General features: G+C 49.1%; 8 protein-coding genes and 1 non-coding gene across 14 annotated transcripts in view; 5 read left to right on the top strand and 4 right to left on the bottom strand.

Moving 5' to 3' along the window:
• LOC1270767 (protein mini spindles) overlaps nt 1-7011 on the bottom strand; it is a 13173-nt gene extending 6162 nt beyond the window's left edge. For 3 of the 5 annotated variants that reach the window (XM_061654453.1, XM_061654457.1, XM_061654456.1), the window contains exons 1-3: nt 6424-7011; nt 3700-5017; nt 151-3626 (exon numbers count right to left, since the gene is read on the bottom strand). In XM_061654453.1, the coding sequence (XP_061510437.1) occupies nt 151-3626; nt 3700-4788 (4565 nt within the window). In that variant the 5' untranslated portion in view covers nt 4789-5017; nt 6424-7011. Of the gene's footprint in view, nt 1-150; nt 3627-3699; nt 5018-5827; nt 6274-6423 lie in introns of those variants that run through there. The other 2 variants (XM_061654454.1, XM_061654455.1) reach the window with 2 other exon arrangements.
• A 1904-nt stretch (nt 7012-8915) lies between these two features.
• Nucleotides 8916-13178, bottom strand: LOC1270768 (transketolase-like protein 2). The gene is made up of 4 exons (XM_309488.5): nt 12663-13178; nt 9924-11295; nt 9626-9852; nt 8916-9538 (listed from the first exon to the last, which is right to left on the bottom strand). Exons 1-4 carry the CDS (start codon nt 12767-12769, stop codon nt 9361-9363), a joined length of 1884 nt encoding a protein of 627 aa, XP_309488.4. The 5' UTR covers nt 12770-13178; the 3' UTR covers nt 8916-9360.
• A 767-nt stretch (nt 13179-13945) lies between these two features.
• LOC1270769 (syntaxin-18) lies at nt 13946-16276 on the top strand. The gene is made up of 3 exons (XM_309489.5): nt 13946-14926; nt 14989-15514; nt 15616-16276. The coding sequence occupies exons 1-2, from the start codon at nt 14099-14101 to the stop codon at nt 15175-15177; spliced, it is 1017 nt and encodes a 338-aa protein (XP_309489.5). The 5' UTR covers nt 13946-14098; the 3' UTR covers nt 15178-15514; nt 15616-16276.
• LOC1270770 (cytochrome c oxidase subunit 5A, mitochondrial) lies at nt 15618-16079 on the top strand. The gene has a single exon (XM_061656632.1). The coding sequence runs from the start codon at nt 15618-15620 to the stop codon at nt 16077-16079; it is 462 nt and encodes a 153-aa protein (XP_061512616.1).
• Nucleotides 16277-17068: 792 nt separating the features above from the next.
• LOC1270771 (kynurenine aminotransferase) lies at nt 17069-18925 on the bottom strand. The gene is made up of 3 exons (XM_309491.6): nt 18526-18925; nt 18053-18440; nt 17069-17984 (listed from the first exon to the last, which is right to left on the bottom strand). The coding sequence occupies exons 1-3, from the start codon at nt 18654-18656 to the stop codon at nt 17154-17156; spliced, it is 1350 nt and encodes a 449-aa protein (XP_309491.5). The 5' UTR covers nt 18657-18925; the 3' UTR covers nt 17069-17153.
• A 1195-nt stretch (nt 18926-20120) lies between these two features.
• LOC1270772 (uncharacterized protein CG16817) lies at nt 20121-22860 on the top strand. The gene is made up of 4 exons (XM_309492.5): nt 20121-20624; nt 21284-21367; nt 21585-21850; nt 21920-22860. The coding sequence occupies exons 1-4, from the start codon at nt 20596-20598 to the stop codon at nt 22051-22053; spliced, it is 513 nt and encodes a 170-aa protein (XP_309492.5). The 5' UTR covers nt 20121-20595; the 3' UTR covers nt 22054-22860.
• A 1069-nt stretch (nt 22861-23929) lies between these two features.
• Nucleotides 23930-28869, bottom strand: LOC1270773 (importin-9). The gene is made up of 7 exons (XM_061662727.1): nt 28596-28869; nt 28277-28530; nt 27763-28195; nt 26882-27689; nt 26645-26810; nt 24453-25614; nt 23930-24367 (listed from the first exon to the last, which is right to left on the bottom strand). The coding sequence occupies exons 1-7, from the start codon at nt 28717-28719 to the stop codon at nt 24162-24164; spliced, it is 3153 nt and encodes a 1050-aa protein (XP_061518711.1). The 5' UTR covers nt 28720-28869; the 3' UTR covers nt 23930-24161.
• A 1244-nt stretch (nt 28870-30113) lies between these two features.
• Nucleotides 30114-36844, top strand: LOC1270774 (RNA/RNP complex-1-interacting phosphatase). Of its 2 annotated transcripts, XM_309494.4 has the most exons (5): nt 30114-30211; nt 30317-30389; nt 35239-35432; nt 35573-35619; nt 35710-36844. In XM_309494.4, exons 1-5 carry the CDS (start codon nt 30120-30122, stop codon nt 36699-36701), a joined length of 1398 nt encoding a protein of 465 aa, XP_309494.4. In that variant the 5' UTR covers nt 30114-30119; the 3' UTR covers nt 36702-36844. The 2 variants fall into 2 exon arrangements, with proteins under 2 accessions (XP_309494.4, XP_061513403.1); XM_061657419.1 differs by having other exon boundaries at nt 35573-36844.
• A 2349-nt stretch (nt 36845-39193) lies between these two features.
• Trnad-guc (transfer RNA aspartic acid (anticodon GUC)) lies at nt 39194-39265 on the top strand. The gene has a single exon. It is a non-coding gene; the product is annotated as a tRNA-Asp (tRNA).
• The last annotated feature ends 29076 nt before the right edge of the window (nt 39266-68341 follow it).

Here is a 68341-nt window from a genome sequence, read left to right as displayed (position 1 = left end):
GTTTGTCCATCAAAAACCTTCCCTTCAGTCTTACCGACCACCAATTAAGGTTCATATTTAGATTCTTGCTCCTTTACAACAAAATGTCTCGCAAAAAAATAAAAACGCAATCGCCCAAAAGAATTCAAATAAGCTCAATAAAACACTCACTTCATCGGCACGACGACCGCATCCGCGAGCGGTGGCACCATCGTATCGTCGTCGTCCATCGCATCATCCGCTGCTCCATCGCCGGAGTGGGGTAGCTCCTGCACCGCCGACGGCACGATGCTTTCCTTCGCCACCAGCGTCGTTTCGTTGAGATTCGGCCCGCCCGCCGCCGTCGGCACGGGCAGCTTCTTCGCCGGCAGTACCGACGCCTTCTTCGAGCGCTTGATGCGCTCGTCCAGCATCGACAGGTCCTTGTCCGACAGCTGCCCGATCAGCTTGTAGATCTTCTCGCCCGCCAAAAAGTACGCCTGCACGACCGCATTCAGCGCCGCGTTGCGTACCGCATTGTCACGGTCGGAAATGTGGCGCGCGATCTCCTTCAGCGCAACCGGCTGCGACGGCTGGCAAACGGTCAGCCCGTACGTTTCAATCAGGTAGCCCAGCTCGTCCAAACACTCCGCCCGCTGGCGCGCGTTCTTGCTCTTGAGCGCATCCATGATGAAGACGAACACCTTCGCGAACGGGTAGAGCAGACAGATCTGGCGCAGCAGCGAGCGCACCCCGTTCCGCACGACGTCCTTCGGGTCGCCGATCTTGATCAGCAGGTGCGGCACGAACGAGCTGCCCTCGATGTCGGCCAGCATGTACTGCCGGTCGACCAGCCGCTGGAACACCTGGTTCAGGTACTCGAGGCCCTTGAGCAGCACCGACGGGTTGGTGTCGTAGAAGCGCAGCGACAGCCACTTCATCACGAGGTCCAGATTGCAGATCAGCGCCTCCTCGTTGGTGGCCAGATCCTCCATCAGCGCATCGATCACCTTGAGATGGTAGCGGAAGTCGTCGTGGAACATGTTCACCATCAGCGCCTTGTTCACGTTCGCCGTCTGCATTTGCTCCTTCAGCAGCTCGTAAAACTCTTCCCGCGGCGTGGTGAACGTCCACTTCAGCACCTTCAGCTTCTGCTCGTCCACCAGGCGCTGCTTCTTCAGCCCGTTCACCGCCAGCAGCGGGGCCAGCGAGTCGGCATCTTCCTCCTTTTTGCGGGAGGAGCTGCTTCCACCGCTACCACCAGCACTGCCCCCGCCGGCCCCACCACCGCCCCCACCCGACTTGTCCGATCCGGCCGATCCCGCACCTGCCCGACCCGCCGCCCCACCCGCTCCGGCTGACTTGGGCGCTTTCAGCTTCAGCTTGCTGCCGACGTTGCTCTCCTCCGGCGGGGGCGCCGCTTTCGGCGGTGGCAGCACCTTCACCGGCAGATTCGGTCGCGCCTTGTCGAGCGCCGCCTGGATGTCCTTCTTCGAGATCGGCTTCTGCTTGTCCAGCGCCTTCACCATCGCGTCGTACCCGAGGTGAATCATCACGCCCAGCACGGCCTCGTTCGCGTTCTTGCGCACGTCCGCACTGCGGTCGGTGATGTGCGTGTACAGGTGGGGCAGGATCGCCACCAGCTCGTCCTTCGGGATGCTCTTCGCCGGCAGGCCGGGCAGCTTCTCCGCCAGCCACCCGTACAGCTCGGTGCGCAGGGCCGGGCTGCCCGTTTTCAGCGCGTCCGCGATCATCTCGCCGTCGAAAAAGTCCTTATAGCCGGCCTGCTCGCCCCACGTGTTGATGCACGTGAGGCAGGCGGTACGGATGAACGCCTTTCCGTCGCCCAGCCCCTTCAGAAAGCCGGGGAAGAACGCCCGCACGTACTGCCGGCACGGTGGGCCCATCGCAATCGCCAGCTGCTGGCAGATTTCGACCGACGTTTGCGCAATCTTTGCATTGCTGTCGACCAGCCGCTGGGCGAGCACTTGCGGCAAATCCCCGAGTGTCGATTTGATCAGCTTCGCCTCGGCAATGATCGTTTGCAGCCGCACCAGCCCTTCGTTGCGCGTTTTCCAGTTCTTGTCCGACAGTTCCGCCAGCAGCGCTTCCGTGATTTGGCCCGAAATGTCGATGCGCGGCAGCAGATCGTTCACGTTCACCATCGGCGCCGGCTCATCGTCTGCGCCTCCCTCGCCACCCTCCTCGTCCTCGTCTTCGCCACCGCCGGCGGCTCCCGCCTTTGCGCCAGCGCCACGCACAGGTGCCGGCGGTTTCTGGCCCGCGCAACGCTCAAACTCTGCCATAATCTGCTGCTTCAGCGCCGGCTTCTCGCTGTCGAAGAACATCGTCAACGGTTGGCCCATGAACAGGTACATCGCACCGAGCAGCGCGATGCCGGCGGTGCGCACCGCCGCATTGCTGCTCTGCACCGCCTTGCGCGCGCTCTCCAGCAGCCCCTTCGCCTCGACCTGAAAGCCGAACTCGCGCAGTGCCGTCGCGACCCAGAGCAGCACCTCCTGCTGCACCTTCGGGGACTTTTGCTGCTCGAAGGCGAACTCCATCGCCCGCTGGACGGTGTAGTCGAGCCGGGCGCCGCCCTCCGCTATCGCCGTGAGCAGTGCCGCCGCACTCGACCCGTTCTTCGCGTCGCCCAGCTTCTCCGTCGCGTCCGTCAGCATGTAGTCGGCCGTGGTCGTCGTTATGCCGTACCGCTCGACGATCGTTCGGGCCGTATCGAGCCGGGCCTTCAGCACCTGGAAGTTGGTATCCTTCAGGCCCGGCTTTTTGGCCAGCGAGCGAAGCAACACCTGCGACAGGCCTGGCTTTGCCTCCAGCCCGGGAACGGCCGCCGCGAACGATTCCACCGCGCTCAGCCGCGTCTTCCAGTTGGCATCGCCGAGTCCGGCCAGTGCATCGGGCGGCAGCAGCTCACTCGCCCGCTCGTCAATCTCCTCCTGCGACAGGTCCTTTTCTGTGTTGGGCGGTGCCGCCGAAGCCTTTGCGCCACCACCACCGGCAGCCCCCCTGCCGCCACCAATCGAACCACCCGTAGCACTTTTCTTCAGTCCACCGCCCGAAACCACCTTCTTCACGACAGTGGCCGTTGCGGGGCGCTGCAGTGTGGCCGCTCCTCCACCACCACCGCTTGCCCCGACCTTCGTCTCCGAGGGTGCTTTTTTGATTACCGACACGGCTTTGGCCGGTGCCGTCGCAGGGCGTTCCTTGCGCGCCGCCGGTATCTTCACCGTAATGACCGCCCGCTCGCAGCACTCCTTGATCTTGGCCATCTTCAGCGCGTCCACCTCGGTCAGGTACGGGCCAATCGTTTTGTCGCCCACCAGCTTCATGGCGGTGCCGATCGCGTCGGCCGCCGCGTCTCGCACGCCCGGGTCGGGCTCGTTCAGCGTTTTCAGCAGCGCCGCAATGAGCGGTTTGAGGATCTTCTTCGTCAGCGCCGCCGGCAGCGTTTTGGTGAGCGAGCGGGCAAGGAAGGAGGCCGTTTCCATCTTGACGCTGGGGTTTTTGTTGCCGAGCGCCTCCAGCACATCCTCCAGGATCGCTTCCATCGTGGTGGAGGGATAGATCGCGTCGATCGCATCGCGCAGCGCAGTGACCACGTTCGTTTTCTTCTCCTTAAACTTTTCCAGTATCGCCGGAACGCAGGCCTGCATATAGAAATAAAGAAAAATAAGTATTTAACAGTGTTGCAATGTTTCTTTTCCGACCGCAATTACTTACCCCAGCGTACGTGTTGAACCGCTTGGCCAATCCTTTCGCCAGCATGGCCATACATTTGCCGCCCAGCGCCACCAGCACCACGTTCGTGTCCTTCGTGATCACCTTCTTGAGCGCCCGCACCACATCCCCATAGTCGCCGGGCTGTAGCTTCGGGTTCTGCAGCAGCGTTTCCAGCGCCTCGAGCGACTCCTTCCGCTCCTGCCACTTCTTCGCCTCCAGCTTGTCGTAAAAGTCCTTCGGCAGCTTCGACAGGATGTCGACCGGGTCGATCAGATCCATCGGATCGATCTCATCCCCCGCATCGCCCCCGTCCCCCCCGTCCCCATCGTCCTCGCCTTCCGCGCCCTCCGCCACGGAGGCGGCAATCTGTTGCTGCTTTTCCTGCTGCGAGCGCAGGTACCGCACCGGCGTCGCCTTTTCGCTGCCAATCTTCTCGAACTCCGCCTCCAGCTCGGCCAGCAGGACGGCCGGCAGGGACGCTATCTGCGACTTGAACGCCGCCCCAATCCACCGGTAAATCTCGACCGTGAGCGCCTTCGACTCGTCGCGCACCGTCTTGTCGCGGTCGCTCAGCAGCGCGGGCAGCCGCTTCACGATCGGCTTGATGTTGATCACCTTGTTGCCGAACTCGCGCAGCGCCAGCGTGATCGCGCTCACGCACGCCGCTACTATTTTGGGATTCTTCTGCTCCGTGCCCTTCAGCAGCTCCTCCAGCACCGTCTCCTGCCGCTCAATCTCCACGTACATCAGCGTGACCTGTACCGCCAGCTCCTTCGTCTTGGTTTTGGGCGCCCCGATACACTTCGCCACGATGCCGCCCATCACCTCGCCGACCGTTTTGCCCGCGTTGCCACTGTTCTCCACGAACACCAGGGCCGTCTCGAGGCCCTTCTCCTGCGCGACCGCATTGCTGTCGACGACGAACTTCTTGATCAGCCCGAGGTACTTATTCCACTCGGGCGACTTCTCGTCGTCGATCGTGCGGAACAGCTTCGCCGCCTCCTCGTACCCGTCGACGCGCGCCTTCCACAGCTTGTGCACGCACCGCTCGTCGATCGGCAGCTTCTTGTACTCCGTGTCCTCCTCCATATCGCTTGTAGCTGCGGCGGCAGGGAGGGGCTTGTGTTAATTTTTGTTTATTAAGTTCTCGTTTTTGTCACTCCACCACGCACACACACACACACACACACGAGCGATTTTTCCACGCTCGTTGCGTTTGATGAATTGTCACACGCCCTCCTCCCGGCCAGTCGCACACACACACACACGCACTATAAACCCAGATTTACACGTATAGGTGGTGCGGATGGTGGTGGGTCTGAAAATTGGAGGCAAAAAAAGAAAGAAAAACAACGGAAATGTATTAGGTTCCCGAATCATCATCATCATCGCCGTCCGTCGTCTCTCGTGGCAACGAAACAAGAAGCAATGAGTGCTTTGTTCGAACAAGCAGGGAAAACACACACACGCGCGGCGGGGCCTTTCTTTTTCTTTTGGGGTCGCCCAACACCCCAAGATAATTTTCCCACTAATGATTGATGCAGCACAGTGCGACCGTGGGGGGATGGGGGGCACAGCTGTAGGAAAAACGTGACACAAAAGCCACCACACCACAACAACACCAGCCTACGGAGCCCAAAATTGAAACGACGACCGCCGCTAAACTTTCTCTTCGATCTTTCGCGTGTTTTGTCGCACGGCGAGGCCCCCAGCATGAGATACGGACGGGGGGCTGCGGGTACGTGCGCCTCAAACACATCCGTAGGCAGAGTAGCAAGGTTCCGCGTGCGCGAGAGCGTGCCCGTCACCGGAAAAGACCATTTTTTATTCGTTTTTTTTCTGCCACGGACGGATCGAGAGTCGAAGGTGGGTTTTTTGATGGTCGCGCACCAAATCGAGCAACATTCTATAGTAGGCGCAAACGATGCGTCGTCAAGTTCATGCTGTTTATCGATTTTATACCATGTCCCTTCACACACACACACACAGCCACACACTCCACCCTTTGACCCTAGCAGCACCGTCAAACCACGACTTGTTTCACGTCACCGAAAGTGCGCGCTTGTTCCTGCGTGCGATTGGTGACAAACGGCCGCCGAATTCACGCACTTTCCCCGGCCCCGCTCACCTGGTGCGTACCCATCGGGCGAACGGAAACGGATTTTCGGCCTATTTTTGCTGCAATTTCCACAGACGGAGCAAGATCCAGAGCCCAAGCAAGGAAACACCACACCATTGCACTCTCGTGCGCTGCTGCTGCTGCTGCTGCTGCTCTCGTTCGCTCGCTCACGGAATGACAAAACATGTGTGAGCCGTTCGCGCTCTCGCTCTCGCTCTCTATCCTGCTCGCTCGCTCGCTCGCTCACTCTCTCTTACTTGGTGTACGGGTTTGTACGGAAAACGGAACGAAATCTTGGCATACGCCGCTCGCGGCGCATTTTCCTGCCTCATTCTACACCCTCTCTCCACTTCCTCGGAGGAAATGCACGAGGAGAGGCACAAATATTTCGTCACTCGGCGACTATTCTCATCGCTTCGTGTCTCTGTCAATCGTTCCCTGCCTTGGACGAAAACAGAGCGACACCTCTCCTCTCTCCACCGCATCTTGACGTTTCCGCTCTTCCCTTCTTCTTTTTTCTCTTCTTCTACCATACCGTCTGCGTCCTATATCTTTCCCGCTAGAAAAAAAACTGCATCATACCCTTCCCCGACACCCAAACTTACCCGAAATTAGCTTTCGTCCGGCCGTCAATGTATCAATCACTCGATAAGCTTTCCCCGTTCCGGGAAACAGACACACGCATTGGCGGTGGGCGAGATTTAAAGGCGCTGCTTTTAATCTCTCGGTAAATCTATCATCCGGCCGCCACCAGCCACCACTACAAATGGCCGTCCTCCTTTGCGTGGGGACGATCGCTCTTTGATCTGACTGTCTGCTGGTGCTACTGCTGCTGCTGCTGCCGATCGGCTCCGTGCACAACAGTATGGCGCACCTCTTTGGTCGGGCGATTGCAAAGGAACCGAAAGAAAAGCACGTCCTCGGGCAGCAGTGGCGGTGGTAACATCCGTGCGGTGCACTGTTTCTTGACGCCAAAGAGACACAATCACCACAAACAACAAACTAAAAACGAAACCACACACAAAAACCGACGGTAAAACAACGGAAACAGTTCAGTGCGAAAACCGTACACGCACTGCGCGATCTACACGGGTGCTTCTGCTGTTGCTGTGTGTGTGTGCGAGTGCTGTGGGCCGTTTTCTTCAAACGCAGCAGCCAGCAAGTGAAGCAAGCGGAGCGATGAAACGGTTTTGTGTACAGGAATGGCGACAGAGCGAGAGAGAAGGCGAGAGTGAGCGCGCAATCTTTCAAACCTGGCGCGTTGCGTTTAAGCCGTTGGGTTGAGCGCTGCAACGGCTGCGTCAAGTTTGCGAATTTGGTAAAAGTAAGGCTCAGCCCTCTACGTTACATGGGAGAAGCGTTACATCCCTTAAAATATTCCCAAGCAACATTTTTATTACAGTTTTGTCATCCAGGCGACCGACCAGTGTACATTATTTGAATAAAAAATATTTTAAATTGAGATGAAAAAAAAGTTAATTGGTGTAAGATGAACCGATTTCAAGAAGATGTAATTTTGAAATAACAATTAAATAACAGGTTTAATATTTTTCATTGTTGCATGATTTATGATTTTTTTTATGATTAATGAAAAAAAGTCTGAAAGAAGGAAGCTCATGAACACCCCAAAAGCTTTCAATTGGAGTAACATTTTCTATAATTAGAAAACATAAAATATTAAAATATTTTTAATTAAATTATATATATGAAATATAACTATTACCTTTTCAATCTATGTTTCTGGCCATTTTGAATAAAAATTACTTTAGATGCAAGGGCTCTATTTAAAATGAGGTTAATGAAGTTAATAAATACTTGTAAGTATTTCATTATACTACTTTATCAATAACTGGGTAAATAAATAAATGATCATTTTTTTATTATTTACATCTTTTATTTATAAGATTGTTAAAATTATAATTCTTGAAGTTGTGACAACTTTTCTAATTATCAACAAAGCTTTTCTAATTATCATATAAAAGTAAACAATAATAAGACATGATTATCTATTAATTTGCTCATCCACGGCGGTTAAAACAAACGTTCAAAAATGCTGCTTGGGTTTGTGATTAACAGGCGTTACGCGTAACGCTAGCGTAACGTAGAGGGCTGAGCCTTACTTTTACCAGAATACGAAGACTGAAAAATTATTTCAGGCAAAGTTTCGTTTTACAAAAGGTAAGTGGCAAACGGATTTATGCAATCAATTTAAAATTGTTTACGTGACAGAACTAGTGATGTGCTCTCTGGAGCGCATCCACGACTCCGATCCAACTCCGACTATTGTTAGTACGATTTCGACTCCAGAAAAATGGAACTAGTGGTATCCGCCCCGAGTCGGAGTCGTCCAGAGTCGTAGTTGTCTAGGTCGGAATCGTCCGACGTCCGACGGAGTCATCCGTACTCGTCCGGAGACGTCCGGAGTTGGCCGGAGTCGACAGGACTCGGAGTCGTCCAGAGTCGTAGTCGTTTAGGTCGGAATTGTTCGGAGTTATCAGGAATCATTCGGAGACGTCCGAAGTCGTCTGGAGTCATTCGGAGACGTCCGGAGTCGTCCGGAGTCGTCTGAAGTTGGCCGGAGTCTACCGGGGTCGACTGGAGTCGGAGTCGTCCAGAGTCGTAGTTGTCTAGGTCGAGGTTGTTTGGAGTCGTCCGGAATTGTCCGGAATTGTCCGACGTCGTTTGCAGTCGCTCGGATTCATCCGGAGTCGTTCGGAGTCGTCCGAAGTCGTCCGAAGTAGGCAGGAGTCTACCGGAGTCGGCAGGAGTCTACCGGAGTCGGCCGGAAACGGAGTAATTCGGAGTCGTCCAGAGTTTATCGGAGTCGGTCGAAGTCAACAGGAGCCATACGGTGCAATGTGCTTGTGATCAGGCATTTTATTTCGTTGTTTTTTGTCTTTCAACTTCGTCCGATTCTGGACGACTCCGTGCGACTCCGACACCGAAAGATACCTGGCAAGTCTGGCCGATCCGGGAAAATACTGGGAGGATTTTTGCCAATTTTATCCATGAATCAAATACGAACTGTCCCTGAAATAGAAACAAACGTGGTTTTTCTCAAATTTACACACCGCAAACGCATTTGTGTTAGAAATGATTAAGTTTGTCACAATTTTATTGTACGCGATATAGTTTGCGCAACTGCGCTCTCGAAGGACAACGACACAACGTTTATCCCTTCCCTCCTTCATTGTCTTTTTTGTTTATATCCCGGATATGATGATGATGGGGCCAGCACAATTTACAATGTATGACACTGGAAATGCATAGAGGAATAACAGCAGTAACCATGTTACTGAACATAAAGAAAAACACGTCCATTAATTCGTAATCCCGATACAAAAAAGCGCCCACAGTCCAGTAGTAGTAATAGTAGTAGAAGTGGCAAAAACATTATGAAGCGGATTAAGGTAAAAAACGGCAAACAAAAATCAAAAAATCAAAAATTAGAAAAGAAAATCACGATCAACATGATCGGGCAAAGATTCCAAACGCGCCACGTGTGCGCGAGCGCTCAACAAACACCCGCCCTGCCGGCCACTTTACATCTTAATGATCTCCTGCACGGCGGCCGCAACGGAACGTGCCGAAATGCCAAACATATCGACGAGCACGGTGGGCGGTCCGGAGCGGGGCAACTTGTCCACGCCGAGATGCTTCACGACAAAGTTGCGCTGTTCGGCCAGGGCAGACAGGACCGCCTCGCCAAGGCCACCTTGTCTGTGTGCAGACGGGAAGAGGAAAAAGAAAGGGATATTATTAGAAAACTGTAAACAAAATAGGTTCTTAAGATGGTCATGAACTTACTTGTAGTGATCCTCGACGACGACGACACGTCCACCGCACTGGGCACCATGCTTGATGATACCTTCCTGGTCGAGGGGTTTCACCGTGAACGGATCGATGACGCGACAGTGAATGCCGCTCTTCTCCAGCTCCTCGGCAGCCTTCAGCGCTTCGTACAGCGTGATACCGGCACCGATGAGCAGTACCGAATCGTTGGCGTTTTGCTTCACCACCTTACACTTTCCAATCTGTAGCGAAACCAGGATAACATTTTAAGTATATTTTATAGTGCCTCACACAACCCACACCCACACCGTACCTCGAATTTCTCGTTGTTCTCATAGATGACGGCAGTGTTCGGGCGCGACGTACGGATAAAGCACACGCCTGGCGTGTTGGCGGCCATCTCAACCGCACGCTCCGTGCTGACGGCATCCGCCGGATAGAACACGGTGCTGCCCGGGATCGCCCGGAACATCGCAATGTCCTCCAGGCCCATCTGGCTCGGGCCGTCCTCGCCGATGCTCACGCCACAGTGCGAGCCGACAAAGTTAACGTTCGTCTGCGAGATCGCACCCATGCGGATCTGGTCGAACGCACGCGTGAAGAACGTGGCAAAGGTGGACACGAACGCCACGGTCCGGTCACGGCACGCCGCCCCAATCGCCACCCCGACCAGATTCTGCTCCGCGATGAAGCACTCGATGAAGCGCTCCGGGAACGCTTTGCGCAGCTTGTCCGAGTAGGTCGAGTTCTTCGTGTCACCGTCCAGCGCAATGACGCGATCGTTGTTCATCGCGATCTTGGCCAGCGCGGTACCGTAGGCAAGTCGCGTTGCCACCTGCTCCCCCTTCTGGTACGCTGGCGGGGTGGCCAATTCCACCCCCTTGATGCTGACCTTCGGGGCGCTCTCCTTCTGCGGTGACGGTGGCGCCAGCGCGATCGGTCCCGGGTTGCGGATTTGCTTCTGCAGATGCGCCACCACGTCGGCGGCCGCATCGCCCAGCGGCTTGCCGTGCCAGTTCTCCAGATCCTCGATGTTCGGGAAGTGCTTGCCCTTGTACGTCTTGGCGATGATGGCCGTGGGCCGGTCGGTCGTGGACGCCGCCTCGAAGAACGCCTTGCACAGCTCCTCCACGTCGTGCCCGTCGACGACGATCGCGTTGAAGCCGAACGCGTCCAGCCGCTTGCGGTACACCTCCATCTGGTGCTGCAGCGAGGTCGCTTCCGACTGGCCGAGCCGGTTCACGTCGAAGATAACGCACAGGTTGTTCAGCTTGTAGTAGCCGGCAAAGTGCAGCGACTCCCAGATCGAACCTTCGGCCGACTCACCGTCCCCGACCAGCACGTACGTGCGGTAGTCCGCCTTGTCGAGGTTCTTGCCGACGTACGCCATGCCGCAGGCGACGGCCACCCCCTGCCCGAGCGAGCCCGTGCCCACATCGATAAAGTTGAGGCGCGGCGTCGGATGGCCCTCCAGATCCGAGTCGATCTTGCGCAGATTCATCAGATCCTCGACCGGGAACAGGCCAGCCTCGGCCCAGGCCGCGTACAGGATGGGGGCCGCGTGACCCTTCGACAGGATGAACCGGTCGGAGGAGGGATCGCGTGGAGCAGAGAGTTTGTACCGCATCGTGTTGAAGAACAGCACCGACATGATTTCCGCAATCGACGCACATGATGTCGGGTGGCTGTGAGGGGGGATGGGTGATGGGGTAAGAAAGAGACGCCATGAGGGTGTGTCATAAAAATAGCTAACCAAGCAGTGGAGATAAAATATCTATTCGCTTTACAAACATCAAATCAAACAACTGATCTCAAGAGTGTAGTCAACCGGGCGAGCCGCGTGCTCTCTATCGCCGCACGTAACGCTTGAAGGCGTTACAACAACGGAAAGCAAACCGAAAAGAAGCACCCATCAGCGTCTTATCCCAAGACCGGCGGACCGGCGGGATGTGGCGCGAGACGCGACGCAGGACAAGCGTTCGGTTATCAATTGTTTATACTTGACTCACTGAATTTATTTTGCTCTTTTTGCAACCGTTTATGACAACCTTGAGCAACGTAATCGAAGCATGCACGGAAGAGCAAAGACACACACAAACGACAGCGGGCACCTTGCGTCATTTACTGTGTACCCTGAGGTTTTTTTTCTTCTTCCTTCGCCGTTGTTTGCCACATACTCCGTGGCCACATGTGTGCGTGTGTGTGTACGGTACATTATTCCAGCCACCGACTTCAATGACTCGAAAACATGTCGAAAGGTGCCCAGCAGTGTGGCATACGTTTGACCTCTTTCTGACCTTCGAAAAAAAAATGATTTGAGCCCCGTCGGGCGCAGCACCACGTCAGAGGCGATCAGAGGGCTGCTTCGATCGAACGATCGGTGGAGCTTTCCGACTCGCACTGGAGTTTCGATTTCGGCGTTAGGTGTACGACATTCTAAAATAAAGCATGCCGCGCCAACGCGCACTCGCTGTCGCGCCTTTCACCACCACCATTTGGCTGCTGGTCGGAGAAGGCCGCATGGCGCACGAATAGGACCGCGCGCGGCGCTGCCTAGGCTTCGAGAGCAAATCCGTTCATCAATCGGCGACCCTGTAATGCCTGTAATGTCACGTGCGACAAGCGGGGAAAGGGGTAGAGATAGAGAGAGAGGAAGGGTATCGATTTGACCTGCACCATGGGGTGCGTGTTTCACTGAGATCGAGCCTCTCTCTCTCTCTGTGATCTCATTTTGTTTTCTTGTCCTCCGCCGTCGCACGTGGTACCCCTACAAACCATGGGCAAAAACATGTTCCCTTGCCCCGGTCCTCATGCGAAACCGGCATCCGCCAGCATCAGTAAAAACAGAGACCCTTCTTTCTCCCCCCGCCAGTCCGGTTGCGAAAGTTGCGCGAGAAAGCCGGCACACGGTGAAAGGGTTCATGTTTTCTTCCCCTTTTCTTTAGGTTCGCCCTCCTCTTCGTATGGCTACACGCATCAGCTCCACTTTGTCACCAGCATTTTGCAGCCATTTTATCTCCCCACCCAGCCGCCCGCTTCTTCCCTTACTTACCCAGACTTTGACGCTTGCGTTGCGTTGATCGAATCGATACGCAGCTTGTGAGCGATATCCTTCAGCTCCTGGATGGTTTTGGCTTCCGGCTTGTGATAGGTCGGCATGTTGGTGTCGGCTTTTCTGGTCACTGGGTAAGGGGCAAATGGCAATATCAAAGGAGTCCGCGAGCGCACTGTCGAGTTCGTTCTCACTTCGATGGAGTTTTAACCTCTACTAAACGACCCTTTCGCGTGCGGTGCCTATCTCGCCGTCGCTCCAGAGCTTGCTCCGTACAGTGAGCGACACGCGATGGAGCCCATCGATGGTCGAGGTTTTCACGCAACCGTTCTAGTTCATGCAATGTTTCGTGCACGAAAGGAATGGCTTTTCTTTAAATAATTCAAACACGAAGCAGATATGAATATTTACAGCCATTAAAGCCCTTTTGGAGCCTACTACCGCGGTGTCACATTCCGAGCGAGACGCACTGTACAGGTTCCAGCGCCACGGAACCAACACCACGCTGATTCCGTTCGCCCTCTCCGTACACACGATTTGCCGGTTTGGGCGTAATCACAACTACTAGCGCAATACGGCGACTGGTGATAAAAAAAGAATCCAAATTTACATTGCTCCGTCGCCACAGCCGGCAACTGAAGGGAGGAAGAGGCTATTTACGAAAGCGTGTTTTTGGAGTTTCGAGACGATATTCAACTTCTGCGGAATTGATGCGTTTTAGCGATAATTTTAGGATTTAAAGCCTTCCCAGGAACGTCGGCGTCCTATTTATAATCACTCACAGACGGTGCAGATTTTAATGGTAGGCATTAATTAGTAATGCTTTTAAATCGTGCAACAGCTGTTTTTAGCCCTTGGAAAAGGTCTGAACAATGCAATCATTTGTTTGAACAGGAATTTGATTTCTTCCCGCAATTTGGCCACGAAAATATGACTCTATTTTTGCACGGTATGGTATTTGATAAGGCGAAAACAGCGGAAAGTACAAAAAGGAAAATAAAAAGATGTTGTAAACGACGATTATCTCAATTTGTTGGCAAATCATGACTAAACTTATTGCTTCTAGGAAAATGCACGCAGAAAATTATTAATAATAAGAGATAATTGCTAATTTTGCTGTAAAATTAGCAAATACTGCAAATACTGTAAACAAATCATTGAAGCATTTTGTAACTAAATTTTATCCAAAATAACAAAACACAAATCCATCCTCAGATGCTCGTTCGCCACTGTGTTGCTCTATCCAACTTCAATCTCTGTAGAAGCGGCTCTAAACGCGCTCCACTTTCACACGGAGCCCGTGGCACACGTAAACAATCTCTCTCTCCCTCGTCATGACACGGATGTTTTGATTGCTGCACCATAGAGTGAAAAAACACGGCAGTAATTCCCCCGGGTGGCGGTGTCGTGCCTCGTCCCCATCCTCAACCACAACGATGGACATTACGTCCCTCTTCAAGGCATCCGTGAAAACGGTCCGGCTGAAGCTGCCCCCGCAGAGCGTCGCCCCGCTGGACAAGAACCGGATACTGCAGAAAAAGAAACCGACGCCGGAGGTATGGGGCAAGGCGAAAACGCTGAAGCAGCAGGTAACGCTGCTGCGGAACTTTCTGATCGAAAACCGGGCGGCCTACATGCAGCTGGCGGAGCATCTGAAGAATTCCGCCCCGCAGATGACGAACGAGGAGCGCGATCTGATCGACCGGGAGACGGAAAGTACGCTGGCGGACGCGGGTACGCTGATAGCGGGCCTGAGGCACGAGTGTGCCGAGCTGAAGGCGGACCGGCAGGTGAAGGAGTTCCTCGGCCTGGTGGTGGACAGCCTGTTCGAGTACGCGAACGGGATACGCAGGATTGCCCAGGAGCAGAAACAGTTCCGCCAGCGGCGCCAGATGGAAACGATGCACTACATTAAGCTGCAGCCGAAGATGAAAACCGACCCGTACACGAAACCGCTCGAGGCGGTACCGTCGGAAAGGGAGGCGGTGGCAACCGCGGCGGTGGTCACTCCGGCAAGGACCGGGGACAGCTTGGACAGTTCGCGCAGCGCCGATAAAACGATGACACAAACGGTGGAAGACATGCAGGACAGCAGCATGTACGAGGAGTACGAAAGCACCGACCTTAGCCCGGAGGACATACAGATGTTCGAGTCGGAAAACATCCAGCTGTACAACGAGCTGAAGGGGCTGTCGGAAGAGGTGGAGCAAATCCAGCGCAATGTGGCCGATATTACGCAGCTGCAGGATATCTTCACCGAGAAGGTAAAGGAAGGGAGTGTTGTGAACTTCTTCCACATGGGCTTACCCGTTTGTTTTATTCGTAGATAACGCTGCAAAACACGGACATCGATCGGATCGCGACGAACGTAATAGGCACGACGGAAAACATGAACGACGCGAACGAACAGATCAAGCAGGCGATCCAGCGCAACGCGGGGCTACGGGTGTGGGTACTTTTCTTTTTTATTGTGATGTCCTTTACGTTACTGTTTTTGGATTGGTATAATGATTAAAAAAGGGGGAAAAGACGTAAAAGTAAATTATTTAAGGCAATAAATGCGGTTAAAGCGATTAGATTAGCAATTCAAAATAGGGGAAAAATCGTTTCATTTCCCAACGAGCCATCAGCTGTTGCACCAAGGTTTAGACAGCGAAAAGGCCTTTTCGGGCGATGTTTCAATCTGCGCAAGCCTTTTCTCCTCTCTGCTTGACAACCGTGTCAGGGTGGCTGTCAAAAGTTGCTCGGTCGCAAAAGAAAAAGGGTGCAAAATTTGCCTTGCTTTCGATTACTTAACACTCACACTATCGGGTGCAAGTTTTTCCTCCGTCGTTCCGGTGATTAAATATCGAGTGAGTGCATTTTGTTTGTCGATTCCGTGGTTCACCTCGTTTCCCTGCAGCACAATTGATTGATTTCGTTTTTCCTCCCCCTTCCACGTACCCGCTCCCAGAGATGCTCCGTTTTGCGGCTGGCCGTGTGCTGGGCGGACTTCGCAGCGCCGCTGGGCTGAAGAGCAGCCAACCGATGGTGGGTGCGATGGTGGTGCGCCACTCGCACAGCAACGAGACGGACGAGGAGTTCGACAAACGCTACGAGGCGTACTTCAGCCGGCCGGAGATCGATGGCTGGGAAGCCCGCAAGGCGATGAACGATCTGCTCGGCATGGATCTGGTGCCGGAGCCGAAAATCATCGTGTCCGCGCTGAAGGCTTGCCGCCGCCTGAACGACTACGCGCTGGCCGTCCGCTTCCTGGAGGGCGTGAAGGACAAGTGCGGTGACAAGACGAACGAAATCTACCCGTATCTGCTGCAGGAAATTCGCCCGACGCTGACCGAGCTCGGCATCGACACGCCGGAAGAGCTGGGCTACGATCAGCCCGAACTGGCACTGAAATCGGTGTACGATATGCACTAAAAGCGGAATGCCCCGGTCGTCGTCGTCGATGTGTGAGATGAGGAGCGGCGTGTGTGTGTGCGGTACGTGTGCGGTAGCCTCTGACGCCCCCAAAACCCCCAACCCCTTGGCGGGGGACCGGAAGGGGCTTAGTCGTGGTCGTTTTGTCAATAATAAATAAATACACAGAGCCCAGCTGTTACATAATTGGACAACAATTCGGTCTGTGGTTTATTGCTACTAATTATCGGTTCCGATTACATGACTATTCTGGGAGTCACGAACCACAATAGGGGTTCTCCCGGATGCAAGGTCACTGACTAGTCCTGGAGCTAGTATTCCCAGTTTTGAAACGGATATCAAAATACATCTCAGTTCAGGATATGATAAGGAACCGAGATTCGACCCAAGAATTGTTACTCTAAATACTGAAGTCCTGGAACAGATCCTGGATTTATCTCAGACCTAGAACTGGTAAAGGTCGATATTCCAGGCTCAAGAACAAACTCAGAAGGTATCTTTGGATGATTAAGCTCATCCTGATACTAAATCCCTGTTTTAGTACTGATTTCAAGCATGTATCGTCCCTGGATTTGCTCCTGAACTTAAACTATTGGAGCGGATCCTGCATTAAGTGCATAACCAGACTCAGACACAAATCCCGAACGTTTCCAATAATTGAGCACTTCCGAAACCTATATTCCTGTCGTGAGACTTATCCCAAACCTGAACTAGATTGGTCCTGGAATTGATTCATTCTCTTACCCGGTGCAAGAACTAACACCGGGTCTATCTGATAATTGAACTTGATCGGAACATGTCCCTGTCCGAAGACCCAATATTGGATTAGATCCTTATCCTAACCCGGTCCAGGGACGGAATTTGAACCTATCGCTGTCCTAGAACAGTAGCTGATAGGATATCCACAGCAAGCAAAAAAGTGAAAGAAATTCTGGAAGAAATCCCATCGACTTCAGAGATAAATTTCATAAATTTAGAAGAAGAAACTGTTCAATTAGTAACCAAAAATGGCAATGTATTTTTTGCTGGCTCTATTTCCAATCATCACGTGCAGCTATCATTGCCCTCACGTGTCTAGTTGGACTTGGTCCTGTTCTTCCACTCGCTCAGAATGTTCGCCGCACGCTCGAGCGTATCGTCCCGCTTGAAGAAGCAATAGCGCACATAGTCCTCCCCGAGCGGTTTGTGCTCGTCGTTGTAAAATGCGGACGGCGGAATGCCCTGCAAACCGACCGTCTTGGTCATCCACTTGGTGAAGCGATAGTCCCGCTGCGCATCCGTCTCCTGTGACAGGTCCATCTTATCGGCAAGCTTCGACCAGTCCGCCACCATGAAGTAGCCACCCTGCGGAATGGTCGGATGCATACCGATGTCCTCCAAAAATCGGGCCATATAGTCGCGCTTCGCAATCAGCTCGGTCGAGATGCTGTTAAAGTAGCACTCCGGGCTGGACAGTTGGTTCAGCTCCTTCTCGAACCCGACCGCGATCGCTTCCTGGATCGGGGTGGCACACGTGTACACACAGTTCTGGTGTACCATCTGCAGGTTGCGCATCAGACTGGCCGGCCCGTAAGCCCATCCGATCTTCCAACCCGTCAGCGAGAACGTTTTGCCAGCCGAACCGATCGTGATCGTGCGCTCCCACATGTCGGGCAGGGTGCAGATGCGCACGTGCTGGTACGGCGCGTACACCATGTGCTCGTACACCTCGTCCGAGACGCACAGGACGTTCCACTGCTTGCACAGGTCCGCTATCATCTGCAGCTCCTGCCGGCTCATGACCTTCCCCAGTGGATTGTGGGGCGTATTGACGATGATCATTTTCGTCTTCTCGTTAAACAACTTCGCGAGCTCTAGCGGGTCCAGCTTCCAGTCCTCGGACGATATCGTACGCCCGGTGACAGTCTACAGAGAAGGAGGAATTGTTAATTAAAACAACAAAACAGGAATATAAATCTTGAGATGTAAATTACCGGAACGAGCGGGATGAATCTAGCCACACCTCCGGCCGCTTTCACCATCGGCTCGTAGCAGTCAAAGAACGGTTCGATGATAATGACCTCGTCGCCTTGATCGACGTGACCTTGAATCGTGGCATACAGCGCTTCGTACGCCCCAACCGTCACCAGCACTTCGTTCAGCGGGTCGATGGTGCGGCCCACCAGCCCCGAGTACATCCGGCTCAGTGCTTGCACGAGCCGCGGATGGCCAAACCCGCGCGTGTACTGGTTGGCCAGCGGGTCCGGACTGTTGGCGGCCGAGGCCAGCGCATCCAGCGCATACTTCGGTGCATGGTAGTCCGGGAAACCTTGCCCCAGGTTCAGCGGTTTGTATTGCAGCGCCAACTGGATGTACTCAACCCTGTGGAAGAGGAAAGCAAAACGAATTTCACCACAAGCTGCCCCACAACCTGTTGAGTACGGACACTGTTCCCCCCCATTCTTACCACACACTCTTGGTCGCGCCCTGGTAGCGCGCTGGAAGGTCAAACTTATTTGTTGACATCGTTCTGGCCGGCAGTGCGCGAATGTACTGACGAGCAAAGTGCCCCAGGAACGCAGCCCGTTGACAGAGCATTAGACAAAGTGTGTTTATATGGCGAATCTCTCAGCAAAGGGGGAGGGAATGGAAGAATGTGATTACAGAAAAACACAAAAAAGAAAAACCTGAAAAACCACTCGAACCGCCACACAACCAAACGTCCGAGCGCCTGGCATTAGACGGGCGCGCAACTATCTTCGCTATTATCAACGTCGTCATCGCGATGCGGTAGACCACTTGCGGTTTTTTTTTTGTTCGTCTTCCTTCTTTGCCTTGCCCGTGTGCGTGCTGTGCGTGGCGGCTTATCTTTGCGTTGAAATGCGAGAACACGAGTTGAAATCTGTTTAAACAAAGTCAAGAGCGTATGGAGATTTTTTTCAGCGCACAATGAACTCTCTTTACCAGTTGTAACAAAATTAAAACGGCAACGTGATCGATTTCGAGATACAGGAGATCCAAGAACTGAAACCGAATAAATTTCGGGAGCCAGGAACTGTTGTGGTTTATTTGGAACTGGTTCCGAATTCATATCGGATCAGGAACATAAGTTCCGAATCTATATCGGTCCTGTAACGGATTTTAAACCTACACAATTTCTGGTACAGATCCTGAACTTTTCTCGAAGCTGGTGTAGATCGGGAATCTTGAACAGTTCCCCAACTCAAACTGGTCCCGGAAGTGTTCCCAAACCTCTCCAGGAATTTGATACTTTTCCCCAAATCATATCAGTTCTGCAACACGTTCCCAATCCTATGCCAGTACAGGAGCAGATCCTGAACCTGCTCTGATTCTGTTTCACTACTGGAACTGGAATCGGAAACAGCCCAAAAATTCATGTTAGTTAAGGAACTGGCTTCAAACGTACTCGGCTTAAATGTAAAATCTGGAACTGTACCAAAAATTATATCGGTCCTGGAACTGCTCTTGGAGCAAAGAAAGCACCTGTTCCGGTCTTTGAACTGATCCGGAATCATACTGAATCTGAATTGATTCCGAATCTATACTGGAACATGAAAAGGTGTCCGAACACTGTATCTGTTGAAGTTTCAACTGTTCCGAAACCTGGAACAATTTCTGAACCTGATCCGGCCATGAAACTGATTCTGATTTTTTTTTATTCAGGAGAAACGGTCCAAAAAGGCCGTATTGGTTCTGATTTATTTTTATAATTCCTGGCAGAAATTCAAGAAAAATAACTGAAATTAATTGTTTAAGTAACTTATTAGAGAAAATTGATTGCTTTTTAGACGAATTATGAGCCATTTGTATTGCATAAAAATCACGCAAATGTGCACAACAGTCCGAATTATCAGGAAACCCGCAGCTATTGTTCTTTCCTTCCATGTGCACAGCATCAAGCATGTGCTTTTGTTTCCATTCAATTCCCGGAATTTTGTTCCACTTCTCCAACCGTCCATGAGCGTTTTTTTTTCTTCGCCATGCTACACGTCCCAACAGACGCTAAGTACAGAACTCACCCACCATAAACACCAATCGATCGCAACGGGATTCAGCACTTCCATCACGTATGCCTTTGCAAAGTTGTTTTCCTGCACAGCGGCAAGCTTACGCTTGGAGCGAAAGCTACGAGCAGGCATCGAAAATTCACGAACAATCCGGCAGGGGTCAAAAATGCACGTGCTCGGAGTTGAGTTTGAGTGATTGATTCCCCACCTCTGCACAAGCGCGCACACACGCACATGAACATACACATTCTGTCAGCGGTGAAGCGGCGAAGAGCAGAAAACTTGACGGTCTTTTCGGCGATAAAAACGTTCTAGCGCAAGGTTTCGAGCTCCTCCCCCCCTGTGCGTGTGTGTTGGAGCGGAAGTCCTGGTTTTTGCAGTCGCTTGCATCGTGTTTTTCTCTACCCGTTGCCTCCCCGTGACGGACGAAGTGCAAACAGCCGTAGCTAGCGGTGTGCTCGTGTGTTTCGCTTGGCGTGCAAAATCTAACCTATTCGACGGAAGTTTTTATGACAAAGGATATGACTTCGGAAGCAGCGTAAGTAGGGTTGGATTTTTTGTGTGTGGCGGAGCTGCCTCCATCTACTCTTCACCCTCTCCACAGAGGTGCGGCTAAAATACGCTCCTCGTAACGCGATATAAAACAACGAGGTTGCGCCCATCATTGCTAGGATGTGTCCCCTCCTTCCCCTGTGTATGTACGTGTGTGTGTGTTTGTGCGTGCATGTGTTTTCTCGTTGCCAGTCATTCTTCTCCACGCAAATTCTCATTAAACCCAGCGCTCCCCCTCCCCTCGCACCCCTTGTCCGTTTCTTGTTTGACCCGGCGTCCATTTTTATCGATTTCCCCCGTGTCGCGTGTGTACGCCTCTTGACGGTGCCGTGGCTATGGCGCAAAGCGCACGGCAGACGAGAATGGCAAAAGGGCGGCAAAGGTTGTGTGGCGCGCGACGTAAAGGTTGTAACCTGCGGACGGGTTGCGTCGGCCGCTTGTCGCCGGGTGTGAAAAAGAATGAAACAAACACGGACACACATTACCACACACACGCAGACACGGAGTGAAAGAGGTCATACTTTTCCGCTGGTCGCGGCGAGACATAAAGAATCGTTTTTTTTCTTCCCAAATTTCTAATTGAGGCTTTTTTTTGCATTTTCTTTTCCGGCTCGCGTTGCATTCCATTTTCTACCCGGCCCACAGTGTACCACCGCCGGCCGTCTGGGCCCAACGAAGCGATGTCATCTTCCTCACCCTCAACGTAGAATGCAGCGACCCGGTGTACAAGTAAGTGGTGTAGCTATAGTAACAGCAACGGCGGTTTACGAGCAGAGCCGGCCGCCGTACAAAAATAGTGTAGTGCGCGGTGTGTGTGTGCCACTCGCTCGGTCCCGTATCACGGCAACGATCGCATTGACGACTACCATCGTGTGTGCGTGTTTGTGGTCTTTTTTCATGTTTTATTTCTTTTCATGTTTTCCTCTCTGTTTCACACCTCCACCAGATTCACCGAAGACTCGATGAGCTTCACCGGCGTGGGCAAACCGGAGGGCAAAAAGTACGAGCTGAACGTGGAGTTTTTCAGTAAAATCAACCCGGACAAGGTGGCGTCGAAAAACATCAAGCGCTGCATCGAGTTCGTCATTGCCAAGGCGGAGCCGCAGGAAACCTACTGGCCCCGGCTGCTGAAGGACAAGACCAAGCCCCACTGGCTGAAGGTGGACTTTAACCGATGGGAGGACGAGGGCTCCAACGACGAGGAAGGTGGTGGTAAGTAGTGTGGACCTTTGGAGGCATGGAGACAAACGGTTTACGCCCCTCTTATTTTCCTATTTCCAGCCGACCAGATGGACCTTATGCAGATGCTAAACGCTTCCCAGAACAGTAACAAACTTTCCTTCGACGATCTAAGCGACGAACCGGAAGGCGAAGACTCGGACGACGAGAGCATTCCCGGGCTGACGGATTCTTAAGCCGCTGGTAGTGGTGGTGGTGGAGGTGATGGTGGTGTTGGTGTGTGTGTCCAAAGGTGCGCGCGGTCGGTCATCTCACTTCCGCCGTGTTAGCTGCTGCTGCCGGTGCGCTGCCGCCCCCTATCCCCCCTCCCCGTGTTTTCCGCGTTATGTCAAATAGTATGTACCGCGAAAGTTGTAGCATTTTAAGCCATCTGTTTAAAATTAGCCATTTCCTGCTCCTTCCTTCCCGTTTTTTTCCCCTCTCCCACTCCGGTTCTCTAGCTGTGTTGACTCTCTAGGGGGTTTCCCGGAGTCGGTGTGGGGGAAAAAAGGGGTGTTGGGGGGAGTTTGGAGAGGGATAGCCGGCACTCCCGACAGCAGAAGGCGCACTCAATACAAACACAGGACACACACTAACACACTCTCACATACACAGTTCATAGCAAGGGTTAGAGGTTAAACAACAAAGGATCAAAACAGCCGATGGATGGCGCACTCTCTCGTTCGTCACTCCACCTGGTGGTAGAATGAGGGAAAATGGCGGAAAAATCAGCAGCAGAAAGGTAGAAGAAACAACACCATCACCCACACACAACATCCCCCCGCTCGCTCCTAAGTGGTTTCCTTCGCCGCGGTGTAGCGAACGAACGAAGGAAAAATAATGGGAGAACGAAAATGGAGTGGAGAGTGTTCCAGACACAATAATACACTATAGAAATTAATCCTTAAATAACCGAGCGGACAAAACTCAAGTATGCAGATAACAAACAAACAAAACAAAAAATACAACCAAATGGAGTTTTGGGACGAGAAAGATAAAAACAACACGCAATAATCGTGGCGCATTTTTTTTGTGGTCGGGTTTGAGGGAGACATGTGCGGGCGGCCGGGCGACAGTGGTTTCCGAAATTCAAATGTTCTCCCTTTGTTTCCTTTATTTCCGCTTTATCAGTCAGCAAGCAGTAACAATACACACCGTGGTTGGTAGTATGTAGTAGGCAACGCGAGTAAAAGCATTTTGTTTGGTTTATCTCCATAGATTTAAAAATCAGTCATTCGACACGCACAAACACACACACACCTACGATCCGGGTGTGATTTAGTGTTGGGTAGAAGCTGATTCAGATTCATGCATCCGAATAAATTTTTGAAATGATTCAATGATTCTTAATTTCGACTCAAAGACTCATGAATTACGAAAGATTCTAGGATCTCCAAAGATTCATGAATCTCGAAAGATTCACGAGTAACCTACGTGATCATGTCAGCCTATACAGGCTTTCGGGACTTCTTGGCAAGTACCACACAGCCGCATAGTTTGTTTTGCTACGGGGAGACGGTCCATGCGAGGCTTGAACCCACGACATCGCCCGGATCGACGGAATTGCTCAAATTCAATATTTTGATAGATTCATGAATCCTTGGAGATATATGGAATTTCTGAATATTTGAATTTATAGGGTTTCTCGCGATTTATTGGTTGGTTCCCACAATTTGTTTGATGTGTTCCCACGATTTTTTGGCGTTTCCCAGAATTTTTTTTTGTTCAATTGTATTGATATCTAATTGGACGATACCAATAAATAATGGGAACAGACCAAAAATCTATGGGACACGATGAATAAATCGTGAGATGAGTCCAACAAATTATGGGAACCGATCAATAAATCGTGGGAAATCCTGTATAAATCCTTTAGATTCATGAATTCTTGGATATCTTTCATGAAGCCTTGGAGATCTTTCATGAATTCTTTGAGATCTTTCATAAATCCTTGGAGATCTATCATGAATCCTGAATCTTTTATGTATCGATTCGAGATTCGAATTACTCATCACTGAAGATTCATATGAATGATTCTCAACGAAAGATTCATGAAACCCAACACTAGTGTGATTGCTACGCGCATATGTAATGTATATTTTCGAAAATAGAATCACAACATAGAATTCAAAAACTGCGTTTCTGCGTTTATAATATATCTGCCGTGGTGAGAGTTGCTTCTAGAGTTCAAAACAAAAGCGCCTTATTAGATAGTAATGAAATGAATGATGTACGTGTGTGTTGTGTAGATTTGGATGTAACTGGAGGAAGAGGAGGCGTTTGACGCCACACACCGGTACCATCGTTACATCGAAGGGATGTTGAACGTTTGCAGGATGTTCTTCTCCGTCTCGTCGATCTTCTCCAGGAAGGCGCGGAAGTTCTCGTGCTGGCTGAAGCTCTCGATGAACTTGGTCAGATACTCCATCGTGTCGCACTGGAAGATGGGGTCGTTCATCAGCTCCGCCATCAGCTGCCGGTCGTCTTCGTCCTCTTCCTCGTCCTCGTCGCCTGTGAAGAAAGCAAACGGTTTGGGTTGTCTCGGTATATCATTCAAGTCTCGGTTATTTTTTTTTAGTTTGCCCAGGCATCTTACCGTCATCCATGTGGGTCAGCAGCGTCAGGAACGACATCTTGCCACCGTCGCCACTGACCTCGTCCGCCGCTTCCTCGTCGCTCGAGCTGTTCGCTTCGTCCCCGCTGTCGGTGTTTTTGTTGAGCGCGTCCTTCGCCTCCCGCAGGCTGGCCAGCTCGTGCAGCAGCAGCTTGAAAATCTTCACCAGCACCGGCGTATCGACCCACACCATCGGTGTTTTGGCGCTGGCCGACCGTGTGCGCCGTCCGGTGTTGCCCGCAGCGCCGGACGGTGTTGTGGCCGGCACCTGCTCCTTTATCATGACCGTGTTCAACCGATCGTCTTTGGTGGTGACACCGTGCTCGAACAGCTTGCACAGGGCCAGCGTCGTCACCTTACGCTCGTACTGCCCGTAGAACAGATGCTGCCGGCTGAGCCAGTTCGCCAGCACGAAGCTCATGGCCGTTTCACCGGTCGGCCCTGGGACCGTGCTAAGGAAGTTCATGACCGCATCGAGCTGCAACAGTATCAGGTGGGCAAAGATGGTGACCAAGCTCATGATCACGTTCAGGCTCTTCACCAGCTGCATCTTGCTGAGCACCGCTTTGAGCAGCAGATCGACCGAATCGCCCAGCAAGTTGCCCACCTTCGTAATGATCGTAATGACCAGCCGGCCAATGAACGAGGCGGTCGATTCCGTGTTCATCGGGTTCAGCAGCATCGTCGTGACCTGCAGCACATAGTTCAGCCCTTCCCCATTTTTGTAGCGACAGATTTGTTCGGGCGCGATGGCCAAAAACGAACGCAAACACTCACCGCCCGCCTGCATCACCGAATGGTCCTCGGTGCGCAGGATGCAGTGGACGGCCGATGGGAAGGCGCTCTCAATCATTGCATCGCTCAATGGCGCCTGCGAGTACTTGACGAGCGTCTGCAGCACGTCCAGCGCAATGTCGGGCGCGAGCGTCTGCTGATCGCCACCCTGATCGTGGTTCAGGATGCTTACGAGCGTCGGGATGATGCGATCCTGCAGCGGCAGCAGGCAGAACGGATTTTGCGACAGTATCTTCAGCACATCCTGCACCATCTCGACCAGAAACCGGTCGTCGTGGAACTTCTGGAAGACGGTCATCGTAACGGTGATTACCTTCGGGCACAGCGTGGCCGTTACGTTCACATCGAACTGTAAAGGATGTGGGGGAAGAAAAATTATTGTTATCGATGACATTTCTCGAAATCGGACCTACTCGATTCCGATTCCGTGCTCGGATTCAAGTCCGGAACTGATTCCGATGCTGGAATCTATTCCCATTCCGGAGCCGATTTTGAAGTAGACTCCGGAGCCGATTCTGGAGTCGACTCCGAATTCAGAATCGATTCCGGAATCAGAATCGGTTCCGGCATCAGAATCGGCTCCGGAATCGGAATCGACTTGGGAATCGCAATATGCTCCGGAAAAGGAATCAGAATTGATTCAAGATTTGAAATTAGGTCCGGAATGAGAATCAGTTCTTGAATTGAAATAAAATGCTACAGAAGCGATTTTGAAGTTGATTCCGAATTGGGAATCGATCCCGGAATCAGAATCGGCTTCGGAAACGGAATCGACCTGGGAATCACAATTTGCTCCGGAAACGGAATCAACAATTGGAATTGGCTCCGGAATGAGAATCAGTTTTTGAATTTAAATAAGAAGTTCCAGAAGCGAAATCAATTCGGAAATCTCCATGAGAATGGATCGTTAACAAGTAAATTTAGATTTTTTACGGCTATCAATACTTAACATCATTAGACATTAATGTCTACTCTTTTGGAGATGCCGAAACTGATTCCGATTGCGAAGCCGATTAAGATTCCAGCACCGATCCCGGAACCAATCCCGGAGCCGATTCCGGGACCAATTTAGGGACCAATTCTGACTCCGTATCCGATTCCGGAATTTAGAAATGCCGAAACTGACCAATTCCGGAGCCGATTCCAAAATCGATTCCGGAAGCTAATTCTAGATCTACTATCCGGAATCGATTCCATAAAACATCGGAGCTTCTTTTTCTATTTGGCGTAACGTCCTACGCGGACATGCTGGCCTGTATAGGCTTTCGAGGCTTAAGACTTAAAACATCGGAGCTAGCCGGAATCGATTCCGACGAAAGCATCATTTCTCCCATCACTAGACATTTCCAACTGTAAAGCAGTACGTCATCGTTACTAACCGAAATTATTGCACTAAGAGCTTCCAGAAACAGACCGAGCACGGTGTTTTGTGACTGCTCGAACAGTCCTACCAGCCCGTCGAAAAAGTTTTCCAGCTTGGACATGATCAGGACGTGGCGTTCATCCTTGTTGTCCTTCAGGTTGCTACAAAAGCCATAAATTGCTCTACAAAAAAAGGAAAATGGTTGCGATTGTTATTAAAATTTTCCAAACCCCGTTCCCGTTTTCCATCTTACCGTGCCGCCATAATTCTCAGCACGATCGGCTTATCCATCGACAGGCTGTCCACCGTTACGTTCACGATCTGCTCCATGAACGGCTGGCGCAGGATGTCACACTCGCAGAACCGGCTCAGCAGCCACAGGCAGCGGCCGAGCAGGTACGGCGACGCCTGGCTCTCCATCAGCATCTTGATCAGCGCCAAATACTGTCCCATATCGAAGCTGGCCGGACTTTCCACGATCATATCCTTAAACGAGCCGACCGCCAGCATCGACGACTCGTGGATCTTCCACCAGTGCGGATTGCCCGCGTTTCGGTCCACCTCCGCCACGGCACTGTGCTTGCCGAGCGCCTCCGTGAAGCAGGGCAGCAGCTGCTGCTCATACTCGCGCCCCACAATCAGCAGCACATCGTGCGCCGTCACCCGTATCGTAAACTCCACGCCCTGTTCGTCCTCATCGTCGACAAACTTTTCCGGATCTTCCAGCCACTGTTGGGCCTGCTCCTCCGTAATTTGCATGTACAGCACGGTAATGTAGACGAGATCGGTCAGCACGTTCACGATCGCCGCCTTGTACTTCTTCATCTCGATGATCGTGTGCACAAACTCGAATATTTGCAATATCATCTGCGTGAAATCTTCCACCCCATCGTCATCGCCGTCCTGGTCGGTGCCGTTAAACGGGGCGGCTTCGCTTTCGTTCACCACGACTTTCACGTAAAAGTCGGCCAGCTGCGTCAGCAGCTGCCAGATCGTGGGCAGGATCGTTCCGACGTACGGTTGCACGAACTTTGACATGTCCGATATCATGTACTTGAGGACTGAAATGCGGTAAAAAGCGGAAACGGATACGTTAAAAAACGGTTGCACGGGTCGACTAGTGCCTCTACGTACTTTTAATGATTTGCGTTTTCAGCTGAAAGCTACTGTGCGGACCGTTCGGTGCGGTTAGGCCCTCGATCAGCCGTTGCATAAAGTTCGGCAGCACCGGATTGAGGATGGCCGACTTTTCCTGGCGCGTCTCAATGTTCGTGTTGATGCTGCGCAGCAGCGAGTACAGTATCTCCACCGCGTACTTGCGCGCCGTCACGCTGTACTGGTTGGCGGCGGTAAAGATTCGGTACACCTCGGAAAGGATAAGCGGCGCCACCTCGCCCACCTGCCGGTCCAGCTCGAGCGTAAACTCGACCAGCACCTTCATCGCGCCGTCGACCGAGTTTTCCGTGCCGCTGAGACACTTGACGATCACGTCGAACAGTTCCTGCCAATCGCCCGGCCAATCGTACAGCGCAATGTTTGCTATGCAGTAGGCGACGACGGATCGAATCTAAAGGGGGAAAGGGAGGTGAAGTATAAGCATCGTCTTGTGAGCATTGCTTACTCTACGTCACAATCGGGAACAGCTTACCTTGCTGTTTTGATCGTACAGTCCTTCCGGCAGGATTTGTTTGATCCGGCGCTTCGCCTCATCGTTCACCAGCAGGGCAGGGGTGGCCCCGGCATCAATTGCCGGCAGGTCACCGGCACCACCTTCCTCCACCACATCGCCTCCATCCGCCCAGCAATCGTTCACGTACTGTTTCAGCATCACTGAGGCAAGCTGCCGTAAGCCGATGTGCAGCTGTTGATCGATCGTAAACTCGGCCAACAGGACGCCATACCCTGCGGGAAGAAATGAACGGACCGAGAGTGAAAGGGGAACTGGTGTAGATCGCACCAGTACGTACATTCGGTGAATTTGAGCTGTGCCAACCGGGCCTCGGCCGACTTCCGCTGGTCCGAGTCGGGATGCAGTATCTTCTGCAGCTCCTCAAACATCGCCTGCTTGACGGCGTCCGAGTTTTGGGCCATTGTTTTCTGGGGGAGGCACGGCACCGGTGTACAAGCGTGTGTTTACTTGCAAAACGCAGAGGAAAAAGAGAGAGCCTCGTGGAGTTTTTGCAATCAAAACAATATTTTCCCGGCTTTTCACGGCATGCTTCTGTCAACTGGCTGTCAGCTCCGGCCTGTCGGTTGGAAAACGTTTGCACCCAATGAACAAAATTACATTATATGACCAAGTTTACCATAACATGCACTTACTTACTTATCTGGCGCTACCACCGCTTTGCGGTCTTGGCTTGCCTTAGAAATGTCCGAAACTGCTCACGGTCTCGCACCTTCGTCTGTCAGTCCATTATCTCGGCCTTAATGGCGTACCCCAAGTGCCACAAATCCACTAAACGACCACTAAACGGCTTCTAAACGACTCAAGCACTCTACTTAAACGGAATATAGAAAGACTTCGTTTAGCAGACGGCAAACGACTCATGCATTCTAAAAACAGCGAAAAAACTGGTGGCGCTCTCTGTTGGTGGGATACCCCAACCAGTTGAGCTTCATCGCTTGGAGGAGAGCTTTCTCATTTCCTCTGTACTGTTGTATGGTTTCGCATTGAAGTTATGCATCGCTAGAAGTAGAACGGCGATGAAATTGTTTAAATACTAAACTCCAACGGAAACCACCAGCACTGAAGCAAGTGAGATTTGAGTAATGGTCGTTGGTGTTGAAACCCACGTATCTGACCACACGACCATTCATATAGATTTTTGCTCGGCAATTTATAAAAGGCTATTATATAGGTCATGATAAGATGAAATTTGTCAAAACACATTGCAAGAAAAGGACAGCAATATAATGATGAGTTGCAATACGCCATCTATTGAGCAAATCGATAAAGCTGTGGAGCTTTCATTTTTTTCTATGGATATTCAATTTTCCAGTCGTTTAAGCTTAATCTGTGGCGCTTGGGTAGACACGCCCGTCCCCCTGGCGCAGTCCTTTGATGGTAGCAAAAGGCCCTGAGAGTTTTCCTTCCACCTTCACCTGACAAGTGACGTTGGTGATAGTCATTCTAACTAGCCTTATCAGTTTGTCCGGAATTCCAAAAGAGCTCACAGCGTCGTACAGTTTTATCCTGGCTATGCTATCATATGCGGCATTGAAGTCAATGAAGAGATCAGAACATTCAAGTTCCAAGCATTTCCAAGGTGCTTCAAATACATGAGATGACGTGTAAACTCGGTCTATATAATTTCAACTGCATGTGGTTAGCATAATCAAATATTTCATCGTTTTTCAAAAGTCAAATTAGCTGACAGTCGCTTCAATACCACCGAAATCATAGCATACTCGAGTTTTGTCCATTGGGACGAACGCTTTTTGGGAATGATATATACACCTTGCTGATTTTTATAGCACATGAGCATGGCATGAAACTGTCAAATCGAACGCTGCTGGTGTTGTTTTCTGCACGTTGTTTACATCTAGCAAAGATGAGGGGGAAGTCTGGCGTACCCGATCGGTAATGTTTTTTGTTAATTTTGTGATATTTCTACCGCCAAATGCTTGCTTCTCTATTGGTAATTCGTTACTAATAACGCACTGTTTTGTTTGCTTTCGTTTGCAGGTGGTATAACTACAGCTGCCATGGCAAAGTGTTGATCGACCGGTTCATCGCACTGAAGGTGCCGCTCTCGCAGGTAAGTGCTGTATCCACAGTATTTAGTAATTAGTCCTGCCTGCTGAATGCGAATTGCAACTGCTTTCAAGCCATACAAATATATCCTGAAACCGTGCCGTGTAATGTACTTGTAAGCCTTTGGCAGATACATAGTTTTTGTGTGACACCGCAAAGCGACTTCCATATGTCAACAAACGAAGCGTCCCGAGAAGCAGGTAGAATAATAACACCTACGACGGTAAGAAAGGCACACGCCAAATCAAGCCAAATGCTGTTGCTCGTGCTTGCCCCAAAGAAGGAGGCCAGCTGTTTGCTGCCCGCACGAAGAAAGAAGTCAAAGAACGGGCACAACAATGCCGTTTTTCCATAGTGCACGCGCCACGCGATGATGCATCGACCGGCAGACTGATGCGATCGCGCAAGAGATAGTCGTTTCCGATTGCTGCGTGTGTGTGTGTGTGTGTTTGTGTGCCGGCGGCAGTAGTGGCGACAACGGGCCCTTTGCTCTACCTTTTCGCGTACCATCGAGCAGCATCCTTCTCGGGACAGGACGGACACCATCCCTCCCCAACCGGCATATGCATATGTGTTATGTGTGTATGTATGTGTGTGTGTGCTTATGTTGGATGTTCTTTAAATCTGTCCCATTTTGGGTTGATGGCTCTTCCATCGCGCGGCATGGACGTGCCGCCGCGGCCGCCGCCTGGTGTGCTTCTAAGTGGGGATTTATTTATGTGTCTACGGACCATGCGTGACACATCACGCATCTCTCCTCTACCACGCGGTCTAGAAAAGGTAATGTGGCAAACCGACCACGGCGACGGCGACGAACGAAAACCCATGTTGCACACGATTCCGCATGTGTTAATTCCGTTTGTGCCGGCGGGTGGTGATTCATCATTTCGCCCCGCATTGGCGGTCGTAAAGTTGGCTGCGCCCGTGTGTTGGATTGCCGAGCCGCGGGACACTGTTGCTGATGTTGGCTTGGGCCGCGCTGGCTTTTGCTGCCCGAGCCTTCTGTTTATGCTTGCGGCGAGACATTGTTGGGTGAATTAACGAGGGATCAAATTTTCGCCTCCCTTCTGGCGGGAAGTAAACAAACCTCTGTGGTCGGGATTAATTGCAGAGTTTGTGTGCTACTGTTTTGCCGGCTTTTTTTGTTTTTAGTGTGGCAACTATCTGAGCTGAGCGTTATGAAAGGCCGCTACTGCTCTATCGAAATGAATTTGTCGCTATTTGTAATATTTCAAATTTACCTTTTTTCAGACAAACTGCTGATGGGCTTTTGTGTCTTTGAAATGATCGCAAGCTGATCTTCAATATGATTTCGGAATATCTTAACCACTAGACAATATGGGAAACCAAGAGAACAATCATACGATCCATGATCGAACCTCAACCTTACAAGAGCCCAGTTTTGCCAGTGCGATTCTTGCTCAACTCACAATTTTCATTCAAACAACCGGATACTGCTGGTGTGGTGTTATTTTTTTTTTTAAACAAAAAATCCATCAATCAATCAAAAACCCTTTCGATTGCAATTCTACCCCCATCGTATTACCTCTAATTATAGTTTAATTTAAGAAGAAGCAAAAAAAAAAAAGGTAAACAACACCGCCTCCCGTGTCTTCCGTGCGGCAAGCGCAAGGGGAAACATTCAATAAGCCAAAACGAGCATGAGAAAAGATAACCTCCCCCCGTTTCGGTTGGAAATTGTAGTTATTTTCCGCGTGCAAATTGCACCTCGAACACTTTAACTCGTCGACCATGCCGGCTTGCCGGCGTGACGATGGGCACTTTCCACTGCAAGCCTTTCGCCTTTGCCTTTAAACAAACAGCAATTTCATCAACCACCTCCCGAACCCGGTCAGCTACCGTGTGTTTGTGTGTGTGTGTGTGTGTACGGTGTCCTCGAGTGATGTGTGCAAAAGGGCAAGCCCCCCCCCCCCCCCCCCTTCAATCTGCTGCACCTTTCTCTACCGACCTCCCAGTGTGTGTGTGTGTGCGCGCGCGCAAGCCGAACCTTTCCCGGCGTCCAGTTGGGGTCTGTTCTGTTTCTCTTTTTTTCTCTCTTTTCTCTCTCCTCTCGGCTGCACTTTGTGCGTGTTGGATTATTACAAAGTTTAACACATCCTTCATCGCCAGGATGCGGATCAAGCAGAAGAATGTCTTAATTGTGCAATTTATCTTTTCCGCCCCGATCGCCCCCCCCCCCCCCCCCCCCCCCCGTCCGCCTGGTCGCGATCTTGATGCGAGATGAATTTCGGGGTGATGTGTTTTCTGACCGGGAGGGTGCAAAAAGCGCAGACGGAAGGAGGAGAGAGTCCCTCGGTGGTAGTAGTAGTAGTAGTAATAACAATAATAAAAAACCAACTTGCCTCGTTTCCCTGCTCCCCATAGCAAACGAGGGGGAGGGTAAAGTGAGCATGATTGTGATGATATCGGGGCGACGATCGACGATGGTGATGATCATCGATGCGGATCGATTCCGTCGGTTCGGTCGCTGTCGTTTCTTGTAGGCAATCAGCCCCGGACAACCCCGTGGTTGGCCCTGCCGGTGGTCACATCAGACACAGACACACACAGACAGTAGGGGAGGAACCGATGTAAACGGATCGATAACGGACCGCCATCTCCTTGCCACACCGTTTCGCCCTTCACCTGGGAGCAAGCAAGCAGGACGCAATGCTACGGCGCGATCGTTTTTCTCTTCCCCTTTTTGCGCGTGTTGGGCGCAACTGGATGCGATTACATTTTGATAGCGCGCGCAAGCAGTCCCCCCTCCCGCCCTCGTGTCCCGTGTTGGAGGGTGCTGGAAATCCCATTTCCTCATATTTGGCACACCGACTACTCGGGGTGGCAGTAAAGCTATCATTATGTAAAATGTAATATAGCAAACATTCTTCGCCTTGGACACACACAGACACACTGTGGGGTCGTAGTCGCCGCCTGCTTGATTCGATTTGGCTGCTTCTTTCTGTCGCAACAGGCAATCTATGGACATACTCTCATTCTCTCTCATTCTCTCTCTTTCTCTCTCTCTCTCTCTTTCTCTCTCTCTCTCTCTCTCTCTCGATCGGAATTCTGCGTGTTATGTTTCTTTCCTATCTGTGTTTTCGCCTTCGCCTCCTGCCACCGTCTCAAGTGCGGTTTGGGTTGCATTTTTGCGCATTCCACCCGGTGGTTGATTCGTTCTTGGTTGTGGCCCTGGAATACCAACCGGTGACGGTGACAAAGGGCGGACGAAATGTGTCCTCTCGATCTCATCCACCTCTCAGCACCACCATCATTTTCCGCGATTCTTTGCTCGGGTTTGACCGATCATCTGCTGGCATGCTCAATTCAGGCTGGCAAACATCTTGATGCTGTTGCAGACCACACTACACACTATCGCTATCTTTCCGAAACAGACGACATCATCATCATCATCGTTTACCGACTACTGGTCGTAGGGGGGCGGGGGGAGAGACCTGTGTCTCCTCCACACGATTGAAGCCACGATGTATTAATTAAAAAAGGAGGCAAAAAAGCGCTTGAAAACAGAAACAGAGAGAATGAGGTGATGTGAGCTGGCGCGCGCGCGCGCTCAAGCACACTCACTCCGGGCCAGCTCGCCCGCACACCCGGAATTGCAAACACACACACACACACACACACAGAAGGGCTGGCGGGTCAGCCGGGCAAACAGAGGCAGTGGTGCAACGGCAGCAAAATGCGCGATCACAAGATCTTGATGCACAAGGAACCGGGAAGGCTTTAATGTATTATTATTGATAATTAATATTTTTTTCTTCTGCTGTTCGCTACCATCGCACACTTGCCTCGGACACACTATCAGGCTGGCACTCGGTTTGCCACTTCTGGTGACTGGGGGCATAATTGAAAGTAGACCACCGGCGTCGTTCGATCGGTCCCAAACTCTCTTCGGTCCCGTCGATTCGTCACCCGTCCGGCGGTCCGGCGCGCAAAACGCTTCACATGGTCGCTTGGCATGTCGTCTGCTGCAGCAGCAACTATCTCTCCACACACACACACACACACACATACACACACATTGGTGGGGATCCTTTTGTTCCGGAAATTAAATCCCGAGCGCGGTCTCGGGTGGTGCAAAGTTACACATTTTTCCGCAGGAAGGTACGAAGCAGACGCGGGAGGAGAAGGACCGATCGTATGTCGCTTTGGCGAACTAAAAAACACCAACGACGATTAGAGCTGATGAGTTTGCACAGGGTAGGGAGGGGGACCAATCATGTGCGCGCCGGAACAGAAGTGGGTAAATGAAGTTTACACTGGTGATTAGTTTGATTAGATCGATCGAAACCTGGGGTCGCGTCTTGATGAATCCCGGCTACGGTACACCAACCCAACCCCCCCCCCCCCCCCCCTGTATGTGGAGATGGTGTGTGGGTACGGGACATTAAATTAGGGTTATAATATTGCAATGTGTTTACTTAAGGCAGGCAATTAAAGCCCCGAGAGGTAATGATGATCTGCGATCAAGAGCTCTCGGCGCGCAGATCGTATCCTGCGGATCGCGGGGAGATCCGCAACAAGGGCGTTCAGTTGCCTTTTTTTCCCATTACGGTTTAAACGCCCGTTTTGCGATGGACAACATAATGAGCGCGGAGTGTGGAGAGCACGGAGAAAGATTACATTGTAATGTTCTTTTTTTTTTGTTTTGTTTTGAGCGATCTTTGCTGGTACAATGGTTTTGCAGTAGTAGTAGTAGCAATAGTGGCTCAACATTGTAGGTTCGAAGTCGCACGTAAGCTTCTTCTTTAGCTCTTCCACGGGGGGAAAGAGTGTCCTTCACACCGTTTCCTTCACCTCGCTAAACATGTTTTGCATTTCGTTTCGTTTCGCAGAGAATTCACTCCGTTCAGTACGATCGCCGCTTCACGCCCGAGCATGTCATCGAGAAGCTACCGATAGGGATGCTGATCGATCTAACCAACACGATGCGCTATTACGACCCGAAGCAGTTCACCGCGAGCGGTATCGAACATGTGAAACTTAATGTTCCCGGCCAGGTGGTGCCACCGGTGCGGATAGTGGATCGGTAAGGAAAATAAAAGGATACCACATGATCATCCAGATCCTCCGTCGATAAGCATTAAAACAAGCGCCCTCTCTCTCTCTCTCTCTCTCTCTCTCTCTCTCTCTCTCTCTATCATTCCCTATTTTAACACGTTTCATTAGATTCATCGAAATAGTAAAATCATATCTGAACGATCCCGAAAGTGAAGGTAAGTTTGATACACTATTTAAATTCATTACTAACCCTGTCTCATTGCGCACCTGGGCACGACCGCCCCTCTTCTCTACTAATGCTGTAGGCAAACTCATCGGTGTGCACTGTACGCACGGGCTCAACCGGACGGGCTACCTAATCTGCGCCTACATGATACTGCAGCTCGGCTATGACCCGAACGAAGCGATCCGCCTGTTCAATGCCAAGCGGGGCCATCGCATGGAGCGCGATAAGTATCTGGAGAGCTTGCGGCAAATGGCACCGGCCGGGCAGGATAATGGCCGGCTGGGTGTGCAACCGGAAGGAGGGTACACTATCCGGTCGGGAATGCATCCTGAAGCGTACGATAGCCGCCCGGAAATGCGCTCGGGAGGATATAACAGCCGCCCGGGAATGCAGTCGGATGCAGGGTACAATGACCGCCCGGGACGGTCCGATGAACGCTCCTGGAGACAGCCGGAAGGAGCATCCAATGGGCGCTCGTGGAGGCAACCGGAAGGAGGAAATAATGACCGCTCGTTGAGGCAACCAGAAGGAGTGTACAATGATCGCTCCTGGAGGCAACCGGGAGGAGGAAATAATGATCGCTCCTGGAGGCAACCGGGAGGAGGATCCAATGATCGTTTCGGGAGGCAACCGGGAGGAGGATCCAATGATCGCTTCGCGAGGCAACCGGAAGGAGCGTCCAATGATCGCTCCTGGAGGCAACCGGGAGGAACGTCCAATGATCGCTCCTGGAGGCAACCGGGAGGAGCGTCCAATGATCGCTCCTGGAGGGAACCGGGAGGAGCGTCCAATGATCGCTCCTGGAGGGAACCGGGAGGAGCGTCCAATGGCCGCCAGGAAATGCGCTCAGAAGAAGATTATAATAGCCGCCCGGTGCAGCAACCGGAAGTGCGCGGTGGTCGCACTGCACGATTACCGCCGGCAAACGATGGGATACAGCGGTCCAATCAGGAACGATGGGACCCATCGGTCAGACGGATCGTGCGTCCGCAAAAACACACCTACCGCGTTCCGGCACACCGGCGCACCGATGGACATGAGCTGCAGTCGAAGCACACAAAGTTTGAATGAACTAAGTTCTGTTTTTTTTTTGTTTTTGGTTGATGAAATCTATTCTTCACGCACTTTTGGCACACTTTTTATGCCTCTCTGTCCGTGAGATTGTGTTTTCTCATACGTAATGAATAAAATGGAGGCATAACAACAACCCAGTACGCAATGCCAGTGATTTGATTTCTTGAGAAGGGTAAGATAGTGGAAAGAAATGGAATAGGGGAAAGTTTAAAGCAGAAGGAAGATCGCCTTTCTTTGTGGTTTAAAGTTCCAGTCCACCCACGCAGGGCCGTTGTCCGTGCAGTCGCATAATTACGCACCAGCGCATCGGGGAATGCCGGGACAGCTGCCCTAAACCCGAGATTGCATTAACGCTGTCCCACGAATCGTTTGATCGTTCGCGGCTAATGCGCCGTGGCCGTGTGCAAATTACACGATGCGTGCGCTTGTGCCGGTGAAGTTCCCCTTTACTTTTCCCCTGCTGGAACAGGGGCCCAAGAATTAGAACTAGCGTAAAGATTTAAAATACCTGCCCCGAGTGTCCATAAATCGGGAAAAGAAGTGATCGCGAACAAACCTTCCCTTCGACTGCAAGGATCGGTTCGAGTGGGTCAATTTGGGACGAGGAAGGGCACCGCATAACAATGCGAAGCAGGGACAGCGAGTGTGCGATTTGCAGCGATAAGCAAGCAAAACATAAAAAGCGAAATAATAAAAAAAGAAGATGAAAAACGCTTGCGGTGCAGCATAAGCGACAAAACCAACCACCCCGTTACCGGGGTCGGTAGGAGCAAAGAAGCATCCATCCATCGAAGCAACCATCGGGCCCGGCTAGCAAGAGACACAAACACACGTAGTGCTGGGCAAAGACAAAACACGACACACACACGGAGCACAGCAACCATAGGGCGATAGGAACGAGTACATTACAATAAAGGGCCACCCCGGTATGTATGTGTATATATATAAAAAATAGTTTGCATTATTCATGAAACATACACGACCTCACCCCCCCCCCCTCTCATGGTGGGCGCACACAACAAAGGGAAGCATAACTGGTGAGATGAAAAGTGTGTGCGTGTGTGTGATGGTGCAGTTTGGGGCGGCCCAAGTTTGGAACACACAAACTCTCCGGCGAAAACGAAGCGTTAGGTCGAAACGCGGAGAAGACGCATCATCGCGCGGACCTCTTCGCCTCCGAATGGAAGGTAGGTGGAAGGGGGGGGGGGGGGGGGAGAGAGCAGGGGGTGGTTTGGGGCTAAAAAGTGAAAAAGTAAAATATACATATATTTCCGTGCACACATAAACGCAACCTTCCCTTTTGGCTCAGGCAGGCTCGGGGTCTGTCCCTGTCTGCACAAATGGTTTGGATATGAGAGAGATAGCGAAAGAAGGAAAAGACAAAAGTCAATGTAAGAAAAAAAAACATAACGTACGTTGACAAAAGTTGATGAAATTGACGAAAGCAATGAGAAAATGTATGAGAAATGCTGCAGTGAAGAAGAAGGGGGTAAACAAAGGGGCACAAACATCACATCACTCAATCAGATAACGAGATAAATGGTTAATGAGTGTGATCGAGACGGAGGGATGATGATATATACATATCATCAGCATACGTGGGGAGAGGGCCAACAAAGAAAAGGGGGTTGTGGGGTGAGGTGGTGAGGTAGTTTTGGCCGGAGAAACGGAAAGTTGGAAAAGTAGAAAGCCAACACCAGGCGAAAACAAGAGCCCTTTTACGCTTAGTCCGCGTGTGTGTGTGTGTGTGTGTGGATGTGGGGGCGTCTGTCAGGCGTGTGCTGGAAATTGAAGTGCCATTTGCCAGGGGACGCCCTTGGCAATTTGACATTTTACAATTTTTTTTGGGGAACATTTCGCTCGATTTGGTTCGCGCCCGTAGTAGGCGATGAGGAGGCGCAGGAAAGATGCACACACATCATGCTAAGAAATGTCAATCGGTCCAAAACGGTTGGGATAGCAGCATGCTGCTGCTGCTGTTGTTGTTGACATGTCAATCGTTTTCGTAAATTGGTTAGTCGCGACACAGTTGGCGCAACGAAAGGGACTTTGTTTATAGTATTGCTCATGTGAAGCAGCTTAATTTTCCTACCCAAACAATGCAAAAACAGCAAAAAAAAAAAAACGCTTTGGGAGGGCACCTGTGTCTCGAAGGAAAGCAGCTAAATCCTATGGCAAAAGCGCGAAAAGTGAACGGTGCTACACCACACCCAGCCCTTTCTTTTTAATAATACTTTCGCGAATACTTTTCTCCTTTTATTGCACACCAAAATCGGGATGCAATCTATGCGAAACAGTCCACAATAGACGTGTGCATTCGCGAGTCTTTTATTGGATGTGAAGCGGTTGTAAAGTTTATTTTTACCCACCTGAAAATGTGTTTTCCCGTTGAAAAGCACGCAAAACCCTTCACTAATTCACGCTTTCTAATTTTGGATTGCAAATAGATTCGGTGGAGCAGAAGCGTTGTAGCGGCTCTGTGAAGCAAGTCCTCGATAGTATAGTGGTCAGTATCCCCGCCTGTCACGCGGGAGACCGGGGTTCGATTCCCCGTCGGGGAGGAAAACTGTTTTTTTCTTGTTAACCTTGCTACGCTTCTATACAAATTATCTCTTTTTCTAGTTTTATTGCTCCTTGTTTTTGTTTCACTCTAGGGTAAACGTACCTATAGTGGTGCTAGTACCAATAGTGGTGGTATTGCACTAAAATGCGTCTCATACAATAAATTAACAGTAGTTAAGTTATTTATGATAGTGTGAAATGTTCTCTAGCCTTTTACAAAGGATTTAAAAATGAAATGGGGCCATTCCGTTTCTTAGTGACCGAAAAATCCATTATTTTGTGAAAGGTATCAACATTTTTCCAAAATCCTTAGGATTTCATAACGATACTCATATTCTTGTTACCGTTCTAAATGACCACATAACAACGCAATTATTAGTTTTTTAGCATAATTGTTATCAAATGATATTGTTTTATTCAAATTCATTGGCTTTTGACCATATTTACGTATTTTTAAATGTTTTTTATGATAGTGCCATTATAGGTACACCAAACAGGCATGTTCCTATAGTGGTCCTAGTTCTAAAATCAATAAAAACAGCTAATTTTAGATTTTTTTCGACGACATTTTTGACATGTCGTACTGTTTTCATTAAAATAAACAACAAAAATTAGTTTTCTGTAAGTAATTTGTGAAACAAAGGCCAAAATTCGCTTATCTGGCTGAGTGAAAAATCGACTTCAAATCGAGCAAACTCTTCTGAGTATGCGTTGACGACAGGTGTTATTCAGTACTTCAGTCAATATTTTCATCAACCAAATTCATACATTTTTTACGATCAAATTACGAAAGATATCATTATTATGGCAGTAATCCATGCTATTCATACGAAAACAGCCTCAAAACTAAGTTATATTGATATTATACACTGTTTTGAGGCATCTTTGTTTACCACCACTATAGGAACACAATACGACGACTATAGGAACCATACCACCATTATAGGTACAACGAAGCAATCACAAAAATATGTATTTTTTTCGTAGATTCGATGTGTTTTATGGTAAAAATGGTTTTGATTGCGAAGATAAAACATATTCCAACTGTTATGTGTTGAAATATTCAGAAATTGTCGTTTCTGACACTTTAAATCCATTAAAATACATTTGTACCACCACAAATTGCACCACTATTGGTACATTTACCCTACACTAGGAATTCCTTCAATATTACCGCTCTAATCTTTCATCCATTGTAGTTCGGTTCTATTATCAGTTCCGTTTCGCATGTCATTCATTCATCTTGCTGCCAAACTCATTCATAACTCGCTCATTGATCATTTGCGTTGTTTATTTATATGGCATGGCCATACATAAGTGATTTTAATATGTTCTTATCATGTATGTTCTTATCGTTTTAGAGTATTCAGTCAGTCGCTAGTATATTTCATGCAATGTATAACCTTTGTTTTTTACTATTTTAGCTTACACTTGTTCTACATAAATATATGATTTTAAACACTCTTAAATGGAGTGTGAACACAATCCTTACGAAAAGACTAAATTAGCATTGAAATAATTTCTTCAGTGTAGAGCTCATTGTAGTTGTATGTTAGTCTAAATCTAAAGGAAACCTCCAAAACAAAAAGAGAGAGAGAGAGAGAGAGAGAAAGAGAGAGAAAACTCCCTCCCAAAGTAAGTACACACACACACACACACACGGCCGTAAGTGTTTGCCTACGAGCACTCGTACGCAATAGCGAACATTGATTTTCCCACAGTTGGCCCCCGTTGGGACCCGTTGGGTTTGGTGGCCCTCTCGTTCGAATGGAGGTTTGGGCCGCCGCGAGCACGATGCGGTAAGCAGATGCGCTTTTTTCGGGTGCTTTGAGTGTGTTGGTCGTTTTGGTGGACCCGCCGCGGAAAGGACCGCCGGTTTTTTTCTGTACTCTTCTTCGATTTAACCCAGACCAAACAGAGCAAACAAATGTGTGGTTGGGCGACCGCCACCACCGCATGGCCATTGTGGTGCATACCACACCCATACCATGGGGAGGGGGAAAGGGAAGTCGGTGGGTGAAAGGTTGAGTTTATCGAACCAATAGAACTTCCCCTCAGGAGAGCAGAGGGGGGGGGGGGATAGGGATGGGATGGTTGGGGGAGGCATACATTCGCTACGATCAGCATGCAACGGCTGTGTGATGAAATGAAAACGACGGAAAAGGGTGATCCTCCCGCCCCTTCATCTAGTAAGCGGCGGTGTGGATAAAAGTGACGGCAAGCGGCACTCCAGCGGTTGGAGGTAGAACGGGGAGGCCGGGTGGTATTTAACAAAAAGGGACAAAACAATAATAGACACGCACAATGATCGTCGCGTTGCATAGACGATCGTTCAAAACAACAAAACCGCTGCCCCAGCTCTCCTGACCTCCGTTGCCCGGGTATGTCGATCCCGATGACACTTTGAAGCGGACATTCCCGCGCGCGGGTGCGCTCGCGCGCGCTCGTTTATGCGCAGAGTGTTCCCGTGCTGTCCTGCCACCCCCAGCCAACCTGCCCAGCTAGCCAACCCATTTGAGCCGCTGTTTGACGATTTGATTTTGTAAAGCAAATATTTGCCCGAAGAAGCACCGCTACATTAGACGGCCCACAAAGCGCATAAGAATGTGTGTCTATCTCTCTGTCACTCTCTTCGCTCACTGCGCGCCATACCGCCCTTGTGACCTAAGGCGGTCAACCGACCGAGCTTCCTTTTCTGTTTTGTTAACTGCAGCAATATTTTCCCTGTTCCCTCAGTACAGGTTTGGTTGCAAGAAAATGACGCAAAGCTAGTCGAGTGAATCACTGCACTCAAAAAAGGGGGCAACTTACTTGTGTAAAGGATGTCATGGAATTTATTCCACGTGCAGAGTTGCTAGGAACCTAAGAAGATGCACTTTTTGCAGCGATAAACTAACCTAGCGCCTACTAAGGAGCATCAGACCTCGTCAAGAATCACGCTTAGCGCGGAAGGCTGACCCAAGGCACTAAACAGCTCAAACTGCAGTCACCGAAAGGGAGAAGTCCCCCTTCTGTTAGTATTTTTTACGAGCAAAAGCTATGTTTGGTATTTAACGAACGCAGGCAAAAAACAAAGCCTATTTAATTGGTCGATTAGCACGGCACGCTGTCGCTACACGGTAAATACCATTCGTGTAATATATTATTGCGCGCATAACCTCTCCCGCGCATCAGGTTGACAATTAGTATTGCGTTTGCTGGCGACGTGGATGTGTGAAAAAAAACCCGGGTGCCTGTTTCTGGAATTGCTGCCGCTGCTGTAACGAGCGGCTGTGTGTGTGCAGAGCTGATTATAGCGTAAGTATGAAGCGCAATCGAGAAGTTCCTGGTTCCCGGGAATTGGTTGGCGCGTCCGTTAGAACAGTGTGGGAGGATCGTGACTTAGCTAGTTTGTGTCTAGCCGGGAGACATTAATTCAACAACAGGAAGTGTTAGGATAGCGCTAGAAAGTGTATAATACGCTGACATAATGAGCTGTGTTTACCTGCAGACCTATTAACATGTTCTGGTGTTCGAAAACGACTTCTATTGATACTAATCTGTTTAAGTGCTCTTAGTGAGCGTAGGTTTTCTATCATGTCCACTTTTTAAAGATCGTTCGTCGTCTTAAGAGTACCCCAATTGCTTAATTATCCGTGTTGGTTTAGCTGTAGAACATTAGGTCGTTCATATATCTCAAGTTACCCAGACGAGTGAGGGTAGTACAACTACTGAACCATGTCTTATCTAAATTCAGAATAATAACAATGTCTACAGGTATCTTCATTTTGTGCAAAAATCTCGCGGCTTTGAAGACAAACTCGGAAGATTCGGATCAAGATCGGAAGCAAGTTCCCCAATATGGCATTCTTTCCGTTTTTAAGCCTTTACAAAGTCCAGATCTCATACCCAATGAGAATAAGTGGGATATCTGCGATGGTTAGCATCCGATAGTTGATAATCTATGCAATTTTGAAGAAGAACTTGATCCACGGATATCTATCACTAATCGCGAACATTCTTCAGAGCCTGTAGAACATGATGATCGCTGTAGAATTTAAAGTCATTAACACGGAAAATGCGGATTTATGTTGGCAACTTAAGTTTGATTGGCACCCAGTGATACCTGAAAGGTAGCGCTAGATCGCAAGTAGCTTGGGGATCATTGATCTACATGACAGCATTTGTTTCTGATACACTTCATCAAATCATTAGTATCTTCATAAGACTTCCCTGGATTGATCGTACACTAGCAGGCACAATGTCAGTCAATCAATTAAGAGCTTGATCACGTCCTACTGGAGCTGTTTTTTTTATCTTATTGGAGTCTTGTGAAACGTACAAAGTATTCATATCTGATTACTGAATGGACCTGTCACAGCGTATTGATTTAAAATGATTATGTCTCGCTCCGATTCCCGGAAAAATGTCATAAAGAAACACGTATCATTAGGATCATTTTATTCACCTGGGACAGCTGCGAGCATTGATCGTTATTAATGATATAACGAGTGTTAATTAAGGATGAAATTAGATACGATAAATATCCTTTTGGGGATGTAATCTTTCCACAGGAATAACACTTCCAGCACCTGTGCCGTTTGTCCAAGTGAATGTTTAAGTCTTGAATCCTGCCAGGTTCGCATTTGTGTTGAATTATCCAAAAATACAAGCCTTCTTCCGCCTAAAAAACACACGCACAGACTTCCACACCAACACATCCCGATAAGAAGCGGCGGTGCATGTGGCGTTTTTATTGCCGTAAGGTAATTATCACCTTCTAAATGGCGTCTTCCTCTAACGCTGCCATGCACGGAAACCCACGCCGAGTCATAAGAGCGATCGGAGCCAAACCAAATAAAGCCGATAAAACCTGGCGTGCAATAAACTTCTATCCAAAACAGCACCATGGATTGAAATTGCAACAAAACAGGGTAAAAAATAAAACCACCCGACATAGCAGAGCAAAAAATCAATAACACAAAAAAACCCCAACAACAACCAAAATAAATAGTCATTCGGTCAGTCCATGAATGAAACTCTACCCTTTCCTTCCTCCCGAACTCCCTGGTGACTCTTTGCGACCCCTTGTCAAGCTCACCAGGCCTGGTGGTCTATATTTGGAGAGCCTGGACGAACCATAAAAATCTTATCAAAGATTGCCAATCATACTGATCACACACATAAACGTGCTGCGGAGTGCTGGAATGTTGCGGTTGTTGGGCGCTCTCTTTCTCTCCATCTCTCTATCTCTCTCTCTCTCTTGCGCCCAACTGCATAAGTTGTGGCGGCACCCCTTCCATATCGCTCCCTCACACGCCCGGGGCCATGTATTTGTATTTCGTTCGGTGGAATTTGTTTGCTTCCGCTTTCTGCTGGTTGGTGGGCAAACATATTCCGGTGCCCGATGTGTCACCCACCTGCGGGGATTGTAACTAATCCTGGCACCACACGGGGCGGTCGGGATAGTGCCATGCACATGAAGCGAAACATGCCCGCAGGTTACATCCTGCTTGCCCGCCCCAGGTGCTTTATTTGTTTATCTTTCTGCGCTCTCACTTTCTCGCTATTTCTTTGATTTACAATCGGGTCGTTGGGCTTTTCTGACAGGTCCAACCATCACTGGCCACTGCTCTGATATGTGCTATCTGCAAGTCCCCATCCCCCTCCCCCTTCAGTAGGTGGACGGGATCAATAAATGATTGATTAGTAATATTGGAGGACGGATCGGATGATCGGTGGCCCGGTGAGACGCATGAAGACAACTCCAGGAAACAGTGCAACACAATACACAATACTATTGTTTCGCGCATCTTTGCCGCAGGGCTTGGCCACGCCGTGATAAGGATGGCCACCGAGGTGTGGAGGTGAGGTGAAAAGGATTCCATCGAGCAGCTGCGCGCGATACGGGATTATCGGTGGCGGCCCGATTATCAACATACCGAGCTGACATTCCTGGGCGCTGACAGGTCTGGAATTCCATCTTGATCTGTTGGCGCATGGAATTATACCACCAAGGGGTTTCTTTTTTATGGGTGGAGGGATGGGTCGCGATTTGAACCGGATTTTAACCCGTGATTTATGGCACTAACGAGAGAGATTAAGCGAAACGTTTTATAGGCCGGAAATTTGTCTCGGTTTTACATCGAAGCTTCGTGCTAAATAGGAGCTTAAAACTGCCCTTCAAAATAAGCCCAAAAGTCTTGTTGAGGTACACGCGCGATCGCGCTTGACGATTTAATATTCCTTCTTTGCTGAGCTTCATGTGCGCAGCCTTCCCGTGTATTAACATCCATTTGCATACACCTTAGGCAAATAATTTCATGGCTCAAAAACGGGGATGCCAAAACCGCTCCGATCGTCGTCTCTCGATTAAGGAAAAACATTTGTTTTGACGCTAAACCAACCGCCTCTTTAGCAGTGGTTCTAACAGCAGAGCACGCAAAAAAAGAACCTGCACCGGCTTCCGATCCTTCACGGGGACCATGAAATTGAAATTTAATGGGCCACGCCTCGCGCCTTTTTGCGATTATCTGTGGTGCAGGCCCGGGTTTTTTCGTTGTTGTTGCTGTTGCTGCGTTCTCCTCCTGTGTTGCCAAATCCCCTGGGGTGTTAAATTTTGGGGAGCATAAATACTGAATAAAATCGTTCCCTTCTCGTTCACCTCTTTTTACCCCGTTCTTGGTAGAGGTGCAAAAGAGAGAGAGGGAGAGAGAGAGAGAGAGAGAGAGAGAGAGAGAGAGAGAGAGAGAGAGAGAGAGAGAGAGAGAGAGAGCTTTGCATGCAAATCAGAGACGCTTGCCCTACCCGGCAGGCCTAACAAGGTGTACCGCCATAGGACACGAGCTTAATTCAATTATGCGATCATGTGATCGAGAGCCCGGGGAGAGTGGTTGGAAGGCGCCTTTCGGTACGAAGATGCTGTGGTCCTGTCTGCGGTTTGCGATTTTTGCCCGCGGTACTTGTAAAATGTGAACTTTATTATGAACAAAAGCATGCGCTCTAATGAAGGTACACGGCGTAACAAGCCTAAAACCTCTTGGCACCTGCTTAAGGGAAGAAACGGGCCCAGTGTCATCGGGTTTTTTGGTCATTTTTTATGTGTATGTGTATTTTCTGGCCATCGTTTTGGGGTTCCTTGTTGCGCTCAATTGAAATTGGCTCCGGGAACGTCTTCGGTGGCAGACTGGCAGTACCATGTTACAGAGATGCCTCAAGCTGTTTGTCGTTGTGTTTTTTGTGGGTTGCTTTGGAATTTGAGGGTTTTTTTTGTGTTTTTCTTTGCATTGGAGCTCGGCAGTTTGGAAGGAGGGATGGATAGTAGGACTAGGAAAGAAATTATAATCTTCTAATGAGGTTCAAGGCTACCGCTGAAGGAGGAGTTGGTTGTCGTTGTTTTGAGGTTCCTGCGAGGAGGAGTCTTTTGGAAAACCTTCGCTTTGTACAGGAGCTTAGATACGACTACAGATACGACTTTGGAGACTGATCATCACATCTTTAACTTGATCTTGATCATACAATGTCACTCTACTTCAGCTGAACTCATTCGTTGTTTGTGTATACAGACAAGACAAAACATGATTTGGTGATTCAAGTCCGTGGAATGTCCATGTTTATCCAAGTCCCAATACTGCCTATAATTGCTTCTATGGTATTAAGGTCTGTTGTATTGAAATGCCGTGAATACCTGAAATCGATTGTACAATTTTATACAAAAGTCCGTCTGTTTCCTTCTCTTTATGACGCAATGACCAGTAATAGACAATACAATCAAAGTTCATGTAGCGAAGAGACCTTGCCTCGTTGGTGCCGTTACGTCTATCCGATAGACTATCGGGACGTCCCGACATTGTCACCATTTGGATGAAGTCGTATGATTTCGTCATGTCTGTGGCATCATGCTTGTGGCAAATCTTCGATTAGGGCTTAGTGGAATACAATCATTTGAACATTTGGGCAAAAATTCATTGCAAAATGGCACACGATCACGTACCGATTCATATCAAAATGAGAGGAAAAAACCAAAAAAAGTGTCAATCAAGCCCATCACACACATCGTTCATCTCCATCTCAGCTAGCGCGTCTAGTTCCTAGCTACGTGATAGAGGTCCGGACCACACCGTCTGCAGGCACCACTTAATCTAAACTCGTTACTGCAGCTTTGCGACGCTTCTAATCGTAATGACTATGCATAAACTTCCGATAAGAAACACGGTACCCGTGCGGAAGCTGCAAACGAACGCGCCTATCATCGCATGAATGAGCAGAAGGAAGCGTTTTGTAGGGGTTTTTTTGTCGTTGCTTCAATCCAACAATCCAACCGTGTGTGCGTTTCTTTTTGGCAAACCGTTACTGCATGCAAAATGCGGCAAGTTGCGTCGCACAAGCAACACAAAAAACCCGCAAAGGCGGGAGACCAAAAACAATTTGCCGATTACCGATGCTAATTGATGAGGGCCGTGGTTGTTTAATGGGATGAAAGTATCTGCTTTGCGGGGGCAGGGTTTTTTTTGTTGTTGTGCCCGTGTGCTGCTGAACCAGAAACGAACGAACGAATGATCGAGCGAATGATTCGGTTTAATTGTTATTGGGAAGCTTTGCATTAATCTAATGACAGTTTTGGCAAGTTTGTTGTGATTTAAAGGGGGGGGATGAGGCCGCAGCTTCACAAAGCATGTCAAAACATAACGTTTTGGAAGTGGATCGATGACTTGTCGGTACGATGCGCTTTGATCATAGCAGGCCACGCGTGCATTTATTAAACTGTTTTGCTCTGGAGCGATCAGCACCGCTCCACAAGATCTTCATCCATTTGTTTGGCACATTAGACCGAGACAAATTTCTTTATTTGATAATTTGGCACGGATTTATTTAATGTCTTCCTCTTTTTTGCAAGGGCAGAAAGTGGGAGTGTGTGTGTTTTTTTTGTCTGTTGCTTGGTTTTTGTTGCTTTTTTTGCGGGTAAAGAACTTGTCAGTTTTTAAAGCTCCCTTTTAACCAACGGTATAGACAGCTCATTAGCGTGTAGAGCTTAACTCATTGCTTATTGCCCTGTACCCTGATAAATTCCCACCCTCCCCCACACACACCTGCACCACATGTGCGTTTGAGTAAGAAAGAGAACGAAAAAAAACGACAAAGTAAAGACTTTCAAGACGTGGCGAGCCACGCGATCATTACGTAGAAAATAAGTAATCCTGATTGGATCGCAGATAAGATAGGCGGTTATCGAAGACGTATTTTTTATATTTTTAATTTTAGCCAAACTTCTCCCGTGTCTTCCGTTCGTTTAGGGCTACACAAGGGGGAGCATAAATTAGGTGTCATTAAATCTGAAGTTAATGGCCCTTTTACTTGCATAACAGATCAGTTTCATCAGTTGCGGACTCGGCAGCTCAGTTGATATAGAGTGTTGATGAATGAATCGGCGGCTTCAGAACACATTTTATCTAAATTTCGTGCCATGGGACACATTTTGCTGTGCCGCGCCAACACAGAAACAGGATAAACGGAACGGTTTATCAGAATCTTTTTTTTTTTTTGTCGGCACCCGGCATGTTGGAAGACGATGATGGAATGTATGGAAATTGGATGGGCACACGATTGGCATTTGGCTTTTTGAAGGCACCGGTTGCCGGCGTTTTGAAATGTCACCTGTGCTTGCGGGAGGAACTCGGACTGTTTATTTTGTGTTTCTGTGTGTTTCGTTAAGCATTCCTTTCCACACACCAGCACCAGCGCCAGCGGGTTGACCCAATCAATCAGGGAGCAGCGAAGAATGTGCCAGCAGCAACTCGCCCGATCGTGTAGGGATACTCTCGGGAGAGGGGGGGGGGGGGGGGGGGGTGGTAAATGTTTGCCCTGAAGATTCCTTTCGCCTAAGGTCCGACTGGTGGTGGTCCGCGCTACAGTGGTTACTGGTAATGCGTGTGTGTGTTGTAACGATGTTGCCCTCCCGGCAAAGTTTATGAACATGGTGGCACCAAGGTTTCCTCCGTATTTAACTAGCAAACAGAGTGAGTAGTAAACAAAGAGACATGATTTTGCACAAAAATTCTATTAATATTGATAAGCCGCTGAAGGCTCACTTGTTTTTGGTCTCTTCCACCCACTGCAGCACTTCGGAAGGTGGCCCTCTGACACACAAAAATTCTTCACTTGATTAACTTGAGGTAACGGACTCGCCTCGAACACTAGCAGGTCGAGAGCAGCCCGCCCCCTGCCTCGGACAGGTTGTTCCTTTGCCCACTGTTTACCATTCGATGGTTTTGTGTCAACACAGTGTCAATCCAGTGTGTGGGGCTCGGAGGGCCTGCGGCACAACCCTGTGCAAAACACAACCCGTCCGAACACCCGTCCCAGAGGTGATCGTTTGAAAAGTTTGCCATCCCACCGGTTCACACCTTCGCTTTGTCACACGTACGTACCCCGTGGGGGGGGGGGGGGGGGTATAGAGAGTGGGGGCGTGAAGAACAATAAATAACACACATCCTTTGGAAGGGGCGCGCGAGAATCCGAGGTTGCTGGCGCCACCGCACGCGGATATCGCACGGAATGGCGCGTCTTGATGGCGGCGGCAGGTGTCAACGGCGTTACTTGAAGCACCGAGCGTTCGTCGCTGGCCATTCGTTGGTTCGATGAAACACACACACACAGACACAAAGAAAAGGAGGCTCCTGGAATGAGAGTTAACGTGTGGACCACAAGGAGGACATTGGTGGATATTTTAGAAGCAAAAACGCTTAATCCAGTGGGTTGTTTTGATGAAGTTATTCGGAAGTTGCAGTAGCTCACTTCGGAGCGCCCGAAAAACACTCACACTGACTGTTTAGGGTTCCGTAACTCCAGTATTTCCGGTGTTTGCGTTTATCGGGCTCCAGTTTTAATGCGCAGTAGTTCGCAGTGTGATAGCGCTCTTGTTGATAGTTTCATGACGTTTTCCCACAGGACACGTACCGCACGGAAACACGTGGATCTCGCACCCGGGAACACCATCAAGCTGTTGTTTGTTTAGAAGATTCCCTATCTGGTGTTGATTGGTTGCTGGTGCTGTCCACGAGGTAGTGTCTTGCAGGAACTAAGCGAACATGAGCAAGAATCCAAAACAGCGCGTTGAAATATGGCCGCACGATCGCGGTCGCGAATCGCTGACTGGTCGAGCCACAAGCGCTGAGGTTAGTAGAAGCAAAATGGCTGCCGTTGGGTAAGTGTCGCAAAGCGTTGTACCGTGTGCTCGGGTCGAGGTGATGGGATTTGGTGGTAGTAGTTACTCGTGCTTTGCTTATAGTTTGCTTATTACAACAACAACAAAAACGAGCTAACAAAGTGTATTTGTTTTGTCTCTCTCCCCTCCACAAAACAACGACAAACTTGTGAGTGGCCCGGAATGAGGTAAGTGTTATGTTTCATTTATTTGGTTCTGAAGTTCTACTTTACACCTTCGGTTGAGCTCAAGGAACTTTTTCAAGTGTGTCAGTATGGCCATTCTCTCACAATACGGAACTGTCTTCACGTGGAACTTGCTATTCCCGATGACCTAAATTCCGAATACGGCCGAAAGCAAAAGTTCTTCCCTACAAAGGGCCACCAAATGTGCTGTAACATGCTCCAGTCGGTAACAAAGAGACAATAGACGCTTACAAAAAAAAGAGCGCAAGAAGAAACTCCTCCCAAAAAAATCGAACGCACACACAAGAAGCGCACACGCATCGCATTTAATCGTTTTTTAATGTGACAATGAATTGCACACAAAGTTCGTAGAGCCAGAGAGGGGAGGAAAACCCACCAGCCAAGAGGAAGACACGCTGACATTTACACCACCGCAGTCATATCGGAAAGGCATGATCGTGATGGGGGAGGCTTTCGACGTCAAACGACGAACCTCACCGTGGTGGTACGGCTGGTGGCGCCCCACATTTTAACTCCGGCTTTTTGAGAATTGTATACCCTGCCCTCTTCTCATCAGAATCCTACCAAACCTCAGCGCCCTGGGAGCGTAAAAAAAGGGGCGCCAAGGCATGCTTCGATTTATAGTTGTCAACTTTTGCTTCGTACGCGTTGCGTCTGGCGTGTGAGACGCGCACGTTGTCGTCGGCGTCTTCTTACTCCGGTGGATATCTTTCCCGGTAACGTATACGCGTATCCTATCTACACACACACACCAATTATGATATCGATGCCAAAGTGTTGAAGAAGAGGTTGGCACGAACCCCTTTACCCCAAGGGGAGTTGGAGAGGTGTGTAATCAATAAACATTAGTTTCAAAATTTGACACCCACCACCTTCGTGGCGCGCCGGCTCGATTAATATTTCATTTCCGCGGGCGTCTCGCAACACACACACACTGTGTGTGTCTTGAGCCCTTGCCTGCCCCTCCTCGCTCTGTACAAGCACAACGTATCGGGAGGAGGTAGGGCGATTGTAACCTCACACAAAAAAGGCTGAGCTTTCGAGAGCGACATGAGGAACCAAACCAACGGAACAAAAAAAAAAAAGATCACTTTGAAGGATAAATGTGTTTTAAGGGGACTTTTTCCTCCTGCAGCTGGTGGGCCCGCCCGCGTCTGTCGGGATGTCTTCGTTGCGTATGTCTTCCCCGATACAAGGTTGCCGGCGAACGGCAATAACAACAAAAATGCCCCTATCGAAAGGAAAAGAAAAACAACCAAGATAACACCGAACGAAACTTCTTTTTTTTTTCGCGACTCGAGAAACCCAACGCCCGGTCTCGGAGGCGCCCACCACCCCCGCATACACATTGATTGTATTGGAAATGGGGGGTTGTGTGTGTGTTGCTCGATGGTTTCTCGTTGTAGACGCTACTCGACCTACCAAGCGCCAGCAGCACCCATCGATGGCGTTGATATAACTTAATCTTATCGTGCCCGGGGACTATGGCAAGGGGCGTGAAGATATCGCGAGAGAAAGAGAGGTGAGAGTGTGTGTAAGCGATAAGGTCCGTGCACGGTGTTTCGGGCGCGCTCGCGCGCCTCCATTCCGATGGATCCCCCGTGTCCCGTTTGGACACGGAAACCGGTATGTAAGGCGCCAACGAAAAGGCAAGACTCGCTTTTTATTTGACCGTTGTTGTGGTTTGGTCAATAGAGTTGTCCAACTCCAAGACACAAAAAAGCGGTGCGCAACAGACTAACGACCGGGTGGGTGTGAATGGGAAAGCGTTGACGATCGTGAGGATCATCTCCATTGATCGTGAATGGAAGTGAAGGGGCCATTCGTCGGCTGTTGTGCAGAGTTAATCGAACGTTAAATTAAATGATAAACATCATACATCTTTGCTGCTTAAATCATTCAAATTCAAAATGATCCTTTACCTTTTAAGGCGTTATTTGAAAGTGGGGGTAATAGCGATGACTTCTGCTGAAAGCGTAACTGCGAAAATGCGAAACCCCGTCCGCCCGGCAAAGAACACTGCTCCAGTAGTCCAGTCCAACCCGATACACCGAGTTGTTTCAATTAATTTCCGCATTCTTCGCTTATCGCGCGCCCTGCATCTGTTGCACCGAGTCGTCACCGCTGCGTTCCCTTATCCTCCTGCTGTCCACTGCTGTCCCTCTGCGGCTTGCGGCTTTGACACTTCAACTGCCCTGCACAATAATGCAGACACTCAGAAGTACACAGAGACACACAAACAGAGACGGTGTGCGCAGTGAACCTTTAGCTTGGTGCGACAAGAGAGTCCCCGCCCTCCCGATAATAATGGGTGGTTTGCTTGCTGGTGCACTTTTAAAATGTGTGAATCATGCTGCAAGCATCTGGATGGGTTGCCCCATTTATTTGCTCTTCATTTGCTTTCGCACGATTCTGGCCAGTATTGCGCTGCCGTCTGCTGTGCTGTTGTTGGACCTACGGACACCACAGACCCGGGATATGGTGCCTTGTAAAGCCATCCCCAAGCCATCCGGCTTGCCCGATAATATGCAACAATGCGCACGAAATCTTGCAAAGGTTGGGCAATCAGGACGAGGAACCAAGTTGGTGTGGGTTTAATTTCGATTTGAACCGGCTTTTTTTATGGCGGCAATTGGGTAGGTCACCTCATCGCGGTGAGGTAACTCGCGTGTCTGTGTATCACTGCCCATTATCACCCATCATCAGATGTGTTGATTCCATTGCTAGAAAATAACAAAAAAATGGAAAATAACAAAAAAATGTGTTTTTGGAGGTTCTTCGTCGACCTTTTCTGACCATGCGAAATAGCCACTGACATAGACACTGAATGCATATTCTACGGAGCTGTAGGAATTCTCAAGGACAAAGAAACGATTTTTTTTACAGATTCGACAGAATAAGCTCAAAATGAAACGTAAATAAGCCAACACAGTATTTTGAGATGCGGTAGACAAAGAAATTAATCGCTCATAATTGCTTTATCTGTCGTCTCCGTACTCCAGATGAGCTCCAAACATGCAATAGTTTTGTTGCCTTCAATCCAACATCGTTCAATGATCAAGTTCCTAGGAATTGTGTGATTTTATAGAGCTCTTAAATTTTAAGACATTTATCTCCCTTTTCTGGGAACGAAGCTCTATGATTTCTAGACGCGTTATCTTTAGTGCCGCATTCAAAACTCGCCACTCGCCTTCCACTCGACCGGTACCTTATCAGATGTTGTAATAACATTACTTTGTAGTATCAATCGGTGAAATGAGCACGCTTTTTTTTCGGGAAACATGGCTACTTTCACCTCTACTTTCGGTGGTTCTGGTGCGTGCCGGTCAATTGTCTTCAACCCAAAAAAACATTGGAGCATGTCACAACCCTACTGTCGCATCAGCTAACAGCGAGGAATGACAACACGCATGCGGATCGTGATAAAAAATTCCAGTTGCCCAAAAATCACCTTCCGGAACGGGCTCGGGGATTTCCCTTGCCCTGCGGGTCTTGGCTACCTTTGTCAGTGTCAGTAGCGACAAGTGACATGTGCACTTCCGGGCATTCTAACGCGTCTTATTGCGCTGTCATGACGGAATTCGTCACCTGGGTAAGTGTTGGTCTGCCTTCTGTGTTCGGGACGGTGTTGGTGCCCTCGGTGACAAGGACGCAAAGACGTTTGTGATTTTACATGCACTGCATGGTTTGGCATTATTTATCTCAACACCGAACCCCGAAACATTGGTCGTCTTTGAAGGACTTAAAAGAATAAAACATCTTCAATCCTTGTAAATATTTCCGCAACTCATCGGTAAAGCTCGATCGGATCGGATGCGTACAATTATCCACCGATCGTGCGCGAATCGCGAAGGCCTCGACAAACCGTTTGCTGCTGACCTCCTGCCGATCCTGCTGCATAAGCGCTATTGGTGAAGCGCATCGATCGCGGCACAGCGACGATGGATTGTTTTATTGTGATGCCAACCCCACGGACCCCTTGGTGTGGCTTGCGGGTTGGTGTGTCTTGGCCCCCGTTGCTGATTGTGTTTGGATGCAATAAATAACATTGTTGCAGCGAGTTCGTCGAGTGCATTTGATTCATGGTGCTATTCTGTGGAGCTGTATGCTAAGCCACGTCAAAAGGTTCGGGGTCGATCGCGAGCAACTGCTGCAGCCTTATCGATGGGGGAGTAGGTCGAATAATGATTTATTTTGATTAAATATCATGTGAGGTTATACGGGGAATGGTGGTGACATCACGCTGGTTTTTATAAAAACAACAGATGAATTAAAACTGGAAATGGTTGGAGCTGGATGAATCTTTTGATTGGCATTTTGAGTATTAGCACATTTAACTTTGAGTTTGCTGGTGGCGCTCCTAGAGCCGTGAGTAAGTGAATGGTCCTTTACAGTGCAAGTCGCAAGTCGTTGGTTCGAGTCCTATCTATATCCAACTATCTTCAGAGCTTTTATTATGGGCGTTTTTCATACAGCTCTGATCATAAAATGGCATTGGAATTCCATTCCTTTCGAAATAAGGCAATGTAAAAAAGGAAATAAAACTGTTCCAGCAGTATTAATCAGTTTATTGAATCCCCTCTGAAAATACACAAGTCCTATTGGAATCCTTCGATTGACTAAAATCTCTAAATACACTCCGGTAAACAGGACAACGTTTTTTGTTGTCCTTTGGTGGTCAGCAAGAAACGGATCGTTCCGCAAGTAAAAACCATATTGACATGCACTTGAGCGCACTAGAAAAGTTGTGGGGTATGCACCACCCAACGCGCGCTGTTTGTGAGGACTCGCTCTCTCTACACGGCTACGACTTTTGTCCGTATTTGTCTTTCGCGTCCGCGCACAGCTCTCTCTCTCTCCCGTTTGCATCGTTATTTTCATTGCCTGGAAGGTGCGGAAGAAAAACAACCCTGATGCCGAGAAACGGTGCGAGATCATCCACCTCCGCAGGAAGCCCTTTAGGCGGGGGTTTTCCCGTTTGAGGACACACGTTGCACCGATGCACCAGCAAAAAGGGCAGCAGTAGCAGCACGTCGCAAATAAAAAAAAACCCACCTAGCCACTGTGACCAAAGTGAAATTCTCCTCATTCCTTTGGGGGAATATCCCGTTTCTGCTGTTTGCGCGTTCGTTTGCGCGAGCTGAATCCGCCGTACGTGCAGCGGGCAAAAGTTCTGGCCAAAGCGCTGCTGTGGCAGCTGAAGCGGATGATGCCCTGTGTGTGTGTTTATTTGTTTATTATACTTCGGCAGAAGTGTTGCGGTTTGGGTTTTTTTGTATTCTCAGAGCGGCAACGTGCGACAACAGCAGCACTCGAAGAAGTAAAATCCAGGGCACCACGGGCGAAATTGCATTGTACACCGCGGAGGGGAGGCCCGGATCCGGGAAATGGTTATGACGCCAAAGGCGGCCCGGCACGGTTCCGTTTTGCTCTTTCGTTTTCATCCTGTTTTTCTTGCGTGCTATTGACACGCGAGAAGAAGGAAAGCCGGCAGCAAACCGTGGCCGGACGGACGTTTGGGTTTGGGTGGGCGGTCGGACACAGCGATGGGATTTCGTTTACGTAGTACGTTTAGTTTGCGCTTTCTTTCTTCAAACCCCCCGCCGTCCACGCTGGCCCCTTTTCGTTTCGTTTTGCATAATTTGATGTCGCATCATATTTCTCCCCCCCCCCCCCCCTTCCGCACTCCACCCCATTGGAGCGGTTGGTTGTTTCTCTTCGGGTGAACCAGAACGCTTTGCGGGCAATAGAACTTGCCCGGCCGTCTCCGTCTCCGGCCGTGTGGCACAACAGCACAACAAAGTCATCCCCATCGGGCCAGGGCTGGAATCGCTTTTGGCACCGAACCGGCATAGTGGGTGAGCTTAAGTTCAACTCCGCACACGATAAAAAAAATCAAAAATAAAACACCAAGAGAGACCCGCTTTCGCACAACAAATACAGTACAAATATATAAAAGTGAAGTGAAATAACAAGCACACACCCGTGTGTTGCTCTGGTTGGTCGCATAAACGCACCAACAAACACACACACACACACACACACGTACTGCTTATGATGTATGAGCGTTTCTCTAATGCAATTCCATTCAATGAATTTCGCCCAAGAATGTCTCGGCCTTCTTCACCCTCGCACGGTGTGGGGTTGTTCCGTCCGCCCGGAAGGGGGTCTGGAGGGCGGCAGAACGGACGAGTAAAACGAGTTCGCTTGCCGTCCAGACTTTCTGGCGGACAGCCCACAGCCTGGTGACGTACTGGGGCCTGGTTGGTAGTTGAAGTTTTATCGAGAAAAATTTCACATTCTCAAACAGTTTGCCCTTCCTCATCCTCCACCCCCATATGCGCACACACACACACACACACGTAACTGGAGCCGCGATGGGGCGACCTACTTGCTGCTGAGAGCAATGTGTGTGTGTGTCTCACCCGCAGGTCCGGTAAAGGATCTGGGATCTGGTTATGTGCGGCGGAGTGTCAACGAGGTGCCTTTTTGGAAAATTGAAAGACAACCAACACCACAAACACCAGGATGACTGGGGCTGGAGGAGGAAGATGATCGAAGGGGGGGGGGGGTGGATAGTGCAATAAACTATCTCGTGAAGGATAAATAAATAAACTGAAACGGAAACAGACACACAGCAACCCCACTGTACCGGCAGCACTGCTATCATCATCATCATCCTTTTGCGTCGGAATCACGGACATATCGTCGTCGTTGGTGGGCGACACGGCATTCTTGGGCGACACCGCCACCACCTCCCCCACCCGCCGATATGGCAAATAGATTAACTGTCGGGCGGTGGCACTTGACTGGCCGCTCGATGCCGTCATTTCGATAATTATGAATGACCGCGTGCACGGCCGCCCGGTGCGAATTACCATCATGTACTCGTGCTGGTGGCGCGATCTGTGGCCGTGATTTCATTGATTTGTTCAATTTCGGATGCCGTTCGGGTGGCATTTGCGAGCGGATGTCATGCTGAATGAGATCATGCTGTGGGGCCCCTCGGTTTTGGGTTTGGCTTGATTTGCCGCCACATGGGCTGGCAGCGTCGCCCGGTACTAATTGTTTCGGATGCGACGTGTAATGTTTATTGTGAATCATTATTTACCAATTCCATTACTTTAAAACGATCATTTTGTGAGGCGTGTACATCTATTTTTTTTTGCTGTCTACTTTTCGGCACCGATCTTTTTGATGATTTGTTGATGTGGGGGGAGGAGGGGCGGGGGGTATTGGGGTTAAATTTGCAAACGTAAAATCTAATTGATTAGCCTGCCGGAATTTCGGGATGCATTTTGCTATCAAAAAAGCATGTCGTTTGCCTTGCTTGGTTTGTTTGTTTTTGTTTTTGTTTTGTGTGTGTGTTTTTTTTCGGTAACAAAGTTCAATATTTAATGTTTGTACTCGCCGCTATAGTTTGCCGCCGCCAGCCCGTTCAATAAGCTGTTTTGCAATTTACAATTTTGGTGGAATGGTTTTTTGTTTGTTTGTTTCGTTGGATTCATTTGCTGAAACAAAAACACATGTTTTTACCCGATCAAAAAACCTTTCACTTCGTTCTAAATCAATTTTTGGCGTTGTGGTGCATCAATTTAATAGGATTTTTCTTGCAGACCGTAACACCGGTTTGTTGATTTGAGCTCAGCAGTGAGTGTCCGAGTTTTCAAGAGACTGATGAATTCTTGAAGTGCTTGAAGCAAATTGCATTTTAGCTTGCACATTCGACCATTTAAAAAGAAAAGCAAATCGAATTGTAACAATATGAGGTCAAAGGGGTGATCTTTGTCCAGTATTTCATCCCGCCGGTGACATTTCCTAGGGAATGCTTATCGCACTGTGTTTTTCTTTTAATTTGAATTTGCTACTTATAATTCCGTGTTAACGTTTTATTTCCGTTCAAATAAAAGAAATGTGGCTTCAAGGATGCTAATGGCCTGATAAATTTTCAATAATCTCTAACTACATTTTGAATTTTATTTAAAAAGGAAGACGCTCTGGTAATGTCTCACCAAAAGATTTTAGCTAGCACAATACTACCAAAATCCAAAGAGTGTAATTATTCCGCTATTTTGCAACAAACAACCCATCAACGACGGGGATTGTAAAATCACCGCAGAATTGCGCTTTTTTGTGCAACACTGTTACGGAGGGATGTAAAAGTGGCACGAAGCTCGGCAACCCCCATCGGTAGCCTCGTGTTCGGATGTCGGGCAGCATCGCAGCAGTTTGAAAGGGAAGGAAAGCTAATGCAACACTAGATTTATCTCGCTTGTGATAATGCATCGGCAGGAATACGTGCGGGGTGCACACTCTTCCCTCTAACGGCTATGCTAAAGCAACCCTCTATATGCAGGGGTGAGCAACTTCGTTGCATAAGGGTTTGTTTATAGGGTTTTCGAAGATTATATAGGCATGTTCAGCGAGTTGTAGATTCGTTCAGGCATATAATACTGACTCTTTTAGCGACATATAGAATTTTTCGGAAGTAGGCGTTGACATGTTGGGTTATACTGTAGAGCTGCCACTTTCGTACCCCTTGGACTGCATCATTATCACCAGGAGATAAACAAACGGCTTTCGAAAAAAAATATGCTTGTTTTTTAACTAATTCATGTATTAAACAGCTTGGGGAATGATTATTAGCTACTTTTAGGACTTTTAAGAATGAAAAATTGAACCCTGCGGCACAATGTGTAAACAAAACAAATGACAGCACTACAGAATCGCTGAAAGTGTCAACGCCTACTTCCGAACAATTCTATATCTCGCATAAAGGGTCCATTATATGCCGGAACGAATCTACAACTCGTTGAACATGTCTTTATAATCCTCGAAAATCCTGTAAGATGTGTTGTTTATTTGCATACAGATTTTTACCCAACCGGCTTGGAATGTTGGGTTTTTCAGGTCAATGTTTTCAACACGCATGACAACTCCAACGTCGATGTCAGAAAGGTTTGACATAATAATGAATATTATCATTTTTTCCATTAACCTGTTGTATACTAAAGTTTTTGCTTTGTACCATATACCAACACTACTGAAGAGCTTCTTTAATTCTTGAAGCATTACCATTTTACCCTTTTTGAGAATTCGTACGTATTGCATCTAAGCATTTTTTTCTATTTTTGAAAAGTATCTTCTATTCAAAATTTTCCAACATTTTTTTACACATGATAATTTGAATGAATAGTAGAACAGACTATCCTGCTATAGGTAATTCAATAAGTCACTGAAAGCCAAGACCATTAGTGGTACAGACAGGCCTTTACCGACCACAGTGGTTGTGCCATGCCATAGAAGAATAAGAAGAAGAAGAAGAAGAAGAAGAAGAAGAAGAAGAAGAAGAAGAAGAAGAAGAAGAATAAATAGTACTGGATTTATAATATTTTTAATCATCCTCCTTGAATGAGATTTTTCTTTAAGCAATACGGCAAAGCCGTCCCACCTGAATAAAAAAAAAGAAATTTCTCAATTGTACGAGAACAGTTACATATCCTCCTATGTTTGTTTAGCCGTAGGATTGAACTCCGATGCTCCGAAGAAGAGAGATATATTTAAATTATTGCACAATTCAAATGGAGTCAATAAAATGTATATTTTTTACAATTGTTTATCGTACAGCAACATTGTTTTCGTGAAAACCATTGTTGATAAATCTGTGCTGTGTTATAAAATAAAAAAATTAATTTAAATTAATTTTATTTTATTACTTTATTATTTTTAGTTTATAAATCAAGCGTCTAGACATCTATCGCTCTGTGCATATTGTGCCATTATTGTATACACCCTACCACAATCCCTTTAAAGGGGTTGCTCACCTCTGTCCCATCCACCAGTCTTCGGGTGCGCGTTTGCCTTTGCTCGCTCGCTGTCTCTGTCTCGCGCCTGCCCTCTCCCGCAATTGAACCGAGCGAGTTCGGCCCGAAGCCCAGCGTACCGAAGCGGCCAGCACAATCTCCGGCGGGTAGTGCGGCCAGACATCCGTGCCGTGCGTTTTAAATCGCGTTCAAATCTTCCGACCGGACGGTGTGCGTGCTTTGGGTTCGTCCCGCTGGTTTGTGGCAGATGACACTTGTGACTTCGCGATCGCGCAAACTGTTTCGAAAAAGGACGCACGGCCCCAATCGTTTCCATTGCGCTGTGCAAAGGTTCCCAGGAGAAATAAAAAATAACGTGAGTTTTAAGCTGTGTTTTGTGGTGATTTTTGTTTTTTAGTGGTGTTTAGAATTGTCGACAAGTGTTGCTGGGTGTTGGATGTGCGCTAGGGAAGAGCTAGCGCTTAGGTGACAACCTCATTGGATCTCTGTCGTGAAGTTTGAAACCCAACCAAGTGTGATGCCACGAAAATAGACTTTGTAGAAGTGTGAACAGAACAGGCTAGGCGGTTTGAGTTTCACCCCACCATCTTATGGACACTGTTAAAAGCAAAGTTGTGTCGGCGACAAAGTGTGGCACAGATTACGCCGTACCGACAGTGTGTGTATCCTGCCGTGGCTTCAGGCTTCAAAAGTTCAAACCCACAAAAACCAAATCAATCCCCCAGGAAAACAAAAGTAAACCATCAAAGCAATCGACGGTGGGGAAGACAGTAACAGTGCGTTTACCACGGAGTCCGCAGTTGGAGAAGGTTTTGACACAAACGCACCCAAACGCGTAAGTGGCTCGTCTGGTGCGACAGGACGCCAACGTTTCCTTAAGAAGAAAAAAATACGTGAAAAGAAAAGGGGGCAAATCTTACCTCTTCCCCCGTTCCCCAGCGAAAGAGAGACGCACAGAACACAGACATCCGAGTGTGTGTGTGTGTGCGCGTGTGTGTGTGTGTGTGTATGTGTTGCTTCAAATCCTGTATCCTTCGCGAGACAGAAGACGAACGGCGTTCCGCAAGGATGTGTGTGCGCACCGCGTGTTAGCGAACCTTGCCCGCGGGGTCGATGCGTTTTTGACGGTTTTTGCCTGCGTGTGTGATGCGGGGAACTGGCAAGCAGCAGGAACAGGAAGCAAAAGAAGCAGAACATACGCACAGCAGCCCCTTAAAGTGAGCGAACCACCGCCGCCGCCGCCGCCGTCGCGGTGAATGAACGGAGACGAAGAAAGTGGCTCCCCCTCGCGCTCTCCTACCAACAAGAGAGAAGAAAAAACGCATGTTCTTTCGCGTACCCCCCAAAAGTGTACGTGTGTGTGTGTGTTTATCCTTGTGTGTGTGTGTATTTTGCTCGACTTTTTACCTGGAATTTCGCGGCTTGGTGGCACTTTTCTTTTCCACTGTTATTTTTTTCTCATTTCGCGCAAGTTTGTTTGTTGCTTTGCTACATTTTTAAGCACTTTTCGGTCTGTGACTGTCTGTGGCTGTTGTGAGTGTTTGTTGCCCGCGTGTTGCAGTGCGTTGAATGGGGTGTTTTTTTTTTGGAAATCGATTTGCGAGGCGATGGCGGCGACGACGACGACGCGTGTTTTATGATGATTGGCCTCCCCCGTCGATGGGAAGCCGTTTTTGAAAGCGATTTTTAAACGATCTCTCCTGGTGCCAGGTTGTGGTGTGCTGCTTTATCCTTAACCGATCAGGCTAATTGGGTGGAAATGTTTTCACATCTTTTCTGGTGAACTTTTTCATGTGGCATGTGTTGCATTTGTGATTGATATTTAACGGTTTTTGGAGGATCACAAAATGAGATTTTCGAAACTGCTCATTAATGAGAATCTGTAAAAAGGGGTATTGTAAGAAAACATGATTTCAATTAGAATTGATTTTTCCTCTCTTAATTGTGTTTTAATAATTTTAAAAACAAAAAAAAACCGATAGGGGAAAGCTCCTAACGACACTGCCGGAGGACATCGTACGACCGAGACAATCCTGTTTGTTTCCCTCCGTACGAGCTGTGACCCCTTCTTTTTCTCTCTCGTACTGTGCAAACAACGCCGAGGATGCTGGGAAAATGAACAGTTGACGAAAGCAGGAAACGGAATGTGAAGCGATGACAGTTTACACAACACACACATGCACACATGCACAGACACACACACATACTTTCAGGTGTGTCCATGTCCTCGGCAAAAGGGATGTTCCGATAATGCGCCGTTGCCCGTTGGTTTGATTTTGTTCACCTCGCGGTAGCGGATGCTGCTGTCGTTGACACACGCGCGGAGTTCAGCAAACCTGCCAGCAGCCTGGCAAGTCTGCCGTGTCCCGTCTTGTCCTGCCAGGACGAAGGGACGAATACACACTCACTCACACACACACGTACATGGCATTTCCGATAGAATGGTAGTAACCGCGTGGTGGCATGACCCCTTTTTTACGTTTAGCTGCGAACACATATGATTAGCATTTTCCCTACATTTTTTTGCATACTTTCTCTCTTCCTCTTTCTCTCTCTCTCTCTCTCTCTCTCTCTCTCGGGCTCTCAGTCTCGGTAGGAAACAAAAGAAACCCTCGAAGGGGAAATCGAAAGAGCAAAGGATGTAAATTAAAGAGAGTTTTGCTAGAGGAGAACGTAGCACGCGGATATCCTTGAACGGTGAAGTCTACCGAACTCGGTCCAACACATTGCAACTTGTTTTTGTGTGGAAGGGAAAAACAGGCAAAAAAGGATTCTACATATGAGCGTTTTTGCATGTGTGTGTGTGTGTGATGTGCTTGATTTATATAATGCCGTCTACACACTTGTGTACACCGAAAGGACAAACCTGTAGTTGTACGCAAATGCCACGTGTCGGAACGGTTGCTTTCGCGTGTGTAAGTGTGACTCATGTGTGACCCCGCTCTTGCTCCCTTTGTGTATTTTGTTTTGCCCCCGTTACGGTGTGTTCTAAATATTGGAATCGGTATTTCGGCTACGAACCGACAGGTTTCCTGTTTGTCCCTTTTTGCGCCCCTCCCCCCATCCTGCTCCCCACCAGACAGACAGACAGTTTTCCCGCGGGTGTTTTTCCCCCAAACCCATGTAGAGATCGCGTTTCGAGCTTCGTCCGTACCCTGGGACGGTGTACGGTGGGAGGACGTCTCTCTAGGGCTGGTACCGAATTATACAACAGTCTGCAATTGATTTATCGATTTGTGGTTTCTATTATTAAATTCAAATCGCACTCTGCACGAATTTTTGTGCCTCCGTCTTCCAGCGTATAGTGTGTTACGTCAGCTGAATGAGTGAGTGGAAAGGAGAAAAAACCAACAGCAACAACAACAGAAAGGGAAATCAAAATTTTGCCGGTTCAAAAGCAGAAGCAACATTTAAGAGAAACGGTACCTAATTCTGCACTGAAAACAGTGCTCTAGTGTTCTAGGTGAAGTTTACAAACGTAAATAATATTGTGCAAGTTTCTGTGTCAGTGCATCAGTAGTCCTTAAAAAAATACCACCCAAACCGCCCAAGGTTGTGGCCGACAAGTGACGAAGAAGCGAGAGGCATCTTCTTTGAAGAATGTTTGTGAAGGAAGAAAAACGGTGCTAAAATTGCAAATGCAAGCATCCGAGCGTGAAAGGCATCGGAACGCCAGTCCTTGGGCCAGTATATCCTGGTGACCCGATTTAAAACCGAGCGCCCCTGTACGACCGCGAGGGGAATTTGAATTGCAAACAAACGTGTGAAGAGCCTCGCGGCGCCGCGCTCCGTTGAACGGTCGGTTGAATCCAAACCGACCAGCCTTGAGCAACAGGCAGCGAAGAAGGAGAGGAGAGCCGCAGAGAGCTGCGGAGTGCAAAAGAGTGTCATTGTGGTGGCCAAGTGCTTTCTCTCTTGCTCTGTGATTGTGTCTACAAGTGTGTGTGTGTGTGCGCGCGTGTGTGTATGTGTGTTCCTAAGTTGGACACAGGATCCACTGTGTCTTGTGTCTGTGTAGTGTGAAGGCAGCACAACACAATCCCAGATGCTAACCGTCCACGTGTTAATGTAATCCTTCATTCGTGTGTTTCTGTTTGCGTGTGTGCGTGGCCGTCCATTCGTGCGTGCGTGCCACGGCCTTGTGTGTGTGTGTGCGCGTGTGTCGGCAATGTGGTGCGGCAGGTGCGACACCGCCAGTTCACAATCGAGCGAGGATCGCGGCCGCCTGCCGTCGACCAGGCGCTCCGCCACGGTGTGTTGCTTGCCCGCGGTCCTATGCTACGGCCTGCCGAATGCAACCTGCGCGCCCCGCCACCCAGTACTGCACTATTGAAGAAGCAAACACAAAACCCACGAGAAAGAAAGTACAATGAGGCCAAATAAATACGATGTAAGTATGTGTGCGGTTTTTTTTTCGATGCGGTGCTGCCGCCTCTGTGCAAGCATAGGTGTGGGGCTTTAAATGGAAGTTTATCTTAATGACACATTAGAGTGTGCTGTAATGCTCTCTACCCGCCAACTGGGGATTGATGTTAGCGTGTGGCATTTTTGAAATTCTTCCCAGTTGTGTGACATGTTGGCTTAGAAATGAGCGTTTGTAATACATACGATCACGTTTTGCATGATCCGATCCGATTCGTCATGCTGCATTGGAGGTAATGTTGCACTATTTGCTGATGGACGCTAAACAAAGAGTAAAAGTTAATTGTAACGGCGTGCTGGATAGAGCTGTCGCTCAGCGGATGTGGCAAGCGGCTGATCTCGCACAACGAAGATCGTGTATTGAAGTCTAGTTTGGACCCGCGTGCTTGCGTGCGCTTCTTTGGTATTTGAACTTTTCAACGCCATTTTAAAGGGCCTTTTGTTAATATTTATGAGAGATGTGTTTTGAACACATTAGTTATTAAGATAAGTGGTTCTTGTGGCATATAAATTTGATGAACAATTATCAATTGCAAACATACATAATCGCTCATTTGCATAACATTTTCTCTGAGTTTGATACAATTTGTAATTCTTTTCGAATAAAATCATTGCTCAGCCACTCAAACATGGTATTCGTCATGTGACGAGGAATGGTAATGACGGTGTTGTAACCTTCAGCTGAAGGCTATATTTGCACACCGGGCAAATATGGGACCATGTGCAATTTATTTCGATCTTTCCCACCCCTCCCCGAGCTATTTTGGGCGACTTTAAGAATAAATCCGTGTTGCGGGGAGACATTTTTATTCCTGCGAACGACATTTGCAAAATTTGCACAAATTGCACCTTCCACTGCTGTTTCTGCCTGTACCCATTGGTGCCGTTTGCCCGTTTCAGGGTTAATCGAATTGCTGCCCCAACCCAACGCAAACGAGCACAACACAACAAGCGGACAGCAGGATCGTTTTCGGTTTTGCCGTCTACAAATGGCATACAATCCGGCGCTAAGTGGTTGCAATGAGAAAGCACCCGATTGTTGTTTCAAACCAACAAACCGTCATCAGTGCGGGGTGGCGCAGGCGAGAAAATGTCACCGATTATATCAACCACACACTCACACACGCGCAGCTATAGCCGCTCCGGGTGGTCTATTTGTCTATGACCATTTCACTGCCAGCCGCCCAGCCGCCCATCCGTTCGTGGTTCGTTTTTGGCATTTGTGGGCTATTCTTGCCCCAGCAGTGTGCTTCGTCATCTTCTCGCCATCCTGCTGTGTGTGCGTGTGTGCGCGCGGTTGTGCCCTTCATATTTATTGCATTGGGATTTTATTGGACAGATGCTTTTATTATTATTTGATGATGATCATCATCATCACCGCAGCCTCAGCAGCGCTGAGATTCCATTTGCCTTCTGTTTGTTTTTTTTTCTCTCCTTTGGGTGTGTGGTATTGGGTAGTAAGCATGGTAAGCAGGCTCAAACTCAAACAACCGCACAGCCACGGACATGAAATTTATGCTCTCTGTGTGTCTGCTCTCGGTGGGGCGGCCGTCTCGTCAAATCTAACGTCCCAAACGCCCCAGCAGCTCTCGGACGCGTGTGCCATATCGAACCTCCCGGGGGTAGGAGAGAGGGTGTAGAGTGTGTGCAGTATTGTATGTTGCCCGTTCCAACCTCCTTTACCGGGGCCAACCCCCGGGACCGACCAGCGAGCGCTTGGGATTGATTGATTTGATTTATTCGAGACATTATAACCTCTGCCGCCAGCGCTCCGCGCGCGTTCGTTCGAAACTGCGACGACCGTTAAACGATGGTCAAGGAGCGAGCGAAAACACTAGAAAGGTCGTACAAGCAGAACCGGGGAGGGAGGTTGTGTTTCGCATTATTAGCAAGTTACAATATTTCACCATACGATGCCATACAATCGGTTGGGATGATGTTGCTACTGCTGCTGCTGACGTAGCCTCCAGAAGGTTTTCGGGAGTTTTGCTCCCATAAGAGACGGCACAATGATGAAAGGGAAGGAATAAAGCGCAAACTATTGAACTGCTTGCTACCGGAAGCTGGACAAATGTGTTTTCCTGTATGATTGAAGGTGACCAGCGTTCAGCATGCTTTGTTGTTTGATTGTTAGTCGGCAAACTGCACGTTTCTTGGGTGAGCGACCATCTGACCTCCTTTGATTGTCCTTGCACACTATGTGCTCGAATGACTGAGCAAAACTGAGCTAACCTTTTCCAGCTGGCCGTGTATCCAGTCGTATGTAATGTGTATGCTTCCTGCAGGTACAGATATTGCATTCTATTTATACTAAACCAAACCGATAGCGCGACGTTGATTCGCATCGTGCGTAAAATGATTGGCACTAATAGATAATGGAACACTGCGCCAGCCAGCTCCCCCGATGCTCGGGACAGCACCAGTTGTTCCGGTTATGATTTTATTCCCCTAAACGCTCTCTCCGCTTCTTCCCGCTCAGACCGCCAAACTCTTCCTGGCAGATAAGAAAATTGGCCCCAAACCGTATCGGCCTCGGGAAAGTGCGTAGCAAAGTTTTGTGGCCACAACCCTCGTGGCGCTAGTAGTGTAACCACCCTTCCTCACAGCCAGTTGAAGAGGTTCCCCTCTCGACCTCCGTTTCCACTTCCGCTTCGTGCATCGCCCCGACCCGTGTTCGAGTGGCGCGAGGATAAGGGCGCCCCCTCCCCAGATAAGATCGGGGCGCTGTTCGAACGCGAATCGCGCACCAACCATTTGCAGCCTGCCCGATGTTTGCAAGACCTGTGCTGCTAATCTGGATTTACTTTGTAGCGCGCACAAACTTCGAGAAGAAGTGCGCTCGTAGTTGAGAGGGTGGTGGCCCATTATCTAAAGCATCTGAAATGTGTAACAATTGCTTGCGGGAGGGATTTGGCAAAACAAAAACCATCCATGTGAATGGGAAACCACTGCGCCAATGTTGGATTTCACCTTTAAGCTTCTCCAAATGTCAAATCTGAGTCTCAGCCAAGCATTTAAAGCCATCCTCCACAAAAATGGTCATCAAAATATCTGCTTTGCCTAGCGCTAACGCGCCTTTCATTTCATTCCCCGTTGTGCGGTTTGTGACTTTTTGTGTGTCTGTGTCGGCGCGTAAATCAACTTCCTCTTCCGGTGCAACGGTGTGCGGGGCCGGTGTCCCGTCATAGCGTAAATGGGTGCTGCAGGCGCGAGTGCAGTGTCCGGTCGGCTTCCCCCTTCTTCCGACTAGACGTGGCACGTATTTTTTGTGGCAGTGTTGTATGGTTTTTGTTGTGTGTTGTTGCTTACCGTTACCCCCGTCAATCAATGACCGGCCCTGGTGACTACGGGTCAAATTGCTCAACTTAACACCAAGAGTGTCCCTTCGCTACCTCGAATTTCCTCCTCTAATGCCGTCCCTAAACAAACCACAGTTCGGCT

This window comes from Anopheles gambiae, chromosome 3 (assembly GCF_943734735.2).
Source record: "Anopheles gambiae chromosome 3, idAnoGambNW_F1_1, whole genome shotgun sequence".
Lineage (NCBI taxonomy): Eukaryota > Metazoa > Arthropoda > Insecta > Diptera > Culicidae > Anopheles > Anopheles gambiae.
Note: the sequence above shows the minus strand (reverse complement) of the source record. Positions and strands in the feature narration are given on the sequence as shown.

Coding starts and splice junctions, on each gene's coding strand:
- LOC1270768 (XM_309488.5), bottom strand. CDS start 12,769: ATGCCGACCTATCACAAGCCGGAAGCCAAAACCATCCAGGAGCTGAAG. Junction 11,296..12,662: donor ACGCAAGCGTCAAAGTCTGG/GTAAGTAAGGGA, acceptor CCCCCCTCACAG/CCACCCGACATCATGTGCGT. Junction 9,853..9,923: donor AGAACAACGAGAAATTCGAG/GTACGGTGTGGG, acceptor GTTTCGCTACAG/ATTGGAAAGTGTAAGGTGGT.
- LOC1270769 (XM_309489.5), top strand. CDS start 14,099: ATGGACATTACGTCCCTCTTCAAGGCATCCGTGAAAACGGTCCGGCTG. Junction 14,927..14,988: donor AGGATATCTTCACCGAGAAG/GTAAAGGAAGGG, acceptor TTTTATTCGTAG/ATAACGCTGCAAAACACGGA.
- LOC1270770 (XM_061656632.1), top strand. CDS start 15,618: ATGCTCCGTTTTGCGGCTGGCCGTGTGCTGGGCGGACTTCGCAGCGCC.
- LOC1270771 (XM_309491.6), bottom strand. CDS start 18,656: ATGCTCTGTCAACGGGCTGCGTTCCTGGGGCACTTTGCTCGTCAGTAC. Junction 18,441..18,525: donor GGCGCGACCAAGAGTGTGTG/GTAAGAATGGGG, acceptor CCTCTTCCACAG/GGTTGAGTACATCCAGTTGG. Junction 17,985..18,052: donor GATTCATCCCGCTCGTTCCG/GTAATTTACATC, acceptor CCTTCTCTGTAG/ACTGTCACCGGGCGTACGAT.
- LOC1270772 (XM_309492.5), top strand. CDS start 20,596: ATGACAAAGGATATGACTTCGGAAGCAGC. Junction 20,625..21,283: donor GATATGACTTCGGAAGCAGC/GTAAGTAGGGTT, acceptor CCCGGCCCACAG/TGTACCACCGCCGGCCGTCT. Junction 21,851..21,919: donor CAACGACGAGGAAGGTGGTG/GTAAGTAGTGTG, acceptor TCCTATTTCCAG/CCGACCAGATGGACCTTATG.
- LOC1270773 (XM_061662727.1), bottom strand. CDS start 28,719: ATGGCCCAAAACTCGGACGCCGTCAAGCAGGCGATGTTTGAGGAGCTG. Junction 28,531..28,595: donor ACAGCTCAAATTCACCGAAT/GTACGTACTGGT, acceptor TTCTTCCCGCAG/GGTATGGCGTCCTGTTGGCC. Junction 25,615..26,644: donor CTCTTAGTGCAATAATTTCG/GTTAGTAACGAT, acceptor CATCCTTTACAG/TTCGATGTGAACGTAACGGC.
- LOC1270774 (XM_061657419.1), top strand. CDS start 30,120: ATGAAACTGTCAAATCGAACGCTGCTGGTGTTGTTTTCTGCACGTTGT. Junction 30,212..30,316: donor AAGTCTGGCGTACCCGATCG/GTAATGTTTTTT, acceptor TTTCGTTTGCAG/GTGGTATAACTACAGCTGCC. Junction 35,433..35,572: donor CCGGTGCGGATAGTGGATCG/GTAAGGAAAATA, acceptor ACGTTTCATTAG/ATTCATCGAAATAGTAAAAT.